The 72,089-nt window shown below is 38.9% G+C and overlaps 3 protein-coding genes across 4 annotated transcripts; all 3 read right to left on the reverse strand.

Moving 5' to 3' along the window:
* Positions 1 to 17,051: 17,051 nt before the first annotated feature.
* Positions 17,052 to 18,103, reverse strand: LOC147865573 (glutamyl-tRNA (Gln) amidotransferase subunit C). Its single transcript, XM_087318416.1, has 2 exons — positions 17,910 to 18,103; positions 17,052 to 17,732 (listed from the first exon to the last, which is right to left on the reverse strand). Exons 1-2 carry the CDS (start codon positions 18,004 to 18,006, stop codon positions 17,227 to 17,229), a joined length of 603 nt encoding a protein of 200 aa, XP_087174542.1. The 5' UTR covers positions 18,007 to 18,103; the 3' UTR covers positions 17,052 to 17,226.
* A 2,204-nt stretch (positions 18,104 to 20,307) lies between these two features.
* On the reverse strand, positions 20,308 to 22,873 carry LOC147865574 (zinc metalloproteinase aureolysin). Its single transcript, XM_087318417.1, has 4 exons — positions 22,768 to 22,873; positions 22,562 to 22,637; positions 21,307 to 21,377; positions 20,308 to 20,691 (listed from the first exon to the last, which is right to left on the reverse strand). The coding sequence occupies exons 3-4, from the start codon at positions 21,354 to 21,356 to the stop codon at positions 20,526 to 20,528; spliced, it is 216 nt and encodes a 71-aa protein (XP_087174543.1). The 5' UTR covers positions 21,357 to 21,377; positions 22,562 to 22,637; positions 22,768 to 22,873; the 3' UTR covers positions 20,308 to 20,525.
* Positions 22,874 to 27,729: 4,856 nt separating this feature from the next.
* LOC147865575 (U-box domain-containing protein 4-like) lies at positions 27,730 to 33,263 on the reverse strand. Of its 2 annotated transcripts, none has more exons than XM_087318418.1 (5): positions 33,112 to 33,263; positions 32,645 to 32,943; positions 30,462 to 30,578; positions 28,512 to 30,362; positions 27,730 to 28,412 (listed from the first exon to the last, which is right to left on the reverse strand). In XM_087318418.1, the coding sequence occupies exons 2-5, from the start codon at positions 32,918 to 32,920 to the stop codon at positions 28,338 to 28,340; spliced, it is 2,319 nt and encodes a 772-aa protein (XP_087174544.1). In that variant the 5' UTR covers positions 32,921 to 32,943; positions 33,112 to 33,263; the 3' UTR covers positions 27,730 to 28,337. The 2 variants fall into 2 exon arrangements, with proteins under 2 accessions (XP_087174544.1, XP_087174546.1); XM_087318420.1 differs by having other exon boundaries at positions 32,645 to 32,924; positions 33,112 to 33,262.
* Positions 33,264 to 72,089: the final 38,826 nt, after the last annotated feature.

Here is a 72,089-nt window from a genome sequence, read left to right on the forward strand (position 1 = left end):
CATGCTCGTGAACAACCCAATCAATGGAAGAAGGTAGCTTGTTGACATTATGCAATGACAATTACATTCATATGATACATATCTTTAATCGCAAACCGCAAAGCCTATTCGATATGTCCAAGAGTGCCACAAATATAAATGGTGGTGGTTGTTTTCTTTTCCCCTCTTTCTCATACTCTCTTTCTCTCTAAGATTCACATCCCACAATGCACATTGTGCATTCAAGCATTTACGAGCTTACTACGATGGAATACCTTTTGAAACACAACCTCTTTCTCATTCTTAGATTGATGTGTGATACAACTAGATTCCTTTCATTAATATAAAATTGCATCGCTATTACAATCAACATTTCTCTTCTTCCTTTAAGAAAATCAAAGTGTTATCTTCTCCATCCTTATGGCTTTCAATGGATTGTGTATGCCTTTAATGATGACAATGGGTCTATATTCTCTAACTAGATTTGGCCATAAAAGAACAAAGAATTATGAGTTCCCATTTATTGTTGGGCCTTCTACACAAGGAAGGCTATGTATCCATGGTGTTGTGCAAACATAAATATAGTAAAAGAGCGTACAACATGCTAGGTTGTCACATGAATGTGTACTTATATTGGGGAAAATTAGTGAAAGGTATTGGAGAAAGGTATATTCTAGGATCTCATGTTGGCTGAACGGACGATACAACTCGATTGAAAGGAACTCGAATGAAGTAGAAAGGGCTCGGTCAAAGTTTTTGCTGAAATGGGGTCGTTCTCCTATGATGGTAAAATCATCGTCAGGGCCTAAATGGAACTACCAAGCACCGAGATGGCTGTTTCCACCTACGACTTCCATTAGTGGACAAGAGATGTAAATATGTGGTTACCATGTAAAAAGAGTTAGCGGGATACTTTTGTTGTAAATATCAGGGTGGGGATTATGCTTAGTATTGTGTGGACTAGTGTGAGTTTTGCTGATTATGGTTGAACTTTGATGTACTTTGTTTGCTAACTAATGGGAAGTAGTGTTTTTTTTTGGAAAAAATAAGAAGCAATCAAATAGGAATGAATAGTTGCCCATTCTAGAGGTGACCTATGATAGTTCTAAAAACACTACAATACGTTATAGTCCATTCATGTTGATGTCTAGAGTTTTTTGCATGTACTTAGTTAATCACTTTCTATAGCTAGGCTCCAAAAAATTTCAAGGGTGATACATGATCAAAGGCAAAAATCTTGTGAAGTGAGATATTGAGTCATTAAGTGGTTTTGAATGCTTGTACTCGAGGCATCACAACATGTATGACAACGTCACAATTAGTTGTGGAACTTGGCTCACTTCATGATGTGAAAACCAAATTGAACTATTAAGATGGTTTAACGATGTTGTGTTGCCAATGAAACATGATGTGAAACCACTTCCAAAGCGAGGAAATTATATATTTTTAAATGATATGTTAAAGAATGAAAATACCATTAGGAATATTATTCCAGAATCTATTGATATATATGTATATATATAAAATAAGAATACATATGAGGGAGTTTTGACATATTTTATTTGTAAAATATGTATGCTAAGTATTCTAAAAAAATGTAGAATACTTATCATACATATTTATGCATATTGTATGCTAAGTATTCTACAACAATGATATACATATATATATACTGTTACATATGTTAACTCAATGTGTTGATAAGTGGATAACACTAGTTTGAATCCTACATGAGCTAGAAATAAACTCTTCACTATAAAACAAAAGGGTGCCTCATTTGTGGGATTTTCTAGATTGGAGAGACAAAAGGATTGACGGAGTGAGAAAGAGAGAGATCTTAGTCAGAGTGAAAAGACATGAAAAAAACTTGTAGTGAGACAAGATTCTTGGAGTAGGGAGACCTAATGATAAGAGGAGATATAGGAGTTAAGAGACCGGTGTCGTGATGATTTCCGGCTACGGTGAGAAACTCAAGTAGGACAAATAAAATGGGAATGTGCAACATTGCACATGCACTTGCAAATTTGTATAATGAGAATAAGATAACAAAATGTAAGGGGAAGGGTAACAATCTAAGGTGCTAAAGGTGCACCATGAGGTTCATAGAGGCATAAAGGTGATGTGCACTTTGTAGACTAGAGAAAAGTACATGAAGAATGGGTGTAGGGAGTAGTGGGCATTGAGTGTGAACGTGAGAGAAGAGAGAGTTAAAGGCCCACCGATTTAAGATCAAGGAAAAATATTCCCCATTGAAAGAAGGGGATTTGACCTCTCCTTTTGTAATGTGCCTCACCCCTTACTACTATAAAAGGGAGTGAGGGGTCTCTTGTGAAGGGGGTTGCCTATTTTGAGTGAGGAGGGGCTTCCACTTTTGGGGTTTTCTTTGGGGAGTCGCCATTTTGTTGTTTCGGGGTAGACCATTAGGGTTTTAATGATCCTTATTTCGTTTTAGGGTTTGGGGTTTTAGGATCTCGTTTTTAGGGTTTCATTCTTCTTCTTCTTCTTCTTTACCTATCCGGTTAAGGTTTCTTGTAGCCATTTGGTTTGGCCTATGCGGCCATGGTTGTAATCGTTTGCAGATTCTTAATATAATTTATTTGTGTATCTTGCCTCCATCTATTTCTTGTTCAATGTTAATGTCTTATTCTTTCTCCTCTCCTCTTGAGCGAAGCTCCCATTTCTCCTCTACTCCCTAGTCCAAGACCCCCTGTGGTCCCGCCAAGATCCTACACGTATTCGTGGATTTCCGTGACACCAGATTTAGCAATGAGACAAGAACCTAATGAGAGAGTTCGGGAAAAAATTTGGGCAGTTCCACTACACTTCCATACATGCATGATGCACCCACTTTTTCATGACATAAATCTAGTGAACCCAATGAAGTAATGATAAGGAAAGGTGGCAAATTATCAAGAGTTTGGGGTCTCACAAATCATGATGTTGTTAAAGAAATCTCTTAATGAGCAAGATGACATCAATGTTATGTGAACCACATTAGATAAAATCATAATGACTATTGGTTCATTTTATTGGACAACATCTCCGGATTTTTAGGAATATACAACACTAAGATGACAAAATTCTCTTTTCTTAAAGTTGTTGATCAAGAAGAGGGATGAATTTTATCAAAAGGAGAAGAAGGGGCTAATGACCTCGTTGAGAGTTAGGAAGAGGTCAAAATACAAACATGTTATTAATACACGAGAAAGCAATGAGATGAGGAGGCATGAGGTCCATCTTCTATGAAAACTCTACGGTGAAAAGAACATGCAAAATGACTCAAATTTAATGATTGTGTAGGTGAGGAAGAAATGAAACAAAAGAATGAGAGCACAAGGACAAACAAGTTGAGGTGACTAGTCCTTGCACCTACCTAACAAAAGTGATCTAGAACCATCTTGTAAGAGTATGTGATGCTCGAAGAAGATTAGGGTAGCAAAAACATAGTAGTGAAGACTGAAGATAAGATTGTAAATTATGAGATGATGTCAGATGAACAACATTCTCTTGTTGAGTAAAGAGAATAAGGACAACAAAGAGATCATGGAACTAAGAAAATATCAAAATAAGGAAGGCAAGAATGAAATGTCGATGAAAATGGCCTCCTCGACACCCATTTTTGTAGAAATGCAGTTCACAAAACCTGAACTTGACTATAGGAGTGAGAGACAAGCTGATGGAAGGGGACTACTCGTCTTACCATCTAGAAACATCACCAAGTGATTATAATTAAAAGAAACATGACAAAATATTCTCTCACTCTACAAAAGTAGATGGCAAATTTCTCTTGATGTGTATAAAATGATTAGAGAGAAGCTAGTGTAGGCCATTTAGGACTTTCAAGATGGATAAAATCATAAATATGAAATATTTCAATTCTTAGAATACTCACATGGCGAGAAAAAGTTACATGCACACATATGAAAACTATAATGTTAAATCTATAAGCATGCAAACCCCTCACTACAAAACAAACCTAGTATATTTTTAGAGAAACCATTAGCTTGGTTTTAATGAGATGCCACTTGTGCAAGCTATAATGTTGTGAAATATGTGCATACTTGTGAAATGCGACTGGGACTTATGTCTTTAAAGTCTATTAAAGTCTGATGATTGAGATGGTGTGCATGTGTGTACCCAAAAATTATCCATTCAATGTGCAAGAGCCCTTTGCATTGTTCATGTAAGAGCATATTTGCGGAGGGGTGCACATTAAGAGCTTAGATTATAGCACAACACTTGAGGATGTGTGTGCTCCAAAATATGCGAAAACAACTATTTGTGGGTTTAGAGCACTTAGTGTATATGTTACTTTTAATATTTATTTGTGCACCTATCCTAAGTGCAAATGTGCACGTGGGATAAATTGTTTTGAATTTTAACTTGAGTGTACGTAGGCATCAATGTGTGTGTAAAATTAGGTGAATGTGCATGTGTTTGTATACAAGTCACCATGGGTGTAAGAATGTACATAAATGTGAAATTGTGTAACTTCTTAGTTTATATCTACACATGTATGTGCCCATATTTTATATGTGTGCGTCTCTTTTTTTTAATGTGAAGGAGGGGTGGGTAGTTAAATAATATGTGTGTGAGGGTAGGTTTTGTAATTTGTTCGATTTACATGTATATCAATGGGCTTAGAAAAACTGAAGATTATTATTAACCCTTGGGTCAGGTAGAAGGCCTTGCAAAGACAAGCTTCATGTTGAGGCTTGACATGTAGCCCTCCTTTGTTGTATCCATAGTTGACTATGGAGCACCATGGCACGTAGTAGAATTGCTCAAAGTAGTGTAGTATTGTGCACGTGCTTTGTATGATAGAGCTCCCAAAGTTCCATTGTGCTAAGCTTTGCATGATAAAGCTTTTTGTGTTCTATCGTGGAGAGCTCATACGACATAAATTTTTGATCGTGGTAAGCTAACCGCTATAAGAGCTATCACAATTATGATATGATATAGTTGTCTTTCTAATGTATGAATTCGGGTGATACAAGGTCACATCATAATACATTTGTCACAATTGCACAAGCTTGCTACAAAAACCCAATAGCTCTCAATGGAAGGGCACTAGATTTGTGAGATTTCGAGATGTGGGTTCAAATCTTGCAATGCACAAATTTAATTTAGACTCTTTCTTTTTGCCGAATTCCATTCGTTTCAACTTGATCCAAAGTTGAGAACACTTTTTCCAGTTTAGGGGAAATAGAGAAATAGATCATTTTCTAGTGCTTTCACCTAGGCATAAATTGAGTAATGTGAGGGGGGTGGTTCACTTGAATCCACGCCAAGGAGTGTGTTCAACTATTTCATGATGACATGAATGTGTTCTCTCATTGTGAGCCATGCCAAGTGCTTCTTTCATGTTGGGACTTTGCAGGTGTTGATGGTTCACGTGGCCTACACAAAAGAGCTTCTTTATAAGTTCTACGAGACAATGAACGTTTCCACTTGTGGAGAGCCTTGCCAATAACTTCTTTGACACTAAGCCTAAGGATAGACCAACTCAATGATGACTTTACAAGGGATTTCATCTTGTCCCTTTTGTTGCATCTTCACTTGAGCATAGTTCACCTATGAATTAAAATTTACATATATTTATATACAAATAAATTTGACATTTAATCAATTTTACAATAGCATTATTAAATTGAAATGAGGAAAGTGGTCATAAATATTGTAGATTACAAATAGTTTTCATATTTAAATCAAAATACACAAAAATTTCAATTTGTTTCCATATAGTGAGAATAAATTAAGATAAGAAAGTGTCATTGGGATATCCTTAACTTGACATGTTGAGGTTACGGTTGACAATAATGTTGTGGTAGTTGTGATATTTGGTTTGTCATTAAAGCCTTGGCATTTGAATCACGAAGGGAGCGAATCTGAATATGAGCTATCTTGCTCGTTTTATAGCTTTTCAAAAATCCTTTGTTAGATAAAAAACCCTCTTCGCAACATCCACCATTGACTATTCTTTCAAGCATGTACTTGGAAGTTGTGCTTTGGCAAAATGTACATAAACTTATTTACATCTTTTGCATACGTCCTTATGTTCATTTATGCTACATAGGTTGTCTTTAGTGGTTTTTGAATGCTTATTAACGAATCTTAAAATGGGCTATCTTGCTCGTTAGAGATTTTTAAGAGCTCTCTAGTTAGATAAACATAGTACTCTCTCTTCTTAATATGCACCATTTATTATTTCGAGCATGCATTATGTACTTATTTGTGCACAGGCTCTTGCTTTGGTAAAATGTACATAGTACATTAACTTATTCTCATCCCTCCTGACATACTTCCTTATATCATTTATACATCATAGGTTGGCTTTAGTGGGTTTTGAATGCTCGATCCTTTCATTAACCATGGTTAACTACTACCATTTGAGCTATGCTTCATTATTATGTTTTTTCTTCACGAAAACTATTCAATCAAAAAATTGAGCTTTTGTAAAACATGTTCTCTTCGCCCTTGAAACACCCCACATTAAGACAACAATCATGACTAGCTTGTCCTAGACTATCCTCAACAAGAAAATAAGGTAGGCATGAACCAATTCTTGGTCATACCATCAAATGTATGAGTAAAAGTAGTCATCTATGCTCAATGGATAGATCAAGCCTTAGAAGGGACTCAAACTACAACAAAAAGAGAAAGGAATCGGAGACAATTGTGAGCAAGTAAGGCTTTGCAAGGGTCTCTTAATGAATGATGGGATATCAAAGGGTACAAATTAGAGATAAGCCCAAATGACAAACAAGAACCCATGCTTGCAAAGGACTCTCTTAATGAATGAAGGAATATATCAAAGGGTAAAAAGTTGGGAGACTTGAGCCTAGATGACAACACAAGAACCAAAGTTGCCAACCCACCCAACAACTTAGCCCAACCCTTACGCAAAATTTAACATAATACTAAAGTATGTTAACCTAATTCCTAAGAGGAGCAACAATAAGTGCTTCACCTAGTAAGAAGCTTGGGTTCTAGAACTAGGGGATTAAACTTTCCCAAAAAAGGTAGCAAGTTTTCATGCAAACACAAGAGCCAACACAAAGCAACCACCTCTTCAAGATCATATATGACAACCAAACATCACTACTAGTTCTAAACAAAACAAAGGAAAGGTAAATGTAGTTCTATTGGCCATTAGTCTATCATGAATCGGGTTCACATACTAACTCTATGATAGATAGGATAACCGAAAAGGGACTACGTTTTGTAATGGAGACATATCAACCACATCCTTTCATTACTAGCATAGAATACTATAGAATACCAAAGAGGTTACATTCGATGATGTTCCTATACAAAACACACAACCTAAACAAAACAACACTCAAATGTTGCTAAAGAAACCTAAAAATGGTTGTCGGCCTCCTCTAGCTTTATCAAATCAATGAGCGGCCTATGAAAAACCTTCATTGACATTTCTACCAATTTGACAATGCTCTCTTTCAAGACTTGGGTTGGTCTAGACTCTAGAGTATCCCAAGCCTCAATATTCTCAAGAAAAATTGAAAGGTCTTAACAACATCAGACCTTCTATTTGAGACTATTCCCATGTTAGGTGTGAGCACAATCATGAAAATGACGATGTTGTTAAGGGAATCCCAATCAAGAAAGTACAGACATGATTGAAATACCTCAATATCAAAATAACGTCTCTAGAATTATGGTACCACACCATGAAAATGACAAGAGAGTCTAGTGGGTACCTAAAATGGGCAAATCAAAGCAACCCTCTTAAACCCTCTTAAAACCCACAAGATGAACTAAGTTGAAACGAGCATCTAAATGGGTGAATGTCCATAGAGTGGTAGCGCAAGAATAGTAAAAGTTATTGATGCGAAATCATGCATAAGAAAAGTGCCAGAACAATAGAAGGGCTACACAAAGGCCACATCTAGTTTTGAAACCTCACTTATGGGAGAATTCCTCAAACTCTTAAGGGGAGAACATGGATTGCAACAAGATGAAAAAAGACATTATTATGACCCATCCTTCCAACTTGAGCTATGAAGGATAAAACTTTCGTGCATGCGAAAACTAGTGATGAGTAGTTCACAAAGAAAGCACCAAAACAACTCACAAAAGTTCAAGGGTGGTTCAAGGGAAATACACAAGTTTGTTTTCCAAACTTATATCTAGTGCAACACTAGCAAGAAAACTGGCAATTGACCACGTGGACATCCCATGGTTGGTCAATAAGCTCTCTACAAATATACATATCCCAGAAGTGGTAGCAGGCAAAAGATCACAATAAAACACCTCTATCTATGTTAATAATAAGACATAGAAATCTCTAGATAATGACTTAATTTGCCTCGTCTCACAAGTACTTTCATGTAGAGGTGCCCTCATTAACCAACATCTAAAACAAAGAGTAAAACTAGAATCTATCTACTCAAAAGGAGTCATGATGGCAATACTATTTCGCGCAAAAGGTAACCCTTAGTTTAAGTATTTAAACCTAGATAAAGTAAACACGGTTTTTGCATTGCAAAGTAGAAAGGTAATAAGTAATGTGACAGCCCCAATATCCTCACACCAACAAAAAATTTAGAAAGGTGATACCAAATATGCAAACAAAATCTAGAAACAAACCATGAAAAGACTTGCCAAGCGCCTCCCACTACACTTGCTAGTTTTGTGCCATCTTACCACTACATACCACTAGTTTTGAAAGGACAAAACTAGTGGTGTGTAGCGGGAGGATGGTGAGAAACCAATAAAGTGTAGTGGGGGCTCTTTGTGCGTCATTCATAAAATGGAGAGACATGCTTTGTACTAAATACGTCCATATACTCAAATCTCATTTGATTTCCTTATCAAGTAGACTGTTTGAGCTATACTCTTGTCATAAGTAATACTTCACTTCTTCCACATATCATCCCAGTTTTTACATTCCAACACTGAGAATATTCAAATTATATGTTATGTGCAAGAAAATTGTCAAGATTACCGTGAAGTCAATTTTTGCTCGTAAGAAAAGGCCGTGACAAATACATTGGATGCTAAGCTGTATAAGAATAAAGCACAATATGAAAGGATCAAGTATTAACGAATGAAGGAACTTGATGAATATAAAGTTAGAGGCGTTTTTCAAACATGGAAAAAGTAGAAAAAAAAGAAAAAGAAAAGAAAACGTAGAAAAAGCAAAGCAGAGAAAAAAGCTCATAACTTTTTCATCTCATATCCAAATTTCAAAAGAAAAGATTCATAAGAAAGCTGACAAAGAGAGTTTTCTTTTATTAAAATTTGGGATGACAAAGCAGAAATAGTGATATAATAAAATGTCTCACATAAACTCGAGGATATGTAAAAAGAAAAGAAAAGAAAAAAGCAAGAATAATGCAACTAAAAACCTATAAATAGGAAGGTATTTTTTTATTAAAAAGAAAACACTCACAAATTACATCATAGACCACCAAAAATTCATCAACCCTCACTCTAGCCTTCTCACTAAAGAGGTCATAGTCCCCACCTCATTTTCAACAAAAGTATCTCAACAACTCTTATAACCTAGTAATTTGTACCATATCTATACATATTTACAACACCTGTTCCCTGATGGAAGCCATTGGTGGAAATAACCATCGAGGTGCTTGGTAGTTCCATTCAGGCCCTGATGTTGATTTGCCCACCATAGGAGATCTACCCCATTTCAGCAGGAACTTTGACCGAGCTCTTTCAACTACATCAGATTCCCCCTGAATCGAGTCGTACCGTCCTCGCAGCCAAGATACTAGCTCGAACCAGATATTTAACAACACCTCACCGCTAGGGATATTTTGCTATTGAAAAACAAACTTGCAACACTTGGTCCAAATGTGCCAGACCAATAAACAAGCCACCATCATCCATATCTCTTCAAAAAAAATTGAGTTAGTGCTAGGTCGAACTCCAGCACGTTGAAACACCTTGCCACCTTGCACTAGAAATCCATGACCGTGGGGGTTTAACTGTTCAGCCCAACCTTCCCCTGTTCACTTCAGCCCCTGTACGGATCCCCATACAACTCTCCCATTCACGCCGCATGTTGCCACTATCTTGAGACTTCTACCCTAAATGCTAATAGCCTCTCCGCAATTCCAAAAACAGTGAGGAATTGATTCCAAATGGTGTTCACATATCTTGCAACCAACCTCACCACCACGACACCTGAGCCACTCCCCCACTGGTACCGCTTTATGACTAAGAAGCCACAATCAAAGCGTTATTTTTTCTTGCATATCAAACGCCCATAGGCTCCTCCAAAACGACTTCAACAAGTCATCAGAAATGCCTTTATCCTTCCAACTATTGCGAGTTAGAGTAGCGCCCATTGATTTGGAGCCAATGATTTTCCTTCCTAGCTTAGTACTGTACTCGAAAAACCGTTCTAGTTTGTACGTTCCTGGTTTTTGCCACCACACCTCTAGTGGATCCCAATCAAAATCACATACGGGCTTGTTGTCAACTATCCAAAGCTTACAATCAGTTTCTAGCTTCCCTGGGTCCGAGTTTACTTGCCACTTCTTACCTTCCAACATTGCCACTCGCACTGCCAACCACTGGCCATTGTCTGTCAAAGCACTGAGGTTGCCCCACAAACGATACTCATGAGATGAGCACCTGCCACGGATAATTTGTGCATCACCCTCACCTACAAACCACCCAAACCAAGCCCCCTCTTCTTTATTCAGCCTAGGTAGACCATCAACAACCTTATCTATCAAATGGGTCACCTTTTCCAACCTACCAGTAAACCTAGTACTACCAACCAGACCCTCCCGTCTTTTCCTTTTAAAAACCTACCAATCTCTTACTGAACTAACATTGTACCCTAACATTTGCCCCCATGGCAAGTATTTTTTCTGCCCAAGCATCATATCGTCATCGCTTCTAATCTTGGGGTTTCAAAACAGTGGTTGTCGGATTTGTTCCTCCATCGTTTTTGGCTGCATTAAGACCAACCTCTCTCTTAAACTTGACCAGGCCCTCGTTATGGTGTGGGCCACCCTATATAGGAAGGTATTCTTAGCAATTAGGAAGGGAGGTGGAATTGAATATCTATGAGGAAGAATAAGAAGGCTAGAAGAAGTGAAAAAAGTCTTAGTAGAAGAAAGAGAGAAGAAGGAAAGACTATTATCGATTAGACTTGTCATTGAGATTAACGTAGTTCTTTGGTGGGGTTAATCTTTTTAGAGTCCAAGAAAATTGTATTGTTTTCCTAATAGTATATTGAAGTATTCTTTTCTCTTCTTCTTCTCTTCTTTGTCATTCTTCTATCTCTCCTCATCAATTACTAGTTGGCCAAGTCATGTGTGCAAGAAAATAGTTGTGCAAGTGCATGAAATCAAATGTGTTTTGGATCATATGTTGCTAGAGTTTAGGATGAAGGTAGTTTCTGGTAAATAGTGAAGGTACATTATTCTAGAATACCACTGTTGTACAATGTCCATTCTGCTACAAAATTAATTCAAATTTGGAAGGAAGACACTAAACATTGCATTGGAATAAAATCTCAAGAGCTATTGGTTTTGTGCAAACAATGAATGTTCATTGGAGTCATCTTTTCCATTCTACATGAGTGTATCTAGAACCCAAATGGACTTGTTTCATTTCTAAAAAGGGTATTTATCATGTCAAGGATCTATTGACAAACGATATTTATGGAGGGTGTTGTGTTGCTCTCAAAGAGATATCTGGCATAAATTAAGGATTTGTCCCATGGTTGGGTACCTTTTCCATCACTAGAGAAAATCGGTTTCAAGATTGGAATTTCATTGCTGTCTCCATGAGTTTAAACCTTTACCTATAGATCACTCGACAACCAACAAGGTACATAGGTTGCTTCTAACCACTCCATGATTAAAACTTTATGATAATAATTGAAGTTGGTGGAAAAATAACAAGAATTTGACACACTTCCTTGCCATTAAATGAAAGAATAATCTTATGGTGTTGGTTATCACTTAGGATACATCTTTAACCAAGGCACATTCTCATGATAAGATGCCAATTATGCAAACTTGGTTCAAAATCTATTAACTACTTGCTTTGGAATTCCCTGAACACTGAGCATTTATTGGGGAACCGGGGGGCGGGGGGTTAAGGGAACAAGGCTCTTGTTGTTTCCCATGACTTTATTTCTTTATTTTAGTAAGTATTTCTAGATATTTGGTCTTTCCTACCCAAAGTTGCCTCATAGTACATCTTGGGGAATAATGGATTGTATGGATATCATAAAACCACGTGGTCCTCCATCAACCCATTTTTCATGAATTTTGTTTCTTCAAGCACCTCTCTGCGAGAATCATTGTATATTTGTCTCCAGCTTCATGATATTTCTCGACAATTCTCAAATTTTCTTTCAACACTTGTGCACACAACTTTGTACATTCATTTTGTTTTGTGGATTTTCATCTCGACTTGAGGTTTCCCACCAATACTATAAAGCATAAGAATATATATACCGACATGTCGGTAGTCAATGTTGACTATATGAATGATAACACCCCCGCATTACCTCAACTCTTGTCTTCACTCAATGATCGATGGTTCAACCACGTCTCGTCTTTTTCTTGTTCTTTTGTGGCATCAAAGTCATATAATTGAGAGAACCCAAGTTCGATCCTCGAAATAGAGCAAGACCCAATGCACATATTGCAAACCATCTCCCAAGGATGTTAATTGGACACTCTTCTCCCATACAAGGCTCTAGTTTGAGGACATTTTGGTTTCCTTGCGACACACTCACTATCAATCTAGTCCAATTCCTAGACACATTCTCTCTTACTTGTAGTTTGCACTCTTAATCACAATGTTCATTAATATTAGGAGTCACTTCTCAACTCTAAATATGTAACTATGTGAAAGTCGATATAATCTCCAAACAAGATGAAAATATTTAATCCCTTCTTACCTTTCTCAAAATCTATGAATTGCATGTTATGTGAACAACAAAGTGATATTATTATCCGACATTGCATTTTTTGTATTCTTCTTCAATGCCAGATTGCACTTGTTGCAATTTCATAGTCTTACTAAAAGACGACAATCGTAATTTGTAACTATATATTTGTCAATAGTTTCCTAACAACCATATTAGGTATGGCCTAAATAATTGCATGTCAATTTGTCGCATATTCTTCGGTAACAACAAGATGCTACTTGCCTACGTATGTGCAAGTTAAGGATATTGAAAATATATGATTGGTTAAGCATTCACATTCAAAAGAAAAGACAAAGAGACATCTATGCGTAGGCCAGTTTAAGGACAACGAAAATTTATTGGTCAAGAGGAGCGTGCAAAAGTGAAAAGGAAAGTGTTGGCAATGACATTTCGAAAGTGATGACGAGGACTAGTTGTGTGTGTGTGTGAACAATAAAGTTATTGTAAAGAGAAGACAAGGTTATTATATATAGAAAAAAAAGTAACAATAACCCCGTTCAAATTGTGGACCCTTCCTATGGGTGAACAAGACCCTTTGGGCCCTGGTGCAACAAGGTAAACAAACATGCCACTTTATTTACAATTTAGAAGGACTTTGTGGGAAGATAAATACAAAAGGCCACTATGGATCAACACTATTATATGCCATTTAGGTCATTCTCAAATATTCAAAACTAGCAAATTTATAAGGATATTTTCTTGTTTACCACTTAGCCTCCTTTTATTTCAATATTCTTTAGGACTTTGGCTTCCATAAAATATATTCAAATCTATGAGCCAAGCATCTTGTATCAAAATTAAGAAGGAAGTACTATTACACACACTGGCAGAAAAGAGAGTTGAATTTGCACATGAAATACTCTTCTTATATGCACAATTTGTAAATTACTCATCATTATGAGTGTGCTTGCTATATACCAAGCTCCGAAGGAAAAAATATGTGATATTGGTGAAATAATATTAGTAAATATCCCACAAATTTAGGTAATTTCAACATTCACTTCTAGATTACCAAGTTGTGATTGATTGTATACACATCTTTTTGATAATAGGCAAACTCCCATAATGAAAGTTTCACATTAAGAGGCAATTCTAGATAATTGCCTCTAGGAGCTAAAAAATTGTTTGTTGCACTTCTAGCCCACTATGGACAATTTATGAATATATGGATAGGTGTAAAACACCATGAGAACTTGTATCATGCAATCATAACCAAACTCCAATATCTGCTAGAAAGGAAAGCTTATAATAATAACATTGGCCATGTTAAGAGTCCAAACTTAACATTAAATTTAACAATAATATTGAAGGTATACTTAACCAAATTTTGAACTATGATGCAAGAAACCATCATTTGAAAAGCCCCCCCAGGCATCAAAATTCCACATTCATTAGCTTTACTCTTCAAACTTTGAATTAAAAGTAGATATAAATTTTTGATAATTCTTCCCAATGACCCAATTTCTTTTTCCTTGCCACCCATTCAAAGATGTTGGTTTTTGGATGACAAAATTGCTGAAATGAATTCTAAGTTGAAACACGACGAACTTGTAGTTGAACTTAGAGCCTAGTTTGACAACAAAATAGTACAGTTTATGTTTCATGATAACATGAATTTTGACTTTTGAGTCACTTTATGTGCGGATAGCGGGAACCAAACCCCCGAACACTTGAATCAAATTACTAATCTTATATCATTTAGGTCAAGGATGTGCTAGATTGCTAGGAGAATGCCTTGAAATGAAGTAGAAGTCTACAAACAAGAAATTTATCGCAAATGGGTGAAATCCCAATGGTAGAGAGAATGATACAAGATCTACAAATGCTAATTCTATTAAATTAACACAAAAGAAGGGACCACGGTATAATTTTTAAAAAGTACCTCAAGTTAATAAACTCTTTCAAGTAGAATCTTAAACTTAACACTAGAAAAACTTGAAAACCCAACTCTTGTTTCCCAAAATATCTCACAGTTTTCTTTATTTCTCCAAATGCCTTTGTCAACCTACAAAAATAAAGAACTTTGACTAGTGCATGTACTTGAGGGAAAGGTGATAAAATTTCATAGTGCTCAAATAGCGTTCTTGATTGCCTAAGAGGTTTGACCAAGGCACTTGGTAAAATAATTAAAAATTACGGTTATTTTTGGGTTCTTTTCCCGTGACATTTATCAACAATGATCCATAAATATATGCATAAAAAACTAAGTGTTCACCAAAGTAAATAAGAAATAAAGCGTGATATACTATATAGATCACTTAAATGGAATTAAAGAACATAACTCAATATATAGGCCAACCACATGACAATAAATAGAACATAACATAAGTAGCATAAATGATCATCCTACAGAGTGATGTAACGATAAGTTACACCAACCAGATTATAAAATGGGAAGGAAATGAAATAATTTGAAAGACTTATGATGACACATGGATGAGGCCAAGAGCTCCATCGGACATTCTCAATCATGTGTCCAATGAATCCCTCGGCCTCATCCATGTGAAAAACGCACTGAAAGTGAAAGGGAAGAAGAAGTGGTCATTAGAAAGAGTGTATAAGAGGTATCCCATCATCGGGTTGCACCTATATGAAGAACTTCTATAAAATATGGTATTGTGAAGTTAAGATAATAAGGACAAAGGAGGATGGGATTTGAACTTGGTCTCGTCTAAAGAGTCACTAAGGCTTGTGGCTATGAGACCATGTAAACATTGACAACGTCATACTCTTGTGAGTACTCTTTTAGTAGAACAAGTATAAAATAATTTCGGCCTTGAACTTACGTTTTTGCATAGTCATCATCATTGTGCTCAATTTCCTCCCCCCATTTTGTTGAGTGGTTTTCAAGTCATTGTGTAAAAAGCCTAGTAAAACGTTAAACTATGGATCTTTTTGTTAGGAGATCGTTCCAACCACCTTAAACCATCTTGTAAACTTCTTTATATTGTTATGTTGATTGTCAGAGCTAGTATCCTATACAAGCACCTAACCTCCTCCCTATATTGATTTTGGATGATATCAATGAAATTTGTCAATCTGTTACTCATTCTTCAACATCCCAAGATATTTTCTTCCAAGAAGAAACCATATGACTTCTTCATAATGTCCATTCATCTTCCTTTGCAGGAGTAAATAAATAGCATCCAATGTATCACAGTTGCATGGGACATTGCTCATTTTTCAACCATCTTCTTCATCCCACAATCCTTGAAGTCATGGATTTTCTTGTCTCTGATCAATACTAATAGTAAGCGAAAAGTAACCCTAATCACCTCATACTTGGGAAGAATGCACATCCAATGTTCATCACAAAAGAATCGAGAACAACCCTAGATTGAAACTGTTGATATCATATATGGTAGAGCCTTACATCAGCCTCGTGGTTTTAAGTATTTTTAAACATAAATCTCAAACATTTGCTTTTCTCAGACATTCTAGGGGATTTTTTGATATCTCAAGCTGCTTTGAAACAAATTTCGCTAAGGATATATCCAATAATGTACCCATGTAGCCCAACGTATAAATTTGCTTAGAAAATCACAAAAAATTAACCCCAAACGTTGGACCCAATATATCCAACATTTCATTACCCCATGAGAATTAGCTCACGTAGGGCCCTCACACTTCTTGGAAACACTACAGTGCATTACAGAAAAGTTGTGAGCCCTCATGAAGTATGGAACTCTGATTTGAATTAAGGATTGCATTAACTTACGTATGTATTAGGCAGATATCTATTTTATGAATGCATGCATGCAAGCACAAATATATCCATAAACAAGCACATCCAAAACCTCTAATGTTTCTTCGACGATAAAATTTGAAATACATTGACTTCAAGACTTATTTCAGCAAATGAAAATGAAATTCTTTGCATGAGCAACAACAGAGATGTTCATTCTTCATATTTGTACAACAGCTAGCTATTCATGAAGCAAATCTATGCTAGTGACAGTTAATAGCTCACTACATGGAGGATCCAAGATTGATCTTGTTGAACTTAGTCCATTAACAATATGCTTTTATCAGATCACGACAACATGCTTATATCTTATGGAAGTTTATAGTGATGGATGAGAACAATTTTTTTGGGTCGAGAGATGCATATGCATGATACAACAAAGAAAAGCAAAGAAACTGTGCTACAAACTCCACAAGAAAGGTTCAACAAAGAGACACTGGTCCAATGGAATCGGAGCATTAGAAATCTTATATGCATGCGGTTTCACAAACATATTGCTCAGTAATGAGGAACTTACTTCATAAAACCTCAATTATCTTGGAAGTTGCACATGTGTTGACTACAACGAAGAGTCGTGTGAGTCGAAACCCGCTCCTGATTCTTCGGAGATTTTCTTATCTTTGGGTTCTTTGGCACTTCCAAACTTGTATGTCCCCGTCCGGAGCCGCCTCTGGAGCTTCTTGAACCTCTCGAGATCGATGCCATCCATGGAATCCTCATCATCCGAATCCTCAATGAGATATGTCGGCCTCTCTTGGGCTTTCAAGTTCTGGTATGCTGCTATGAGCAAGTTCAGGTCTGACGCTACTTCAAGGACATTGATGAAACGTCCATCTGACCCCTTCTTCAGTTTTGCTAGGCTTTGCTTGATCCGCTCCTTCCTCGGTCGAGGTCTCATTACATCTTGATCACCATCACCATCACCATCACCATCGCCACTGCCTATTGCATCCTTACCATGTTCATTCACCTCTTCTCTCATCTCCTTCGCGTTTGTGGACACTTCTTCTGAGAGAGTACCAGATTTCCCAGTCGGGCTTGTCGAGCAGTGGAGGTATGGAGAACCTGTTTCAGTCACCATGCAAGTATTCTTTGTAAACCTCCCCCAAAATGGAAAAACGGAAACAACAGAAATGGTTCAAAACGCATGACGAACTCTGGACCATGAAAAGATCTTTGTAATCTCCATATCCATGAAACGATGAGCTGATATAGGGAGAGTGTAAAGGTGTGTGTACTCACAGTTGTGAAGCAGGTTGAGGTTAGGGTTTGTGATGATGGCTCTGCACAAGGCCTTGCCACGGTGCTTCTGGAGAAACAGCCTGCTTAGGATTGCCATGGCTTCTTCATGGGACCATTTCCCATACAAACGTAGCTGATTGTCTGTTTTTCTTCCCAGGAAGGATCTACTATCTCTCGAGTCTCTAGGACTCGGCAACGGTTCCGTTTCGGCTTAACCGGTTTGGGGTTCTCCAAACTTGAACCGAGCCGGTTCCTAAACCCAAACCTGTTAAACCTAACCCGGTTTAGGAACCCTTTAAGCCAAGCCGATTAAGACTTAACCAGTTTGGGAACCGGTTTTCCCCAAATCGGTTTGGCTTGGCTTCAGCCTTCCCAAACCAAGCTCAAACCGATTAAGGAAGCTCAAGACTTAACTTTACCAAACTGAACGTTTAACGGTTCGGTTCAAGCTTGAGCCAACCCATTGCCGATTGCTCTCTCCCATCACCATGGGCATTCCATGTCCCTCTCCACATGACGGTTTGGCTAGATGATTGGACATGCATTTAGTTGGTTGTGGTTTCGCTAGATAGTAGATAGGGACAGTGGGAATCTCGTTAATACATTCATGTGCGTTTGGTGGTCACCTAAGAGCACTTCATCAGGGCCACCATGTCCTATATTGTCATGTATGTTCATTCATTCAAGTGTTTCATTTCAATGGCTACGGTCAATGGTCATCGTGGACATGCATTTGGTTGGTAGTCCTCGATGAGCACTTGTTCGAGGCCATCATGTCCTACCCCGTCTTGCCTGTTCATTCGAGTGTCTCATTTCGATGGCCATGACCAACAGTCATCGCAGACATGCATTCGATGGTGGTCACCAATGAGCACTTGTTTGGGGCTACCCTATTTTGTCCCGTTTGGTTCACTTTGATGGCCATGGATGGTCAAGACCTCCTCCATGCCTCAAGTTGGGCCCCCCGTATGAGAGCGCGTCATCACCTTGGTCACCCTCCTCATCTTGAACATCCCCAACCTCTTATCCATACGAATTTCTTCACCTTGATGAACCCATAATTTCCGGGCATGCCCTTTCTACATTGAAGTTTTGTTTTGATAGTGGCATTGAGTTGTTCATCTTATGGTGTGCCGGGTTTAAAGTAGAACTATGATTTCTTTAACCTTCTTTTCCTTTGGCATGAGATTCATTATTGACACGTTGATCTCTCTCTATCATGGGTTGACTGTGTTTCACAAGACCTACCTATCATGGCTTTCCTCAATACATGGATTCTACATATTGTGCCTTTTCATGTACACCACTCGTTTATGCATAGTGGAGAGCTCTCCCTCCCCCATTTGCAACTTTGGGAGGAGGCTTCTCTTTTGCGACCTCTATAGTCATTCATGTAATGTCCTTCGTTCTTGTGTTCTTGAGTAGATTCTTTCGTAGGAATAAGTTGATTGTCGAAAGAGCATTTAAACAAATGGTGGTTGTGATCACCATCAAAACGAGGAATTTAAGGAACATTATTACTAATCTCTTAAATATCATTGTACTTGCTATGCTGAAATAATCATGAAACAAATGTGACAAGGAAAATCTTAACCAAAAATGATAAGAGATTAAAAGAAAAAAGGTTAACAAATTAAGCAGTTGTGTTTTCTCTACGAAATCGATCTTGTGATTATTCTTTCTTCTTTGTACATAAAATGTCTCGAGTTCAAATACCTCTAGCCTATGCTATACTCCTTACCCTTATCGTTTGTATCTCTTCATTTAGCCAAAATCATCTTCTTGAATTTTCTCCAACTCTATCTATCTATCTCCTTGTCTCAAATTCCCATTCTTCCACTCAAGCATATCACGATCCCAAGTGAGAGCAAAACATCCCAACACTTGTGTTAATCAAGAAGCTTTAAGCTCATACAAGGGACTAGTCCAATTTACAAGGCTAACGATAAAGCTCTTTTGGATATAATTGCATTGGATGGCATAACCCAATTGAGGTTCATTTTATTTTACATTGGAACATTTCAGAACAAGGAAGAGGTTAACTAAACTCAATTCAAAATACATGAGAACCTATTCCATTTATATAATTCTCAAAAGGGATACCGATTAACTGCCTGCATGGATTCCTATATGTGATGTTCCCAATCTGCAGATTTATGGAGCTTTCACTGGATATTTTCATATTTGGAGATCTATGCTCAGATATTAACATTAATGTTAATACGTATATTCCATCTAATTCCTAAGGCTAACAATGGCTAATTATATTGCAGCAATTAACCATGCATAGTTATTTAAACGAAAAGAGGGGACTTGTATTAGGAAAATGAAAATTGACAGCAAATTAATTTCTAAATGCAAATTAATCTAATTTAATTGAGATTTAATTGCAATCCTGTGAAAACTAGAAATAAGTCAAATCAAATGTTGAACCAATATTTCCATTGCATTGGAAGAGATTTACCTTCAATGTTTGGTAACTTTTTATATGGATTTGAACTGCCAACTCAAACAACACTAAACTCTTCAGTATATAAAAAGAATCACTTACATAATGTCTTTATGATTTATCATGTGGGATTAAACAAAGGATGATCATGCAAAATTCCAAAATTGTTAGGTTTGTTGCTTCTGTTTTGCTTTGTATTTCCATGTTTGCACAGCCTCCTCAACGGCATTTTTAGCTCTTGAAATATCTTCATTAGAAAATTTGTGTTCTAGAATTCCCAAAGGACCAGGTTGAAGCACATCAATCACTTTAGCCAAGTCTTGTTCAAATGTTCTAAAAATAATAAAACCAAGAAATAGTTCACAAATGAACATCTCCACACACTTGCACATGAAAAAAACTCCAATATCTAATGAGCCATCTGTTATTTCCACCAATGCCTCTATGTTTTTGTCATTTTCCCAAATGACCATGGTGAACCCCAAAAGAGAAAGAGTGCCATATAATTGCTCAAATCAACATATAATTACTCAAGAGGGGGTTGCCAAGCGCAATTAGGAGTATAATTAAAACTTAGGGCCATTTGGACCTTTGGGAAACAAAGAGAAACCCAAGTTATGTAGGATTTTTTCCAAAACTCAGCTATTATTAACCCTCGTTGAACATTAGACCCATGTTTGAGCATTAGAAATTGCCAAAAGGCAATTAGCCTTCATCTAAATAAGTTGAAATGATTTCTCCAAGTTTCCTAGGCTTTTTTATTCTAAAATACCTCAAAAGTTGGAGTCACCTCTCCAACTTTCGATTTCAAAATTTCAAGGTGATTTTCAAATAAAGTAAGAGCAAATTACATTGATGTAAACTTGGAATTCTATGAACATCAATATGATTACAGACATGTTTTCAAAACCTTGGATTACTGATAAAAAAAATTTAAAAATCACTCACTTAAATGATAATAAACCATTGGATAAAATCTGACGAAGAAACCTTCCCATTGTTCAAACTTGTCACGCTAACTGTTTGATAATGAAAGAAAAGGGCAAAAGCACAAAACACCAGAAAAAAAAAGAAAACTGAATAAATTAGGACTAACAACATTTACTCAAATATAATCAGCAACTTGTCAAGAGAAATCTCTAATAAGAAAATATTTGTAAAAAATGTATATAAGGATGGAGTTACATTCAATTATATTAGCAACTGCGCTTAAATAAACCTTCATGTTTTTATCCTGTTTGGGTCTTTTAACCGGTCCTAATGCAATGCCAATCATTACTAATAGCATATTATCCTAACATTTTTCATGGCCAATCAGAAACCTAGTTTTGTTGGGAGAAAAGTATTTCCATATTTACTAGTTCAGGTAAGCACAAAGATTTAATAATGACAGTTTTTCATTTCATAGACAATACAAAGACATGTTTCTAGCCTTGGTATTTGCAGCAAGCTAAGAATGCAAAGAGCCCGGATGGCTTAGAGAATTAAAGAATTAAGTTGTCCTGTTAAGTTAGTTCTCTCTTTATATGTAAAATGACAAAAACCTCTTTTGTCTTTAGATTGAGGCATTGGAATCAAACCACTGCCATAAACAAGAGAGAAGACTTTGAATTATGTTGAGGAGGTTCATTAGATTTTGGTGGGCACCCCGACATGGGATCACAAAAGCCCCAAAAACACTCTCATTTTTCATGGCCAATCAGAAACGTAGTTTTACTTGAAAAAACATATTCATTGAATTTTAGAATGGAAGTTTCAATTTATAGCCTATACAAAGCTATGTTTCTAGCCTAGGTATTTGCAGCAAGCTAAGAATGCCAAAATCTTGAATAGCATTGAAAATAAGAGGATTAAGTTGTTCCTATTTAGGACTATACTTGAGTAAGTTCTCTCTTTACATTTAGGATTACAAAACCCTCTTTTGTCTCTAGGTTGAGGCATTGGATGCACAAACCACTGCCATAAACAAGAGAAAAGCCTTTGAATTATATTGGGTAGTTCATGATATTTTGATGGCACAAAAGCACCAAAAAACACCATACCATCCTTGTGTAGATTAGAATTGAACATGATGAATTCTTATACTCTATTTTCGAGTGAATATGCATATTGAAGAATAAGATACATGAGCAATAAAAAATTCAGGTATTACACGTCAAACAAAAAACAAATTGTATTTATAGAAAGAAAGAAAGAAACATACGGAATTGGTTGAACACACATACAGACACATCCGAGCTGGCAGAAGAAGAAAATTCTTTCAGATAGATTTCTGCGCTCTGGAAGAAAACAGAGATGTGTTAGTTTTTCTCTGGTTTTCTTGGTAGCGATTGATGTTGCAGGAAAGCGAAAGCTAAAACACAGAGAAAAAGAAAAACACGTAGAGAAATTCATTTCCAAATGGAGCACCTTTTTGTTTTGCTTCCAACCCTGATCTGATCTGATCCGAATCGTGAAGGAGAAGCTCCATCCAGAGGACAAAAAACCATATACATATACAGCAAGAAGAAGAAGAAGAAGAAGAAGAAGAAGAAGAATCATACATTAGGGGCATGTCAGCTAATTTTGTAAACCATTCCCAAGGTTATTTTTTTATCAATTTATAGACCGAATTAAACAAAGTTCAAACATAGCGTAGAACGGAGCTTGGATCCGCAATCATACTATGCCAATGCAGCTCGAGTCGGAGTTTATTTTTCAATGAAGGTGAGGGGACTGAGAAGTTTCACATGCACTCATATGATGGGTGAAGAGAGATCCAAACTTCTATGACATTTGTGAGAGCGAGGCTTGTGAAGGATCAGATTGAAGTTCTGGAACAAGACGTGAAGAAGTAGATTGAAGTTTTAAGAAATCAAGTTGGGTTTTTGACAAGCAAGAATGATAACTAGCAATGAGAAGTTTATTTTTTCGATGAAGATGGGGAGACTAAGAAGTTTCACATGCATACATGATGGGTGGAGAGAGATTCAAACTTCAATGACACTTGTGAGAGGCTCGTGAAGGATCAGGTTGAAGTTCAGGAACAAGACATGAAGAAGTAGATCGAGTTTTTAAGCAATCAAGTTGGGTTGTTGACAAGCAAGAAGGATACCTAGCAATGAGTTCAATGTGTCAATGAAGAATCGCACTCATTTGCGAAAGAGTGGAGCAATATTGGCAAAGGTGAACTACATAGATACAAGGGACATCAATGTCCAATCAAGTTGCCACTATTGCAACATCTATACGTCAAGGATGGCCTCAATGAGAATGTCGTCAAATCAATCATATGAAAGTGAATGTAGAGATTGAAGCTATACTAGATGTGAACAACATGATTGGATCCCAAGACAAAAGTTTGGATGTATCCCAAGTTTGTATGCTAGCAAGAAAACAAGACAAAAGTGAAATTATGTCTTCTTAGTGGGCACACAACATAGAAAAATTGTTTAAGAGAAGGGATTGGTAGCACTAATTTAGCTACACACCCAGAATATACTTGTGATAGGCATTAAAACGAGACTTAGTGATATAATCACATCACATCAATTGCGAGTGCCAATAATACCAAATGGTCATACTACTACACCAAGATAAAACCCAACAAGCAATTGATTGGACACACCCAACCACATTGTATCATCTCCATGCAATTTATGCAAGGAGAGCACCACCCTCCTTTTCATTCGTATTCATGATCTTGAAATCAAGAATGGAGCTTGAAATCTATGCACACTTCCTCAATTTTAGATTGAGAATGAGGAATTTCATACCAACATCTAAAGCATTCCTAACCATGAAAGTTTTTCCTCCTAAGGTGGTAATGTTTTTGCTTATGCAAAAAGAAAATGCATACCCTAATGACCATCGTGAATCCTATTGTACCATGTCCTTAACATTGTATTGTGCAGATGTTGCTCTAATTTAGGATCACAACAAACATGTTATCACATCTGTTGTGTGATATGCTAAGGGGTTCTACATCATGTGGTTGGTTTTCATATCTTTGCTTTGATTTTAATCAAGCTCTTGTTCATTCTATAGAAATCAAGAGAAGTTAGAAGCATCAAATAAGTTTCAACCTATTTCGGTTATGGCATCCAAGTAATTATACAAAAAATATGTGTCTTAGTCACAAATTTGTATGCAAAAGCAAAAAGATGATACCTTTGGTTAATTTTCAAAAATTAAATCAAATAATATTATTCCCATGTTCATCACTATTTACCCTCAAATAATGTATATTAGGAATACATAAATACAACTACGTGCTTTAAGTAACAACTAGAAACTCCAAGCTTTGACGAATAATTCTTGTACTACTCATGGATGTTGCTATTACCTAAATTAAGATTGCAAGGATACTCATATTCCTACGCAAATTTCTCGTGTCATGGGAACAATAACTAAGGCTACTGTATTCATTCATGTAAGGGTTACGGTTAGATATATGCACATGATCCTCACAAAATAGTGCATAATATAAATTGCATTTATACAATGCACAAGAATGTTACGAGAAATTTTGTTCACTTGTAGGAATTCATTTAGGCACATTTATCTAGTCTCTTCAATTGTGAATTCATAAAAATTGATTTTATCATTGATAAAAAACTTACTTGATATGGGACGTTTGTGAGACCTTTTGTTGGCTTACGTATCTATTGCCCCAAATCCATTCCTTCTCTATGGGTCTTAGATCAAAATAACATAAGAGGAAGTAGGAGTAAATCAAAGGTTAGGTATAAAGATTTAGAATGTCATTTTAGTGTTAAAACAAGCCACATAAACAAGAACTATTTCAAGTGGAAGAAAGAAATATCATGCACTAATAGTAACCAAGAAATGATGGGTAACGATGACAAAACAAAGTGAGCCAATGCATCTTCTTCAAATGATTTGTTTATTCTTTATGATGAGAACATGAATTCATCTTGCTTACCATGAAACTAGTTGTTGATTGTGATACATCTTTTCATGGCACATCTAGTAGGGAATGAATTCACATGTTTTACTCCATGTAACTTTGGAGTCTTGGAAATGGAAATGATGGATTATTCAAGGTAGGAGACATTAGAATAATTTGTTTGGAGACCACACAAGAACAAACTTGATCCTCAAGGAGGTAAGGCATGTACTGGATATTTGGTGGCATTTTATCAACACAGATGATGGATATTGGAACACTTTCATGAGGGTTAATGGAAGCTCACAAAGAGCTTTGTCGGTTGTGGTTGATAAGAAGTTTTTTTTCTACTAATTTGTAAATACTAATTGGTAAGAGAGAAAAAGAAAGGAAAGACAACTGAAATGCGTTTGCACCGATAATGGGTGGAAATTATGGACCCTTCCATGTATATTGTTGAGAGTATCAAGCAAGAAAAGACACCCCCCTAAAACTCTACAATTGAATGACTTTGCGAAAAGGATGAATAGAATTGTAGTGTAGAAAGTTAGATACTTGCACTCAAATGCAAAGTTATCCAAATCCTTTCGGACTAAGGCTTCGGATATTGTTTCATATGTTATTATCTCCTACCTTTGCATTGTAGTTGATGTTCCTAAGAGAGTTGGGTATGGTAAGTACTAAGGATGTTTCTTATGGTCATTTACTTGTGTTTGGTTGTTTTGTGCAATTCTCCTATGGTGGTGAGATCATCGCCATGGCCTAAATAGAACTACCAAGCACCCAGATGGCTGTTCCCACCAATGGCTTCCATTAGTGACTAGGAACTGTAAATATGTATAGTTGTGGTACAAGTTAATTACTATGTTAAAAGAGTTGATGGGATACTTTTGTTGTAAATGAGGGGATGGGGAGTCGGGACTATGATCACTTTGGTGAGGTTTGCTGAAATTTGTTGGTCTTTGATGTACTTTGTTTGCTAACTAATGCGAAGTAGTGTTTTCTTTGGAAAAAAATAGAAAGGTGAAAGCTTTAAGTCAGGTGTTAAAAGTCCAAACAATGTGTTCATGAGTTTGGTTATAGTCTATAGATGTTATAAGCCAATGGAAAAGAAGCTTATTAGGAGTAGTGTTGCAGCAATTGTTGAGGATCAAACCATTGAAGATGTGAACAAGGTAAATCGATCAAACACCCCAATTCATTGCAATTGATGATGCTACACATGGACAAGCTTATTAAGAGTATTGATGCAACAATTGTTGAGGATCAAATCATTGAAGATATGAACAAGGTTAATTGATCAAACACCCCAATCCATTGCAACTAATGATGCTACACATGGTGATGCTTCTAAACGAGACGAAGAACATGAGGATGTCGGTGAGCCATGGATTATAGATAAGGTTTGGTGCTAATCATGATGCTCGTCATCACTTTTGCTTTGCTTTTGGTGTTGTACTAGCTTGGTTTAATTAGCTTTTGTAGTTTGTTTCCTCTTTTCACGATTTATCTCACTACAAGATTATATCAAAAATATACCTATAGATTGCTAGTTGCAAGATTTCCTAGCCCTACTATCAAGAATGAGGGTTTTGGTAATAGAGAGTATTAATTGTGTTCCTTCTGGTCCATTCTGATTATCCTCCTCTCCCCAACCTGAAAGAAACAATCAAATAAACAAAACTCTAGCCTTCTAAATGTCTTTGCGGATTCTTGCTTATGTTATTGAATGATGTTGACCAATCATCTTTTAAACCTCCCATGACCACCTGAATGAAGTAAGTCTAGGTTTACATCTAGTTTGAATACCAGCATTGAAGTCTCCCACAATGTTCATGATTTTGGCACCAACAATCCTCGAGGATTACGCAATTGAAGAAATTGACATAATGAACCATGAACATTGGATCAAATACGACCATCATGATCAAAGGATGGGCAGATCTTGTTAAGTCCATAATGTAAATTTGGGTGTGTATAAGTCCATATTCTGGCTCCACACATCAAGGATGAAAAAGGGGGTTGTCAATGGATGAACAAATCTCCAAACTTAGCACCCAATGTCATTGCCCAAGTTATATTTGATGATCATGTACACCAAGATTAGGCAGAGGAGGCAACCTGTTATAAGGAGCTTTGCCAACAGAAATGAGTACCGGTACTGCCATGGACAGTTTTTGCTAATGGCACGGATAAATTGCAACTTAAATATCTTCACATATGCAGGTCATAAGTAGTTTTGTGCAACCAAACATTGCAACGTTGTCTCTGCATACCGTTTTGATTTAAATGTCTCTATATTAGCTTGCTTTTATAATAATCAAATTTACCATTGTTATAAACAGAATTAATTCAACTGCCATGAATCAAATGAAATTGAAGGTTTTCTTTGAGGTGCAGATAATTTCTATGATATACATCATTAATCCAATGGAACAAAATCACTCTCCACATAAATTAACAAAATCAACCACCCAAATAAATTGACAAAATCAATCTCTCTATTCATGTAACCATGATACAAATTGTCATTTTGAAATGTTCCAAATGATTCATACATGTCAAAGACATACAGAAGATATAGGAATACTTGTTTGCAGAGCCTGATAAATGAGTGGATTTAACGGTGCCTCTAGCAATATACAAAGTGTGTGCAAGGTCGGAGGGGTAATCCATCTTGAAACACAAGTCGTATGAAGTTAATAAACTCCAAAAAAGTCAAAATTGAACCCAACAAGCTAATTACATTACTCTTCCGCACGTATATTTTTTTCAGTACATTCAACTAATTGGAAATAGCACTACACTATTACCTTTTCCAACATAGTTCAGGTTGCACGTCTTCACATTCTTTGAGTTCATAGTAGTTTGATAGCAGCACCAAATCTACTACTGTGAAAATGGCGAGCACAGGAAATATGTTCATGAGAGGGAAGCATCACTTGAGTTTGTCTACCACCTCGACTTAGTTGGGACTTCTGTGGCTTCAAAATTGTCAGTGGGGAAATTTCGCCTTTAGTTGTACATCACTTATTCTCCATCAAATATTGTACATGTGAGCAAGTAATAAAACATTCGGCCCCAAGCAAACTCAATGACGGTGGTGATCGTCTGGTCCTGGCCTGCCTTGCCTTTGCTCTCGGAAAAGCCGTAATAGACCTGTGGCCTACAGATGAGATAGAGAGAGAACAACTATTTACAAAACAAAAACATAAATTTGTTTGGGAAAACCAAAAAGTTTTCAATAAGAACAAGCATTATCCACCTTCTCCTTGGCCCTGGGAGTTCCAGCCCTTGCCAAGGCTACAAGAGGGGGAATAGCTCCCTCTTGCAACACACTTGCACGGAAGCGGCTACTATGCGAGCACAGAAGAAACAGAGCTGCTGCAGCATTCTCTTTACCACGTTGTGATCCTGTCTCTACCACTTCCACCAGGGCTGGTATCCCACCTTCATCACCAATAGATTCCCTTCCCAACGGGATATATGCGAGATTTTGGACAACTGAAACTGCTTTTTCTACCATTCCGGCAGCAGGATCGGTCATTAGTCTTATAAGAGGTCTGACTGCATTCCCTTCCACAATCTTCAACTTGTTTTCATGATTTAATGAGAGATTAAATAAAGCAGTTGCCGCATCCTTCTTGCCCCGGAGTGTGCCATTGATAAGAAGATCAACTAGAGGTTCAATTGCACCTGACTGACCAATTGCCACTTTGTTTTCATCCATAACAGATAAACTGAAAAGAGTTCCAGCAGCATTCTCTTTTGCTGCAGACGTACCTACTGTGAGAACATGAACTAAAGGTGTGATTGCATTGGCTGCGGCAATTTCAGATTTGTTATTATCGTTAATTGACAAGTTCAATAAAGCTGTTACAGCATTCTCTTGTATTTCAGGATCTTCTGAATGTAGCAAAGCAACCAAACCTGGAATGGCTCCATAGTTGGCAATAACAATCCTATTCTCCATATTAAGCTTGGAAAGGAGCCTCAGTTCCCTAACAGCATTACCCTGAGTACTGGTTGAAAGTGATTGAAGATCCTCCACCAGTGCTTGCACCTGTTGTAAATTGTCACCATCATCTCCAGCTAAATCAGTTTCTGACTGCCCATTCCTCTCCAAAGCTGAAAATTTATTACCCACTCTCCTACTTACAGCTGAAGCATGATGGCTAGAAGCTGCACCTGATCTATATTCATCAGCACATGCTGCAAGACTTGATGATACAAGGGATACATCACTAGATGAATCATTTGGCAAACTCAATGCTGCAAAGCTATCATCAAGGCATGACCCATGACTTGAGTCAGATGCATTCCGACCATGAAAAACAAGGGGAAGCATGTTTGAATCTGCAACATTGGTAGAATTACTATCTCCAGCTTCTAATGTATGAACATTTTGATGGTAGGAAGAAGATTCAATGGAATTCCCACCATTCGATCTCAATGCAACAGGTGATGGCTCTGCATTTACTATGTGATTAATACGATCATTGGTTAACTGAGGAAGCTGCTGAGAATTTGTATGTGGCTTCTCTGGGTCAGGAAGAGACACACCATTTGATTCAGACCAAGTAACAATGAATGCTTTTACTATATAATTGGGGATAAGGTTCACATGGCTCAAAGGCTTCCTGCTTTTGGGACAAGTGGTGTTGCCTTGGTCCAGCCATTGTTGTATGTAAGTCCTTTCATAGGTCTGCCCAGATGCAACGATTACTGGATCTGACATCAGTTCCAGAGAGAGAGGACATCGAAAATCTGCGGGAATTGAAACCCCCCGCGCACATTCCTGTAATTGCTTCTGTTCTGCCAAATCATCTGCCATCTGTGTCACCAAAATAATCAATAGGTTTATAAGCTCTTCTTCACCTTTCTCTTTCCTCAAGTGAGCTTTACCCTTTCCCTTCTCAAGGAAAGATGCTTCTCTCAGAATCTCTTGATTGGATTTCAAATCAAGTTCTCCAGCGATGTTTACAAGCATGTCGTGGCTCAGCTTTGCCCCTGTTTTTATCTCCATCAATATGCTTTCAATATGCTTGAAGAAGCCTTCTTCTAGAGCATCCATACAAAAAGTAGCAGTCTCGAGATGACTTGCACACTGTTCAACCTACAAACCAAAGAGAGGATGCAAAATATCAGACCATAATCACATGTAAAATAAAAGAGTTAATAATACATTTTTCAGCTGAGAAATGTGAACTCATACTTGCTCTTGAATTTGATCTGACACCTGAAATGTTTTCAATGGCAATAATCTTAGGCAGGATTGCAAACCCAATGATAAGTCTCCAAAAGTCTTCAAAATTTGTTGTTTCTGCAGAATCTGAGATGAAGAGTACAATACTGACTTAAATCTTCTAAAATGAGTATGGCAAAGCATATGCACAGTTCTTGAAGTCAAGAAAACACTTGAATAACAATTAATAGCTGAAAACCAATTTGCATAAAAACTATAATACTATCCCAGTTTGTAGATGTACAATTTTATTGAGATTCAAATCTCTAGCTTCAAAATGGAAACTATGATCAGAGCTAGATTTTTAAACATTTCTGAACTAAATATTATATACTCTTCAGTCCCTGTTAATATAGATAAATGGATGCATATAGTCAATAAAGCAGTAATACTTTAAATTCCAGTCGATCCAATTGTAATTCGCCAACAATGGAATAGGAGTTAGTCTTTAAATATGTCTGGGCATTTTCCACAACTCTGGATTGTTAAATCGCATTTGAACCAGTATCGACTTAAATGAAGGTATAAAAGGGTAACGGATGTGATAGTAGAGCCCATGCACCACAGTTAAAGTCAGAAATGCACCTAGTATTATATACAGTGTTTAACTCATACAAACAGTGAATAATGGGAACAGATATGCCATTTAAGAGGAAATGAACCACTGGAACGACCGTCCATGAAATGGATGAGAAGATACATACTGGAGGATTCTCATAAGACAGTTAGGAAGCAGGTGTGGAGAAGTGGGATAGAAAACACTCTTGAGGATCCCAACAAAACAAATATTCACTTAAGGTGGGATTTCTAATATGCAGGGATATCTCCTACAATGTAATTGCTATAATATTATATCCCACATGTATGAAAAATGTTCATTCGATGGAAAGCTTATCTCTTAATGTCTTATGATTGAAATACACTAAAGAAATGAAGTGGGACTTGTGCCTGTTACGGAAAGCCTTGGTGAAGCTTTGCCTTGTTGCCTTCACGTTCACAACCCCGAGATCCAAAGGGACTTCATGAAGGTAGTTAGGTCTTAAACACGTATATTGCAGAGAGCTGGCACTAAGGAGTATTTTCAAATAGAAATCATAAATGAGAGCTGAGTAAGTTGTTTTAATGGGTCTAATGTGTTTTTGTTAATAGAAAACATAAAATACGATCAAGAAAAGTTTCCAATATGATCTCCTTATTGATTCTCTTGACATTCTTACATCTAGTCGTCTTCCTGCATTCCCGCATTCTTACATCTAGTCTCCACCAAATTTTTTGACTTTAGCAGATTCAACCTGAGCCAATTTGCCAAATTTATCTGTTTGATTCATCAATGCAATTTATATGCTACCATCTATTCCAATTTACATACTTTAATGTTAACTTCTTTGAAGTTATAAGTTTTATATGTATTATGTAATAATATGTGCTATGGATGCATATAAATATAATATCTGCATATTCCCCCCACTTCCATTACCCCAACAAATATGCATCCATAGTCTAGGTCTTTCGACTTTCTAATTAATGTGCTAACTTTTTTGCAGGAGTGGTGACACTCCACATCCCTCCAATCAAGCCACATGGCAACAATGGTCAAGAGACGCCATCAAAGTCATCGAATTCAAGAAACATGGATATGGGGTGACTCTATTTCCATAAAAAGGGTCATCATTAGCCCCAACGTTCTCTTGTTTTCTTTTACAAGTGTGACTTTACATTGTCCCAGGATGTCTGATGGATTCTGAATAGCAACGATACTTGCTCAGTTCATCTCACCTGTACATTTAGCAAACCATACTATCACTTGAGCACATTTTCATCAAGTTTTCAATGTCCAGGTGTCAGGTAGATTACAATTTCAATCTTCCATTCTTCGAGAGACTCTAAATAGGGTTATATTGACACTTCTGTATGTTCTATATATAGCCTGAGATTACGTAGTTCTTTACATTTGTCGTGATTCGATAGAATCTTAGGTTGGTTTTCTTACATATGCTTAGTTCTCACAAGACTGCAATAAATTTCCCCCTTTCCATGAAAAATATTAATCATAATCAAGAATCTATAATCACACCTCATTCTCACTCTCTCTCATTCATATATTTGCATAACATATATGCGCCACATATATTATGCTTCGTTTTAGCACTTACTGGCAATAATTTGCTCTCCTTTCCTGCGCACATCTCCAAAAGCTCTTTCATTTTCAAGAATATAGACTCCATTTGATCAAAACTGTCGAATATTTCTTCGCCATTCGAGGGAATTGCATTACTTGCTCGGAGCTCTTCAGGCAGCGGTTTCAATAAATTGATACATTTGGACCAACATCCACAGCTTGTTTTATAAAATAAGGATCTCTCCGAAAGCATGCTCAGGTCCTGTAAGAGACCATGGAGCTTTTGCATCATGATTGCATAGCTATCCATGCTCCTGTAGAATTTAAAGAGGGCTGCAGAATTGTAGTTAATAGCAACCCAAGGCAAAGCTAAACCAAATCAGAAAACCCTAAAACACACCATAAAAGGACAGCAGATAGACAGACAAATAGATATGTATATACATATACATAAACACAAAGAACTTAAAGGAGATGGAAAGAGGTAGGAAGTGAACTGACCTTGAAGATCGTATTAGCTGCACACCAGTGTGCCTTCACAGGCCATTGATTTTGAAGAAACAGAGAAACAGAACAGGAACAGGGGGAGACCAATCAACAGGGGGAGAGACCCAGAACCAATTTGAAAGGTCTCTCTCTCTCTCTCTCTCTCTCTCTCTCTCTCTCTCTATCTCTATCTGTGTCTCTGTGGACACTCCCCTCCATCCGAACCGGTCACATTTCAAGGGAGTGTCCATGGGAACCGGTCACACCGACAAGACAAGACACAGACACATTGGTATTGTGTGCGGGCGGGTCCATAAAGGCATAGAAGGAAACCTTTTCTTGTGTTGGCACCCTGACATTGTGCCATTGCTTCCGTCTTTCTAGTGGGGAAGGAAGCTTGATGGTCATTTTGATGTCTCACTCAGGCTCTACCTTGAAGTCTTCTGAACATATGATCAATATGAAATTTAAAAAACAGATTCCAGGCTTGCAACGAATGGACACCATCTTGAAACGCTATTAAGTGGCTTCCGTACTCGTGCTTGGCCCCAACCTAATATTGAGGACCTGCAACCAGTCAACGACCACTTGTGTTTCATTCAAGACTTACAACCAGTCAACCAAGCGATGATTCGTAATGCGAGGGTTGGACCGAGTGCCAACGAATTCGCCAAAGCCTACGCGAGAAGGTCCATTTATTCAATCGATGATTTGTACTCAGAGCACGATCAAATCCAACTAGTCATGGAGAGTATCGATATCATGACGATGCAAACCCCTATCGGTTTAGTGTGGATGTGTACCCTGCCACAAGGCAACACAAACTCTGTGGCCCACATGGTAAATGCAATGAACAAGGTACTACGAGACTACATCTCGGACATCACCATGTCATTCTTCGACAACATCCCGACGAAGGGGTGCTCGGAAGCAAAGAAAGACAAAACTTTTGGATGAGGATGGGTGCATGTGCTTGGTGGTAGATCACATCACCAATTGCAAGAAGGTTCTTCAAAGATTAGAAGATGTGTGCTTAACCTTCTCGGGCAAAAAGTCAACATTTGATCAATTGAAGATTCTCATGGTGGGACACTTATGGGGGCATACGAACGAAAGCCATCCCTAGCAAAGGTGGATGCCATCACAAAAATGAAGGAAGAATGCAAATTGCAAACAGAAGTAACAATCAACAACGGTTTGTTCGAGAGTGTCAAAATTGAACTGGTTTGAAACTAAACCGTTTAAAAATTTTGAGACCTTAATCAAACCATGAAACCGTTTAAACTGAACCGTTAGGTAAAAATCCAAACCGTTAAACCATTAAACTGTGGTTTCATGGTTCGGTTTCGATTTTCAACTTAGGTCAAATTTCAAAATTTTCATTATTTCAAAATTTAAAGATTTTATCCTAGAATGTGAGAATTAGGCTTAAAAATGAAAAGGTTCTTTATATTATATATATATATATATATATATATTAAAAAACCATCAAATTGTTTAACCATTTAAATTGTGGTTTGGAATCGTGAAAAACGAACCGCTTAAATCATTAAGTCACAGTTTCGTTGTTCGGTTTTGTTCAAACCGAACCATTGCCAATTGTCAGATAGAAGTGACACAGTGTCTTGGTGCCTGTGCATTTTACTACATTTGGATTCCCCACTAGTCGAGCCCGTGTATGGGCTATTCAAGGGGGGGTGGAAGTTCAAATGGGAAAACGAGCACATAGAGTTGATGAGGAGGTTAAAGGGATGTCGGTAGCAGCAATAGCTTTACGAAAAGGTGTATACAAGGAAGGGATGTCCAATGATCTGTGTGACGGTACATATGAGTCCAACTGGGATCAAATAGGTCTTCACGTAGGAAGGAGAGGATGACGCATACTATGCCATCATATTCAGGGCAAAGGTGCTCAACGAATGACAATGAGGGTATGCCCAAGTCAAGAGGGAGCTTTGGGGCATTTCCGTAGTGAAGGCAGACAAAGACTACCTCATCGGGGCGAAGGTCATAATAGAGATGGATTGCTTTCCAATCCTAACGATGATATTGGGATGTGCAACACTAGACTTAGCCATGCTAAGATGGATTGCTTACATCAAGCTGATGAACCCGGAGGTCTGCCACATATTAGGGAAGAACAATGCCATGGCATACATGCTATCTAGAGCAAGGTATGAAGAGGAAAGTGACATGATGTCAGAAGATGCGGATGTTTTCCTCTTTTAAGATGACTCAAGCATTTGCGGGATCAAGATGTGCAAGTATGAAAGGGAGTGGCTACACATTGACAAGTTCTTAAGCTCAATGACGATGGATACTTCATGGTCAAAGGAGGATGCGCAAAGAGTCCGGAAGAAAAGGGGCCATAGAGGGACATGGGCAACTTTCAAGAAGTTAAAGGAGAAGTATTGGTGGCCAGGAATATACAATGATGTTGCCCATTTCGTGGGTACATGTGAGAGTTGTCATGTACATTTGAACATATGACATAGGGATGAGTTGCACCCAACCTACCCACTCGCCAAAATGGATGGTAGATTTTGGCTTCGATGTCAATGGGAGTGGGCCAAATGAAGTACTTGGTGCTAGTGAGAGAAGATCTAACAAACTAGGTAGAATGGTGAGCTTTGGTAAACAAGACAACGGTTGAGTGTGCAAGTTCTTGCTCGAAGATGTCATTTTCCAGTATAGGTGCGTGGGGAAGATCATGGCAGATAGAACATGGACACATGCCCATAATCAAAGCCATTGTAAGAGACTGTGATGGATGGGTCAGGAATTGGCCACGTAAACTACGTTATACCATGTGGGTCGACAAAACTAATCATAGTTCAGTAATAAGGTTCATGTCGGCTGAGCTCATGTACAAACAAAAGTTGGTGATGCCCATTGAGGACATGATCACATCATGGGTTACGATGCCGCGGGAAAACGAGACGAGCCGAGAAGAGCTTCTGGTGATGAGGATAAGACAACTCGAGAGAAGGCTAGAGGACTTAGAGTTGGCAAAGGAGAGGTTAGTAACAACTACGCTAAAGAACAAAGCCTGATTTGACAAGATGCACCGGCTTTGCCCTGGAAAGATCGAAGAACAAACCTCGATGAAGAAGAAAATGAAGAGGAGTAAGCAACGGGTCACGAGGTCAACGAGGCAGAAGAAATAGACGATTGACCACCCTCTGCTGCCATTCTTGGCACATGTCAAAGGATGTGTGGGTGTGGGTGGATGTCGTGAAGTGGTGTGCTGAGTGTGGGAAACACGGCTCGGGGGCTTCACTATACATATATAAAGAGGTTGTATCACGTGCGTTCACGACATCTTTTATAAACCCCTTCTACATATGATTTTTACTATTTGGGAGATCCTTTTGTAAAAAATTAGTTAATAAAGATACCGATTAGTGCCGATATACATTTGGACAACAACTCATTTACCCTCAAAAGCTTGTATGGGGAAGAGCATTACGATTGCTATGTCATGCCTCTAGCTCATTTACCCTCAAATGGGGACATGCTTGTTGGAACTGTCTTGATGATGATGTGGACAAATTTGATAGCACATGCAAATCAATGTATAGAGGGGAGAATGAAACTATTTGATTGATCACTGATAACAGGGGACCTACAATTAATGCCCAGAGGCAGAAAATTGGAGATCTATGGATGTTGCTTGCACCCATTATCATATGGAGCATATGGACAACAAGATGTACTAGGGTATTTTCAGCAAACAAACGGCCTCCAGCAGAATCTATTAAGCTAATATGGCACACATTAATAACTACATTGAGGGCCCAATATGAGCAGATTGATGGAACAGATGATACTTCAGAATTAATGAGGCTGAATTTCAGAAAATGATGGTGTACTACACCAATGGTTGCAGAAACTGGAGTGGATATACGTTGGCAATACGTAGTACCTAGATGGTTGTTCCCCCCTCCCATTAGATGAAAGAGGGGTGTGAATGACATGAGAAACCTAGAGAACAAACATGTGGGCTATTGAGTGTAAGATAAATATGTGATGTAGCCCATATGGAAGTAGGTAATGACTACCTGTTAAAGGGACTAAAGTTGTGTATTGAATGTCATTTTAACTAATGGAGTATATTCTTATTTGGTAAAATAAAATAAAAACAACAACTCATTTTAAATGCCCTTACATAGAAAACACATGTATGCTTTATATATGTATTTTATTGTCTAAATTGTATTGCATGTGTATGTATATATGTATTGTATTGTATCCCATGTTTATGTATGCACGTATTGCAGGTTTTGTATATATTATATATATGGCATGCGTATGTATCTATGTGTTTTGTATGTGTGTGTGTGTGTGTGTGTGTGTGTGTGTGTGTGTGTGTTCTATATATGTGTGTGCATGTGTGTTCTATATATGTGTGTGCATGTGTGTTCTATACATGTCACTACAACAAAATAGGTTGGTAGTGATGCCAAAACTTATCACTATTGGCATCATTTAGTTACCATCGTTTTGCAACGCGTTTTTTAGAAATTAATTATTATTTTTACTTTTTTAAATAATTAATTTGTATTTATTTTATTTTGTTTATTATCTTTTTTTTCCTTTTCTTTTTTTTAAATGTGTTTGAATGTATTCATGTATGTATGTATGTTTGTTTGTTTGTTTGTATGTTTGCATGTATGTAGCCATGGAGAGAACGTGTCTTCACAACAATCAAAGCACTAAGCATGAAATGCGGTCTTCATTCCGAAGAAAAAGATCACCGTCCATGTGATCTTCTTTGACATGCCTATGTAACAATGCATATATTGTGGTTTCATCGAAGTGAAAAATGCTACATCTAAAAGAGCATATATCATAAAAATAATATACCATGTGATGTCCAATAATTATACACAACATTTAACTTGAGCAAGAACTTCACCACATGAAGTTTTTTTTTTCCAAAAAAAGAATATACTCCATTAGTTAAAACATACACACACTCGATCCCTTTCTTGGGTAGGCCATGCCAAGCCTATCCTATCCTACATAAGAGATCTAGCTTATTTATCTTACACTTTCACATATGTCTCTAGCCATCCTTTAATACACATCACCTACATTCACTATCCCACATGCCATGTCTTTCACGCCCCTTGTTCAACTATTAGAAGGGGGGAACAACCATCTAGGTACTTCATACTTCCATAGTATATCCATTCCATTTGCTGCGGCCATTGGTGTAGTACACCATTGCTTTCAAAAATTCAGCCCCATTAGTTCTACAACATCATTAGTACTGTCACGGACACACTGAGCGCGGACTAGGATGGAACACGGATGATGGGGCTACGAGCGACAGATGAACTTGGAGCTAGATGTGATGAGGCTAGGAACTCTAAACGTTATGAGCAACATGGCGGCATGCAAACAGAAATAAAGATCAAGGACACAAAGACGAGGCGAAACGAGAATACTAGATTGATGTGTCAATGATTGGTGTTGAATCCCTTGAAAGGGACCAAGGATGTTACAAGTATTTATACAATTTACGAGATTGAATATCTCTAGAATATACTCGAGAAATATCTCGAGAATATACTAATGACTAGAATATTCTCGAATGTACTATACACTAGACTCTACAATATATACAAGTTCACAATCGAATGTGGACAGTTCACAAGAGTTTTCATATGGTTAACACAACACAATGTATCGTGTGTGTTAAAAGTTAGAGGTTCGAGTCTAGACTGTGACATTATCCCCCCTCTTACGCCGCCTTCCCAAATCGGTCTTTGGCTTAAGGGGATAATGTTGATGAAAATCTCTTAGACCACCTCCAAACTATTTTCTAAATCCTAGGCAAGGAGTAATCCTCCCAGAAGTATTTTCTAAATCCTAGGCAAGGAGTAACCCTCCCAGAAGACAAGGTATTGAACACTAACGAGCATGAGCAACCATGTGCGGTCCTCGCCCAGGACTGGAAAATGAATACCAACAGGCGTGAGCGACCATGTACGGTCCTCACGGGGAGCACGAACACCAACGGGCATGAGCAACCATGTGCAGTCTTCGTCGGGAACTGGAACACGAATACCAACGGGCGTGAGCGACCATGTACGGTCCTCACGGGGAACACGAACACCAATGAGCATGAGAGACCACGTGCAGTCCTCGACAGGAACTGGAACACGAATACCAACGAGCGTGAGTAACCATGTGTGGTTCTAACAGGGAACACGAACACCAATGGGCATGAGAGACCATGTTGGTCCTCGCCGAGAGTTGGAACACGAGCACCAATGGGCGTTAGCAATCATGTGCGGTCCTCACCGGGAACTAGAACGTGAACAACAATAGGCATGAGCGACCATGTTGGTCCTCGCCGGGATCTGGAACACAAACAATAGTTGGAGTGAGTGACCATGTGCAGTCCTCACGGGAGACTGGAACACGAATACCAATGGGCGTGAGTGACCATGTGCAGTCCTCACAGGGAACACGAACACCAACGGGCATGAGAGACCATGTCGGTCCTTGCCGAGAGTTGGAACACGAACACCAATGGACGTGAGCGACCATGCGGTTGTTGTCCGTGGGCCAACATAGTAACATATGTGAATCACAATAGGTATTAGGTAGCAGTAGGTAAACAATTGAAAGCAATAAGAAGAAGCCAAAATAAACACAGCCGAAAACGTGGAAGAAGAAGGAGCACGCCAGAGAACATCTATATAAGGAGCAGTAGATCAAAGGAAGAAGAGAGAGATATAGGAGAGAAGTTTGAGGTTACTGTGTAATTAATCCTACTACAATGTATCTGATACATTTCGACAAATAGCTGTGTAACTGTAATCACTACTCATATCATAATCTAAGTAGTGTTGGGTCTATGATTGTGTCATTGTTTGCTTTTAATAATTGTTAAGTAACCTATCTCTCCCTCCTATCTCTCCCTATCGTGTATGCATAACCCGGGGTATCCTCTTACGTAATCTGTAGGGTGTCATCCTGTTTCGTAAAAGCAATCTGACCACCACGTACCACAATCCTTTGGTCTGATTCCAGTTAGGAATCAAAGGTGTCACCTCCGGAGAGGAGGGCAACACAATTTGGCATGCCCGGTTCACGCTGTCAGGAGCAGTACTAAGACAGAGAAGTACTGTCAGGAATAGTACTAAAACAGAGAAGGAATTAGTACTAAAAGATGAGGATTAGTACTAAGGGAGGTACTGTCAGGAGCAGTACTAAGACAGAGAAGTATTGTCAGGAACAATACTAAAACAAAGAAGGAATTAGTACTAAAAGATGAGGATTAGTACTAAGGGAGGTGTAGAACTATCGAGAGAATTAGAATTAGAATTAGAATTAGAGTTTTTATCGTCCATAAAGAGGCCAATTTTGACCTATGGGACTAGAGTATACATGTGTTCTTGATATATGTCTCCTTCCTAAGAAGGGGTATTCATATGTTGAAGCACAAAGTCTCTATGTGTTAATAAACCATACACATATGAGCTCAACCTTCTAGGTGGTGTCTTAAGTATGGATCTTAAGTTATCACTCCCTCTTAGTATGTCAAGATATCTTGAACGAATTGCACTATATGTTGAGCATGTGAAGAGCAAGTGACATTCATCCTCTACCATGGCTTCATTACATACTTGTCTTCAAAATCGTTACATTTTGATACCATGATGCAACTTCAATACCTAACTTGTGAGATCGAGTGCGAAATAGTGTAAGGGCTCTACGAGCATTGCTACCTATATTGGTAATGAGATAAGGTTGGATATGATCAATATACATTCTTGCTTTATATTGAGACCAACATTCAGGGTTGACATTTGCAATGTAGAGAGAGAGAGAGAGAGAGAGAGAGAGAGAGAGAATGAGGATAACAAAAGATATATATTATGTTAAGGGAATATACAATAGTGGCTAGGAGGCTTAAGCCTGGCGTTGAACCGATTTGGTTCGAAATAATGCCTTGTGCCTCCTTTTATAGTGTTCTCAAGAGTACTCCTGAAGTTTCTAGAATGTTCCAGAGAAATCTGGAATATACATCAATTTTCTATAGTAAAACCTAAATGAAAAATAATATTCTTCGTATCATAACATATAGTCTAATGGTCAAGAGCTCGACCCATGTAACATAAAGTCATGGGTTCTAGTCTTGCCATATCATGACACTATCCCCCCTTTAAAACGACGAGTGTCACGAGTCGTTTTGGATTGAGGACCCGGTTTGTCTGGATATTAACAATGGAAATCTTCAAGAAGAGCACAAGAATTGGTCACATTCTCTATTGGTTCCCAAGTATGCTCGTTGGGACTATATCCTAGCCAATCGACTAAATAGTAGAGCTTGTTGCGAACAATCTTGGAATCGAGGATGGCGGCAACCTCGTACTCATGTCCATCTTCAAGCTCGATCGGGAGTGGAGGTTGTTTAATATGACCTAGGATGGTGTTGTCTTGATAGGGTTCGAGGAGAAAACTATGAAACACCGGATGTATCCGAAGTTGTGGAGGTAGATCAAAACGAAAAGCAACATCATTAATTTTTCCGATAATACGGAAAGGACCTAATCGCCGGTAATCCAACTTCTCGCATGGGCGAGTAGTCTTGATGTGTCATCGTAGTAGCCACGCCCGATCTCCAATGTCAAAACTGGATGGAAGCCGATGACGATCCGCGTAAACCTTGTGTGTTTGTTGAGCTTGTTGTAGATGAGTAGATAAATCCACTTGTATCTTACGTAGCCGCTCCAAACGATCCTTTGCACAAGGATTTGTAGGTAACTCTAGGGTTTCAAATACACACCACCAGGGGTGATAGCCTGTGTAAGAATAAAATGGTGTCACCTTTGTCGATGAGTGGACAGAGTTATTATATGCAAATTCGGTGAAGTGGAGAATATTCGCCCAGTCATCTTGATGATAGCTTAAAAAGCACCGAAGATACTGCTCCAGCATTTGATTTGTTCATTCTGGTTGGCCGTCTATTTGCGGGTGGTAGTCGGAGGAGAGGTTACAAGTGACCTTAAGCATTTTAAAGAGGTGCTTCCAGAACTTCGAGACGAACTGGGGTCCACGGTCGCTAATGATACTATCGGGAAGGCCATGATGCCAACATATTTCACGCATGACAATTTCGGTGGTTTCTTCACTGGAGATTTCCTTAGTACATGGCAGGAAATGGGCCATCTTCGTATATCGATCTACTACTATTAAGATCGCATCGAATCCCTTAGAGACTGGAAGATCTGTGATGAAATCTAGGGCAATGGATTGCCATGGCTTGCTTGGAATTGGTAATGGTTCTAATAAACCATATGGATGATGCCTTGGCATTTTTGCTCTGCAACATGTATCACAAGTCTGAACTAAATCTTCGACAAATTGTCGCATATGGGGCCACTAGAAGGATCGTTGTACTAAATCTAGTGTTTTAGTACTACCAAAATGCCCAGCTGTATATGTGTCATGAAAGTTTTGGACTACTTGAAGGTGACAAGTACCATTAGGAACATACAAGAGTTTCGTAAAGAATAGTAATCCATCACGACATTCAAATTGTTGATAATCCGTACTGTTAGGAAACAGGTCCCTCCGGATGGGAAGTGAGAAGAATAGTACTTATGAGCAAACTCGGCCGAGGCCGAAACCAGATGAGAAGTACCCGGCAAGAGCCGGATGGTGAAGACCCGGTGAGAACCAGATGAAGAGTACCCGACAACGGAAGACCCGTTGAGAACCGGATGACAAGTGCTCGGCAAGAGCCGGATGATGCAGGCTCGATGAGGAGTGCTCACCGGATGAAGGGACATATTCATAAATATGTTTCCTGAGAGTCCATCATGGCTATATTTGTAAATAGCCGAAAAGTCATATTAGTATAAATATGACTTAGGGCAAACTCTTCTTGTGTGTTGTTGTCATTCTTGTTGGCGCTAGATCAGATAGCGCGTAATAGTGTACAGAGAGAGAGAGAGAGAGAGAGAGAGGAAGAGGTCGTTGCCTCTGTTGTAACTGCCGCCTGTGGCGAAGATCGAGAGTGTGAGGTCGTTGCCTCCGTGACCTCACTGTTGTAATCATTGTGATATAGTGATAGTTTGGAGTCTGTGGACTCCCGTGGTTTTTCCCTCTCAGGGTTTTCCACGTTAAACATCATGTGTACTCTTCTCTCCTTTGTGTCGTGTTTTTTTTAATCCCGGTTTTCTGTGTTTGATTCTCAGCTCGGTTGTGGCCAAACAGTGTTCATCGGAGCGTGTAGTTCCTGTCACGTACCTGGTTGTTGCAACTGTGAACAAGATGCTCGAGAGGGATCAATTTGTGCTAGAATGGCTTGGGCGAAAACATCTGTAATCAAGTCCTCACGTATGGTATCGATAACATGGGAATCCAAGGGCATACCGAAGATTTGCGTTGCTTGTAGTCATGCCAGTCCCAAGATTACTTGCTTTTGGTTGTCGAAAGCCAGCTCGCTAGGACATAGTGTTAGATACGAACGCCATGATAATGCATCTACCTTCCCTTGTTGCTTCCTCGGACGATATGTAATTTTGAAGTCGAAACGAGTGAAGAATTGGGCCCACCGAGCTTGATGTCGATTTAACACACGAGCATTCTAAAAGTAGGCAAGGTTTTTGTGATCATTGAATACGACGACTTGATGAGAAGACCCCTCTAGAAAATGCCTCCATTGCGTAAAAGAGTCCACTATTGCTAATAGCTCCTTATCATGAATTTCATAGTTGATTTCTGTGGGTGTCAAACTTGCGTGAATGGAAAGCCACTGGATGTAGCTTCTCATCATCACCTTGTTGAGACAGAATGCTACCTAAGGCGAAATCCGACGCGTCTGCTTCAATGATGAATGGTTTCTCTGGATCAACATGAGCTAAAATAGGAGCTGATGTAAATGCCTTCTTAAGACTCTCAAAAGCAATGTCCGCTTCTTCAGACCAAACGAACGATTTTCCCTTCTTGGTAAGTTGTGTGAGAGGCAGAACAAGCTTTGAGTAATCCTGTATGAACTTGCGGTAAAAATTGGCAAAGCCTAAAAAGCTTTGCACATCTCGCAACGAACGCGGAGTCTGCCACACTACCACTGTTTTGACCTTAGCTGGATCCATGGAGATGCCTTCCGAGGAAATGACATAGCCCAAAAATTCTACCTAGTTGCTCCCGAAACTACATTTTTCCAGTTTTGCATAAAGACCATGTTCTCAAAGTTGTTTTAGTACTAACAGTACATGCAAATCATGCTCTTCTTGGGTCTTCGAATAAACCAGTAGATCATCCAAATAGATGATCAAAAAATCTTCCAAGAGATCTCGGAATATATCATTTGCCATGTGTTGGAAGACTGATGGCGCATTAGTGAGGCTGAATGGCATGACCGTATACTCGAAGTGCCCATATTTGGTGCGAAACGCTATCGTGAAGATCCGTCACTACGCGCGGATCGTGAGGCGGAACCGCTGAGGTTCTGGACCGGAAGGATTCAAAGTCGGTACAAGCTTTTCGCGCAAGCTTTAGCGAGAAAGTACTTAAGATAGATTGGGAAAGAGAGAAGTTGAGATTCAACGATTGAGAGAGATTAATTGAACTTTTATCTTTAGATTTAAGAAACAAGTTACACGATCAATTTGATAACGAATTTCTTCTTCTTAATTTCATAACAAAAAAAAACGTGTTTTTTCTCCTCCCCCTTCCTTCTTTTATAGATGCTCTCATGCATATGATGCATGTGAGGGTACAAGACATGCATAAAATGCATGCTTGCCATTTGGCGCTTATGTATTACATGTGGTGCATGATAACCATGTCACTCATTTTAGCTCTCATGTATGAGAATTTACACGTAAAAGTACAATGATAGAAATATAAATTCAACTAGATGGCATGGCTTAATGGTAAGCCAATTGACGCATAACTCGGAGGTGCAAGGTTTGAATCCTTACTTGCCCTCCTTGTATATGTATATATGTATATATATTTATATATTTATTTATCTAGTCACCGGACGCCGGTTCGTCGGTTACCGGTGCCTCGCCGGATGCCGCCGCCTCGCCGTTGCCGGATGCCGCCGGATCACTGGCTCCATTGCCGGTCCGGTTTTGGTTGGCCAAAACCGTTTACGAGTAGCTAGCCCACCTCCACTCTTAGTTCAAGTTACCTTGAACTCTCTATGCTCCACACATAGACACAAAGATAATATCTTTTGCTCTACCTTATATATGATGAGAGCCGTATTTGTCGTGCCTATGTGGGATATCTCACAATTTTCTCTTTTCCTTTCACAAACTTTATACCCTCATATCTTGACATTTAGTTGTCCGTTTCTCGTGTAATAAAGTGCATTCGAAACCTCCATCATTTTGTACTTAGATATTAAATTTATTTAAAATGTTATCTTCACAATTATTGTATTATGTGATTCATACTCGATTTTGTACGTTTTATGGGATTTTCACACTATTGCCGACAATCTTCACGACATCCACCCCCACCAAACCGCACGTCCTCCGGTACGTGCCAAGAAGAGAGAAAGTGAGATTTCGGCTACAGTGACCAATTAGATTCCTCCATGTCTTTATTTACATCCGCCCTATTATGTTCATCGTCGAGGTAATCGAGGTCAGGATCCTTGTCTTGTCTTTTCTTGAATATCTTTACTCTTTTTCCCGCAATGGGTACGGCCAACCTTGATCCGTCTAGTTCCGCAAGGGGGTATGTGGCATTATCGTTGGCACTTGTCACCACATACGGCCCGAACCATCTTCTTGTGAACTTCCTTGTTGTACTGTGTTGATTGTCAAGGGTGCTGTCGTAAACCAAAACCCAATCCCCTTCTTCAATCTTCTTGGGACGAAGTCGATGCCTGTTGTCGAACCGAACTTTGTTCTTTACTCAGGCTGCCTCCATCATCTTTCGCGCTTTTTCTAGCAAAAGATCACTTGGGCAAGCGGGATTTAGACCAAACACTCCACTATGGATCATTTGGTCACAGTGTCAGTACTAATGGAAGAGAGTCGACTACATGGAAAGACACTAAGCTTTGGAAAGGAATGGTAGAGATTGACATGGCATTAGAGTACCGAGTTGTTGTTGCACGCCTATATGAACAAGTTAAATGCCAACTAAAAATGGATAGTGATTCGCAAAGCAGTTTTGAAGTAACATGGGGGTCAAGCAAGGATGTCCACCATCACCCACACTCTTTGGCTTATCTATTGATAAATTAGAAGAAGTGATGAATAAGCTAACAAGAGAAGAAGGATTGAATGCACCCAAATTGATGCAACATGTTATCGTATTGCTTTTAGATGTATTGCATGCTTTGATTCTAGGTTTTGGGCCGGTTTAAAATCGTATTGCCTTTTCGAGAACCAATGCAACCCAAGAGATGGGAAGTAAAACTAATGTTGTTCAATGCCATGGTAACTCAAGTATTGCTTTATGGGGTAGAAGTATGGGGTGGCACCAATCTCTCTTGATGCATGGAATGAGATGGAGAAATTTCAAAAGATGTTTTTAAGGTGGAAATTAGGAGTTAAATGTACTACCTCTTACCAGGTTATGCTCTTGGAAACTATTGTTCGGGCCATAAAGATATTAGCACTCCAAAGAGTATGTAGATACATTACAAAAGTCATGAATGTGCCAAATCATCGATCACCGCATCTTGCTTAGAATCTTGAATGTAAGGTACAAAAGAATAATAAGAGTAAAATTCTCTCATCCAGTTGGGTTGTTAACATAAGAAAATGGTTTAGAATATGGGGTGTGGATGATTTTCTAGAGCTTTTGGGCAATGTTATGCATTATGTAATGATTGAGGAAAGGTTGGCGGAATCATTAAGGGTGAAGTGGGACGATGTTAAGAGGGCAACGCTAGAATACTACATTACAAATGTCAACCTTGAATGTTGGTCTCAATATAAGGCAAGAATGGATATTGATTGTATCCAACATGTGTAGAAATGCTCATAGAGCCCTCACACTACTTCACACTCGATGTCACTAGGTATCGAAGTTGCATCATGGTATCAAAATGTAACGAATTTGAAGGCATGCAAAGTATGCAATGAAAGCATGATAGCGGATGAACGTCATTTGTGTCCGGAACAATACTAAAATAGAGAGGGAATTAGTACTAAAAGATGCGAATTAGTACTAAGAGAGAGAGAGAGAGAGAGAGAGAGAGAGAGAGAGAGAGAGAGAGAGAGAGAGAGATAGATAGATAGATAGATAGATAGATAGATTATATTATCGTCTTCGGAGATCAAATATGACCTATGAGACCAAAAATATTACATTTCACGTGATACGTGTGAAAGTGAGTAGTGACTCTCGATGTTCAAGAACTTTACCAATGAATGTTGCAATCGAGAGTGCACATTGTGGTTGTGAGAGGAATTCATGCAAAGATTGGGCTCGATCGAAGAGATGTGGAAAGCATGGTCGAATATGATCAAAGGCAGAGCATTGTATCAAAGTGTGATACTCAGACTCGCGAACTTGTTTAGGGCAAAGTGTGCATAACCGACCACTCTCATCACTTGTACCCCAACGCCCTGTTTCACATCGCAATGCATGTGAGCTAAGTCGCATGGAAGCAATGGTTCGAATGGCAGATAACGGTATGGGCTCTAACATGTATGGATGTGTACGATTTCCCCGTTCCGCAAAGAATATGGTTTTGTAGTTAGGTGCAACATGTGTAGTATAATGTGTGAAGCGTGAGCCTCCACATTTGTCCCATGTCATGATACATTGGCGTTGCAAAAATGCCTCATTTACAGAGGAATCTAATGATGCATCATGAAGCAAGTGTCTCGCATCCCATCTACCAAACCATTTTTCTATATCTTGCATCCAACCGGAACACAAAATTTTGCTTTTATGCGTCTTTTGGATCTTTTTGCTTGCTTCCCACGCAATTCTAGGAAGTCGATGTGAGGGACTTTTTTGAACCTTAAGCATGTATTCAACAACCCTTTCCATGGCCATGATCTCAATGGGAAGCGATCCCGTCTCAAGGAGGAGGAGGGTGTAGGGCGTTTGTTTCTTAACTTGTAGAAACTTGGTAAGAAAATGCTTTTGGACATTTTCAAACTCTTTCCACATAGACTTAGGGATGCTACCGCCCCATACTTCCACCCCATAGAGAAGAACTGGTGTCACCAAAGTGTCAAAAAGATATTTCTTGAGGACCCAACACTTAATATCTCCAAGATTGCATGTGTTCTCAAATGCATAGTATGCTCGTTTGCCCGCCTCTAAGCGGCGTGTAGCACATTCATTCCATCTATGATTTGAAGGAACTTCAAGGCCAAGATATTTGAAGCTTTCCACACATTCAAGTGGCTCATTGTTGTACATAATGCATGGTTTATCTCTTTTTTGGCTCTTCACAAGCATAATCTTTGTTTTAGAGCTATTGACACTTAATTTAGTATGCATGCAAAATTTTTCCAATGCCGTCATAAGCTTTTGTGCATCTCCTAAAGTATTTGCAAAAAGCACTACGTCATCTGCATATAGCAAAAGCATAATCACAACATTCCCAATGGCAACTTCTTCAACACATTCTTCCTTTGCAAACTTGGTAACCATTTCTTCCAATTCATCAATGCATAGACCAAATAGTGTTGGTGAGAGTGGGCATCCTTGCTTAACACCAATAGTGCTTTTGAAAAAATCTGAAAGTTTATCTTTCATGCGCACACAACATATAACCTTCTCATAAATTCGGGAAATTGCAAGCATATATTCACTTGGCACCTCAAGTTCTTCCATTCGCCTCCAAAGATGCTCACGAGGTACCATATCAAAAGCTTTCTTGAAGTCTACAAAGCAACAATATAAACCTTTACCTCTAAGGCGACTTTCCTCCATTAATACTCGAAGGGTGATAAGGTGATCAATGGTGCTATGGTGTTTCCGAAAGCCAGCTTGTCCATAAGCTCTCTTACCACTTTTTTCAGCCCATACACTTATCTTTGATTCCATTATACATCCAAATAGTTTTGCCATTAATGAGCCAACCATGATGGTTCGATAATTGTTTACATTATTTATATCTCCACCTTTATGTAAAGGTTTGATCCAATTTGTAGTCCAATCGTACGGCATACCATGTTGCAATGCATCATTAAACATATCGCTTATCCATATATGTGCTTCCTTTCCCGTCCATTTGAGCATTTCAGCCTTTATACATTGAAGATCGCTTGCCTTTCGAGAGGCCAATTTCTTAAGTCCTATGCATATATCTTCAATTGTAAAGAAGGAAGGCATATGTGAAAGAGAACCATAACACATCATCTTTCCGACAAGAGATAACTCATATAAATTCTTACAATGCATAGACAAGTCGTGAAGAGTTAAGTCACCATAACTCTCAACACGTTTTCCCTTTAGATTTCCCCAAAATTTAGCACATGCATGTGCTTTCTCTTGCGTTTGGATAAATTGTTGAGTAACTTCCCATATTCTTCTCTTTCTTTGAATAAGCCTTTTATACTCATGCAAATGCTTTTGGTAATTCTCTTTATCCTTAACTACATCCAAAACCATAAGGCACTTTCGAGCTTCACGACATTCTTTATCAAACCATTTTTTCCTAAGTTTCTTGGTGCATTTCCAAGATGTGCGGTTGGTCGAAAAACATTTGTTTGTACATGAGAGAATGACTTTCTTGAAAGCTTCCCATTTGCATTCTAGTGTGGCACCATGTTGTATCTTTGTCATTTGTAACATATCCTCAACCATCTTGGAATACATGGGTGCTCGCTTAAGGTTCATGCTCAAGTGCGGTTGTTTATTATCTTCAATAGCCTTCTCACAATCAAACCTATGCATACATTTGAGATCAATACATAAAGGCCTATGATTTGATTCCGGTGTCCATTCACCAAGTGAGAATTTATGTATACGATCCAAAATACCTTCGGAAAGTAGCACATAATCAATCACACTATTTCCGTTGTATTTTCTACATGTAAAACCATTAGTGTTGGGCCATAAGGAAATACCATTTGCAATAAGCAATCCGGTACTATTGCACATTTGTAGGAGTAGTTTCCCAAATTGGTCCGGATCTTTTTCATCGCTAGAAGAGCGGTTATACATTTGCATATCCTCTTGCATCCTTGAGATATGTGGCATGAAAGATTCTTGTGAATCAAGTTGGAAACTTCTTGTACGAGCATTCATGTCACCAAAGACAATAACTTCCCCTTTGGATTTGAAATAAGCAATATCATCTTCTAGATTGGCAAACGGTTGATCTTTATCCAAACAAGCATAAAAGTTAGAATCTTGATGAGGAATGTAACATCCAACAACAAAAGTGGGCAAATCATTAGGTGTTTCTATTTTGAGCCATATGTAGCATTTATTTTCATCATTTTTTATGATTGACACATATTTCTCTATTTCCTTCTTAATCAAACATGCCACCCCTCCTTGTCCTCTTCTTTGTCTTGGATTTTTCTTCCATATCAAAGAGTGTACATTATAGTTTCCTAAACCTTGAATCCTTTGAGTATCATGCTCCCATGTTTCAACAAGAAGTGTGATATCCGAGTCATTGGTGAACTCCTCTATGCCAAATCCCGCATTCCATGGGTATCCATTGCAATTCCAAAAGCATAGTCGTAAAAGGCGTGGGTTAGTCTCATAGATCACTTGTCCCTATTTGCCTACATTTCCATCTTTAGGCACATCCTTAACCTTGTTTTTCAATCTTTCTTCATATGCTTTACGACGAGCATTTTGTTGTGAGATAGTACGATCTTCACTCACAAAGCATTGTGTACCTTTGAGGTATACCCAACTATTTTCGAGTATGATCCGCCGCTTTGTATCATCTGTCATTGTGCATACAATAGGCCTTTCTCCGGAGCGAGTAACACCATGTTTCCCAACTCGGTGTGCCCCATATACATTCACATCTGACATCCCATAATGCATGCTAAAAAATTCACCAATGGCCTTTCCAAGGGATGCGGGTGTTTCCATACTCTCTTCTTTAATCCCACGGACGACAATGTTCTTTGATCGTCGTTCGCGTTCTTTCAATTCTCGGACATCTATGCTTTCTATATTCTTCTCTTGATGCATCACATGCATATTAGATGAGTTTGATAACACATCCCCACCACATACATCGGCCCATGACTTCGTTGTACATACATTTTTCATCTCACTTACATCCCGCCTCATCGTATCCAATTTTTCTTCTTTTAATGCTTCCTTTAACTCAATCTTGTTAAGGCGCTCATTTGTTTCAAATGAAGCTCTTTTACATTCTTGAATCTCTTCTTGAAGTTTTGCAAACACTTGTTTAAGACTTTCATTCTCAATGACAACACTTTGGAGCTTAGTATTCTCTTTCATTAACATCCTAATCTCTTCACCTTGCTTGTTTATGGTTTCTTGAAGAGAAATCAAGTGACTCATAAGCATTTTGTCCATTGCATTAGAATCGAGATTTGTTGGTGATCTCGGCTCATTATCAATCATACCCCCAAACTTTGCGGCGGTTTTACGAGTATTTGCCATTGTAGGGACAAACCGTACGGGAAAAGAGAGACAAAGAGGGAAGGAGAGAGAATGTACCTTTCACTCGATTTAGGGCTTCAAAATCTACCTTCCGTTTGAGGAACCGTGGGGCAAAGATGGCTGCGGATGAAAATGCTCATAACTTCTCACCACGGTAACGGAATTCAGTAAATGAACATTCTTTAGAAAGCTCTCTCAAAGAGCTTTCCAACGAGCTATAGAACGTAGAAAACGATGGCCGGAGTGAACTTACAGAGAGCTTTGAGAGAGAGAGAGAGAGAGAGAGAGAGAGAGAGAGAGAGAGAGAGAGAGAGAGAGAGAGGAGCGGAAAAGTCCTTGGTTTGGACTTATGGTAGATGAAGCTACCGATGTAAGCGTAACCAAGAACTTGATCCTTTACACTACATTTGTGGAAGGAAGGAAAGTAAGAACCTCTTATTTGGGGTTACTTGAAGTAGAGGATTGTACATCAAACACAATAACAGAGAGAATTTTAGCATTGCTAAAAAAGTGGAAGTTAGATGTTAGAAAATTGATGGGATTTGGAAGTGATGGAGCATCTGTTATGGTAGGTACGTCTACATGTGTTGCTACAAGATTGAAGTCATATAACCCATTTATGACTTCATTACATTGTTGTGCACATCGAACAAACTTGTGTGTGCAAGAGGCTTCAAAGAACATTGAAGTCAAAGAAACATGCAAGCAGTTAGATGCCCTTGTGAATCGGGTGGTTGCACATTTCTCGAGGAGCTCAATGCGCCAAGGTGAATTAAGTAAGATGCAAGATGCATTGGAATACATGCATTTGCATATTCTTGGGATTGTGAAGACACGATGGCTTAGTCGGCATGGTGCTATCATGAGGGTATGTGATGTGTATAAACCTTTGATGAAGACTTTGCAATCGCAAAGTGATGCATACAATGTATTCTTAAGTTTAAGAAACTTCAAAGTAGTGTATGCTTCACTTCCTTGCAAATGTACTTAATATCATGTCAACGTTAAGTATGGAATTCCAAAAGGAATATGTGGATGTGACATGCATTGGAGGTTTTGCTATGATAGGCATTGGGGAGATAGAAGAACAATTTCTACATCATGTTATGATGGATCTCAATGGTTTTGAGAATGATAGCTATAATTATTCAATTATTCCAGAATATGGTAGAGACAAAGGAATGCTTTCGGTTTTAAGAGATGCTATTAACGGTAATATGTATAAAAGCATCCTCATGGATAGAAGTATTGATGGTGAGGACTTAATTGAAGCCATACGATTCCAAACTTTATTTTCTAAGGCATTAATAGAGACAATAAAAAAGAGGCTTCAAGATCCGGTAACCCTTTCCGCATTGAAAATGTTATCACCAATGACCATTTCTACCGGATCTACAAGCATTTTAGCACGAAAAACTATGGGTCTTAATGAGTTGAAAACACTTGGAAATTTTTATGGCATTCAAAAAATGGTAGATGGGAAAGCGTTTTCTCCCATAAATGATAATGATAAATTGTATGATGAATATGCAATTTTCAAAAGGCAAGCTACCACGAAATGGCTTGGAAGAGATTTCTTAGATGTTTGGGGTATGATAAATTGTAATGATATAGGGAAAGAAAAGCTACCCGAACTTCTAAAGCTTTCATTGATAGGGTTAATTTAATGTTCTTCTACAACAGTATGTGAGAGAGGCTGTAGTCACCTAAATCTAATAAAAAATCAGTTTAGAAATAGGCTAAAAAACAATGTGGTTGATGCATTGATATGAATATCTATTGAAGGACCTGAACTAGAAGAACATGACTTTAGTGCCAGCATTTTCTTGTGGCGAGAAAGCAAGGCATATCGTCATATTTTTACAGGAACTTCTCATGAGCATGATGATGACATCGAGGACTTCATAGAAGATATAGATTAAAACTTTGTAAATTTGATTGATTTTGTTTTGGAACTTTCTATATATTAGATCTGATTTGATCTAATATGTTGTTAATGCTACTTTACAAAGGTTTGAAAAGTGAATTCTATTTATAAATTTAGAATTTATTTTTAGTAAATATATATCTTTAGTTTTTGGGATCCAAAATTTTGTGATTGATTTGATTTGGTATTGCACTAGATTTGTTATTGGTATGTAGCCAAAGAAAAAATCAACATGTTCCGATTGACATTGCCGCTAGTAGGATTGTACTTTCTTCTTCGGATAGAAAAACGTCCTCAAAAGTCTCCATCATTTTCAAATCCTTATCATGATCTCCTCTCAGGCATGCATTATGTGCCTGCCCACATTCTTGCAGACAATTTTCCACTTGCAACGTGTACTCCGTGGCCTCCCTCTCCACAATAGTCAGCCTTTGAGGCGACCCTCCTTGCAGTCCCCGCTGCCCCTCTTCTACTCCCTCACCGTCCATCTGCCATAATGGAAGGTTGGAATGACCTCCCCCAACTTCTTGCTTCCCGACATCTACTTTCCAAACATCTGATTCTCACCACACTCGTGAGTCCTCACTGCCATCAACTGTGAAGATGGTCCCTGCCATACTGCTGGTAGGAGCCCTAATCTCCTCTTCCATCCATCCCCTCTTATCTGTCTGATTCACCAATTCCTTACATATCCTACCAACTCCTCCATTGATATGTTTCCCTACGTCTTTCCATGTGTCACTTGTTTCCCTGTGTTCTAAATTCCCAACCTGTTGCTTCTCTTGATCCTTATTCATCATTTGTAGTGCATACCTTGACTCCACCCACCGCACGGCCGACACCCTTGCCACCAATACTTTATTTGTTGCCATTGATGCTTTACTACCCTCTGATGGCTCCTTTGCGAACATGTTCTTTTGTAGCCTGCTGCCCTAAGGCTCCCTTGCCCTCTAATGCCCTACTATTAACCTTACACCCTAATTGAAGGAGACATACCTTACACTTTAGGAGTAGGGAAACTCGACATCGATGTGGTGCATTCGGGGCGCTTTGTGCAGCCATAAAACGCTCCATCGCTTCTTCTGACGTTGACTCACTTTAAGTCAAAGGGATCTGTTTCGTTCGGGGCCCTCCCTGCAACCCTAAACCCCGCCATGTCTCAGTCGCTCAGTTCCTCATGAATCCAACATTTAGTTGGAGCTTCCTATCCGAAAGAGTTTGAGGATGAACAATAACAATAACATATTTTATATATTACATATTACACACATATATTATTATACACACAATTATATACAAATGCATATATACATACCAAACCGAAAAAAATAATCACATATTATATATATACACACATATAAAAATTGGATATTACATATCATAAAATCCATATCTATTACACAATATACAAATTTACATACACATACATACATAAATTATGTATACATACATACATACATACATACATATAATATATATGTACATACATATTCCACATATCACAATATTTATAGATACTACGGAACCGTACAAACCACAATACTTACATATACATATACATACATACACATACACATACACACACGCACACACACACACACACACACACACACACACACACACACACACACACACACACATGCGGTGTAAATGGGAGAGTTGTATGGGGGTCCTTACAGGGGCTGAAGTTAACAAGGGAAGGTTGCGCGTAATAGTTAAACCCCCACGGTCATGGATTAATAGTGTAGTGTGGCATGGTGTTTCAATGTGTTCGATTTCAACTTGGCACTAACTCTGAATTTTTTGAGGAGATATGGATCATGGTGGCTTGTTTATCGATTTGGCACATTTGGACTAGGCGTTGCAAGTTTGTTTTTAAACATCAAAAGCTCCGTAGCAATGAGGTGTTGTTAAATATCTGGTTCGAGCTGGTATCTTGGTTGCGGGGACAATACCACTCAATTCAGGGGGAATTAGATGCAATTGAAAGAGCTTCGTCAAAGTTTTTGTTGAAATGGGGTAGTTCTCGTATGGGGGTCAGATCATCATCAGTGCCTATATGGAACTACCAAGCACCCAGATGGTTGTTTCTGCCAATGGCTCTCATTACTGACCAGGAGCTGTAAATATGTATAGATGTGGTACAAGTTACTTACTAGGTTATAGGAGTTGTTGGGATACTTTTGTTGTAAATGAGGTGGGGACTATGACCACTTTAGCGAGAAGGCCAGAGTGAGGTTTGCTGAAATTTGTTAGTCTTTGATGTACTTTGTTTGCTAACTAATGCGAAGTAGTCTTTTTTTTGGAATATATATATGTGTGTATGTATGTATGTATGTATAAATATATATATAATATGTAATTTATTCTTTTGTCTTTGGTATGTATATATGCATTTGTATGTAATTGTGTGTACAATAATATATGTGTGTAATATGTAATATATAAAATATGTTTGTAAGATTGTGTACATATACATATATGTAATATGTAATTTTTATGTATGTATTATGTATATATGTATGTCAATATATATGGCTGATTCAAATGTATATGTAGTATGTAATGTATTTATGTAGGTGTATGTATATATATTTATATATGGTAAAACATATTTGTACATATATTTATGTTTAGTAAGTATGCATGTATAAATGGGTGTAATGTATGTATAAACATATCCATGGATGTAATGTTTGAATGTAGGTATATATGCATGCATGCATGTGTATGTATGTATGTATGTATGTATGTATGCTAGCTACTCCAAATTTCACTATTTAATGTTTTCGTATCAAATAGTACACTGGCGAGAGCCAAGAAATGGGATAGAGTTTGATCCTACAATAGTTGCTTTTACTAATATATAACCTTTTCTCACTTTCAATATGAATTCTTCTAAGAAGTGTAGAGTTTGATCCTAGAAGAGTTTCTTTTAATAATATATAACCTTTTCTCACTTTAAATATGAATTCTTCTAAGAAGTGTAGAGTTTGATCCTAGAAGAGTTGCTTTTAATAATATATAACCTTTTTTCGCTTTGAATATTGAGAAAGAGACGTTTGCAGTCAATACAAAAATGCAAATTTAAAAGGTGACAAAGACACCTACACATTTAGTGAGAGAATTTAGTGGTGCCAATGTGCATGTGTCCAAATCAAATTTAGGTTTGTGAAGGAATGACATTACGTAGTGAACCAAATCCTTAGAAGAAATGAGTAAGTTTAATGAAAATTTAGTGAACGCTCTACAAAAGACCCCCACACAAAATGAATGAATTAAGTGTTTTGCTTCGTTCATTTATTGGTAATCTAACATTATTCACGAAACATTCATCGATTATTCATACAAAGGATCCGCAATCTAGCCACTCAGCCAAATTCACGAGGGCTCACTCCAACTCCTAACTCAAGATCTCCTCAAACTTTTGCATAGCCTTTGCGGAGAGCATCGAGAGAACCTTGATGCCCGTCCTCTCCTGGCCATGCGAGAGGAAGAGGATGACCTCCTTGGGGTAATAGGCGGGACCAGTGTGGACGGGCTCGCCCCACTCGAAGTCGGACGTGTGGAAGGAAAGCCTGGACCACTGGGAGATGATGAGGCTGGTGTGGGGAATGATGAGGCGGGTGGTGGATGGCTAGGGGGCTAGAGTCACCTCGAAGAAGTCGATGGCGGAGCGCATGTAGTTGTCGGTCACGAGGGTGATGGCGTCTTGGACGTGCTTCACGGCATTCGACAACGGCCTCGCTCTCAGCAGCCCGGATTCCGTGTGTGCGAAAGTGTGGATGATGGCATTGCCCATGAAGCCGCGTGGCAGCGGGGGCGCAAACCTCGTGCGGCCATCCACCGTGATGAGGAGCTTCATCTTTTGCTCATCCTTCATTCCCATGGCCTCGCTGCGCGCCTTCATAAATAAATTGGATATTACATATCATATAATCCATACCTATTACACAATATACAAATTTACATACACATACATACATAAATTACGTATACATACATACATACATACATACATACATACATACATACATACATACATACATATAATACATATGTACATACATATTCCACATTTCACAATATTTATAGATACTACGGAACCATACAAACCACAATACTTACATACACACACACACACACACATGCGGTGTGAATGGGAGAGTTGTATGGCAGTCCTTACAGGGGCTGAAGTTAACAGGGGAAGGTTGCGTGTAATAGTTAAACCCCCACGGTCATGGATTTATAGTGTAGGGTGGCATGGTGCTTCAATGTGTTGGAGTTCGACTTGGCACTAACTCTAAATTTTTTGAGGAGATATGGATGATGGTGGCTTGTTTATCGATTTGGCACATTTGGACTAGGCGTTGCAAGTTTGTTTTTAAACATCAAAAGCTCCCTAGCAATGAAGTGTTGTTAAATATCTGGTTCGAGCTGGTATCTTGGTTGCGGGGACAATACCACTCAATTCAGGGGGAATCAGATGCAATTGAAAGAGCTTGGTCAAAGTTTCTGTTGAAATGGGGTAGTTGTCTTATGGTGGTCAGATCATCATCAGTGCCTATATGGAACTACCAAGCACCCAGATGGTTGTTTCTGCCAATGGCTCTCATTACTGACCAGGAGCTGTAAATATGTATAGATGTGGTACAAGTTACTTACTAGGTTATAGGAGTTGTTGGGATACTTTTGTTGTAAATGAGGTGGGGACTATGACCACTTTAGCGAGAAGGCCAGAGTGAGGTTTGCTGAAATTTGTTAGTCTTTGATGTACTTTGTTTGCTAACTAATGCGAAGTAGTCTTTTTTGTGGAATATATATATGTGTGTATGTATGTATGTATAAATATATATATAATATGTAATTTATTCTTTTGTCTTTGGTATGTATATATGCATTTGTATGTAATTGTGTGTACAATAATATATGTGTGTAATATGTAATATAGAAAATATGTTTGTAAGATTGTGTACATATACATATATGTAATATGCAAATTTTATGTATGTATTATGTATATATGTATGTCAATATATATGGCTGATTCAAATGTATATGTAGTATGTAATGTATTTATGTAGGTGTATGTATATATTTATATATGGTAAAACATATTTGTACATATATTTATGTTTAGTAAGTATGCATGTATAAATGGGTGTAATGTATGTATAAACATATCCATGGATGTAATGTTTGAATGTAGGTATATATGCATGCATGCATGTGTATGTATGTATGTATGTATGTATGTATGCTAGCTACTCCAAATTTCACTATTTAATGTTTTCATATCAAATAGTACACTGGCGAGAGCCAAGAAATGGGATAGAGTTTGATCCTACAATAGTTGCTTTTACTAATATATAACCTTTTCTCACTTTCAATATGAATTCTTCTAAGAAGTGTAGAGTTTGATCCTAGAAGAGTTTCTTTTAATAATATATAACCTTTTCTCACTTTAAATATGAATTCTTCTAAGAAGTGTAGAGTTTGATCCTAGAAGAGTTGCTTTTAATAATATATAACCTTTTTTCGCTTTGAATATTGAGAAAGAGACGTTTGCAGTCAATACAAAAATGCAAATTTAAAAGGTGACAAAGACACCTACACATTTAGTGAGAGAATTTAGTGGTGCCAATGTGCATGTGTCCAAATCAAATTTAGGTTTGTGAAGGAATGACATTACGTAGTGAACCAAATCCTTAGAAGAAATGAGTAAGTTTAATGAAAATTTAGTGAACGCTCTACAAAAGACCCCCACACAAAATGAATGAATTAAGTGTTTTGCTTCGTTCATTTATTGGTAATCTAACATTATTCACGAAACATTCATCGATTATTAATACAAAGGATCCGCAATCTAGCCACTCAGCCGAATTTACGAGGGCTCACTACAACTCCTGACTCAAGATCTCCTCAAAATTTTGCATAGCCTTTGCGGAGAGCATCGAGAGAACCTTGATGCCCGTCCTCTCCTGGCCATGCGAGAGGAAGAGGATGACCGCCTTGGGGTAATAGGCGGGACCGGTGTGGACGGGTTCGCCCCACCCGAAGTCGGATGTGTGGAGGGAAAGCCTGGACCACTAGGAGATGATGAGGCTGGTGTGGGGAATGATGAGGGGAGTGGTGGACGGCAAGGGGGCTGGAGTCACCTCGAAGAAGTCGGTGGCGGAGCGCATGTAGTTGTCGGTCACGAGGGCGATGGCGTCCTGGACGTGCTTCACGGCATTCGACAGCGGCCTCACTCACGAAGTCCATGGCAGCTACGCCGTCCAACATGCAATGGTTCAGCTGCAGGCCTAAAACGACCCCACCGCTGTCGTGAAGAAAACCGTTCCTTAGCGCAATCGGTGCATAGCGCGCGTGAACCGGCTCTTCACGCGTGCATGCCCTTTAATGTATATAATAGGGAATTAGGTACATAGGCATATCCGGGGGTAGTTAGATTCGGTAGGTAGGAAGTAAATGAGGGAGACTTCTCCCCTCTGAAGCTATAAAAGAAAGGGAGACGCGGGGGAAAAGGGGATCGCGCATTGAGGAGGACGAAGTGCTGTCGAACCGTAACCGAACGCTTCTCCTCTGTTCATTCTCCATCGCTCTTCTCTGCAGGATTTCGGGAGGCTCGCGCTGCTTCGAGGAACGCCCGTGTGCTTCCGGCAGCACCTCCATCCTATCCCCTTTCGTGCGCAGACGAACAGGCATCGGCATCTGTTCGCCGGCCTAGTCGGTTGTAACCGCTCGCGTGCTCTGTTGTTTTGTGTCATTTGTTAATATACAAACATTCGTGTCTCTCTGTCTCTGTGTCCATTCGTGTTTTCTGCGTTGACGGGTCGTGTCCCTGTGTTTCTTTGCTCATACGTTACGGGTCGTCTCTCTCTTTCTCTTTCCCCTCCTATCACCTGCTCTTCGGTTCAAGACCCCGGTGGTCCCGCCTCGTTTCTCCACGCATGCGCGTAGCAACGCGACACCGCATTGGAAGTTGGTGACCTACGTAGGCAGACATGCAGATAGGTAATTCAGAACAAAAGGAAATCAGACAGGTAGCTGCTACCATAGCATATAGCATATTGCATAGCAGAGGAAGGATGGAAGGAAGGAAGGAAGGGGAAGTTACTTGGACGGCCATAAGGGTGTAAGAAATCAAGCAATAACACAAGAGATAGGAAGAAGATAACAGGGAGAGAGAGAGAGAGATCAAGATCCAACAATTGTATTTCTCACATCATATGAATAGTGGTTACAATGTGTATATATGAGAGAAAGGGTGGTTACAAAAACGTTTTTATAAATGAGGGGTATTTTGGGAAATATTATTTATTACTTTATTTATCATAATATGTTTTATTTTTATTCCTAATATTATACTTTATTTTATATTCTAACACCCCCCCATAAAATAAAGTGTTTATTTTTCTTTATTGATCTTGCTAATACTAAGACCAATTTTATTACAACAATTCCAATGTTTTTGTTGTGGTACTGGCTTCGTCAAAAAATCCGCCCACATTGTTGTAGTAGATGTATAATGTAAAGACATTTCTTTTGCTTCTACCAACTCTCGAATAAAATGATGTCGTGCTCTTATATGTTTATTTTGATCCGTGATCTTTGGGTTGATAGCTAGCTTAATACATGACTGATTGTCGCAAAATACTTTGACTTCATTAAGCTTTATGATGTCGAGCTCTTCAATGATCGTCTTTATCCACAATCCTTCTTTTGCCACTAATGCCGCCGCAACATATTCCGCTTCGGTGTTAGAAAGAGCCACTGATACTTGACGTTTGGTTCTCCATGCAATATGAAAACCATACCAGATGTCGAGCGGGAGGTATCAAGATCCCCCCCCCCAATCCGAATCCGTCCAACCGACTAATGGTGTTTGGAGCCAACCATTAATTTGGGACGAATTCCTAGATTGGAAAGACTTGTATGTGAGACTGATGTCTTTAGTGTATTGTAGATAGCGAAGAACTCGCTTTAAAGCATTCCAATGAGCTACTCCGGGATTCTGCATAAATCTAGAAAGAAAAGCAGCTGAGTAAGAAAAATCCGGACGTGTACAACTCACAAGATACCTTATACTTCCAAGGATTTGTCGATAAGGAAGTGTTTTCATGAGTTTCTCTTCTTCCACGGTCTTTGGACTATCATTGGATGATAGTTTGCACGGTACGGTCATTGGTGTTGCAATAGGTTTGCAATCAGACATCGCGAACTTGTGAAGAATTTCTTCGACCAACTTTCGTTGCGACATAGTAAGTGTGCCTTCCGTCCTATTCCTTGTTACCTTGATACCAAGGCAATACTCTAGTGGTCCTAGGTCTTTGACGGGAAACTTCTCCTTGAGTTGATTTATAGCCTTTCGCATTGAAGTAGTAGAGTTTGAGGCAATTGGCAAATCATCAACATACACACCAATGATTACATAGTCACTTCCTTCTTTACGAATGTACAGATTTGGCTCGGCTTGAAGACGCCAAAAATTAATAGACATAAGAAATGTATGGAGCTTGTGGTGCCACATTCGTGGAGATTGTTTCAAACCATACAATCACTTATGAAGCTTACACACATACTTTGGGAATTTTGAATCTTCAAAAAATGGCGGTTGTTGCATGAATATTTCTTCATTTAAGTCACCATGTAAAAATGCGGTTTCGATATCTAAGTGGTGAAGTTCGAGATTAAAACCGGCCGAAAAAGCAAGCATGACTCATAATGGAACCATTTTTAGTGTCGGCGCAAATGTTTCTTTAAAATCCACACCAGGAATTTGTGAAAAACCACGAGCGACGACACGAGCTTTATATCTTGTCACTACACCATGTGCATCCTTCTTCTTCGTAAGTACCCACTTACTAGATATGACATTGCGATTCTTTGGTCGTGGCACTAAAGTCCATGTTCCATTGCGCATGAGTGCCTCCATCTCCGTTTGCATCGCCGACTTCCACATTTCACTCTCGGGACCATTAAGGGCTGCTTTTGGAGTGAGATTTATGTCCTCAAGTGGAATATCACCTTCGTTATCTTCAATCTCGTCAATAGTCTCCGGTCCGAAGTCGGCCATGAGTGCTTCGAATGGACGTGTGGCTTCCATGATTTCGTAAATATTACGAAATTTTTGCTTGATTGGTTGCGGCTGATCATCAAAATCCTCATTTGTTGGGTAAGTGTCGGGTAGAGAAGGAAATATATTGACATTAGGTGATGCTTCTGGTGTGAAACCTATATGTGGATGACTTAAGTTCACATGAGATTGATTAGTTACACTTTTTCTTGTGTAAAAAGGTGTGAATAGGTTATTATTTGGTGAAGAGTAAATAGGTGTGAATACATTATTATTTGGTGAAGAATAACGTTGGGGAATTAGTTCCTCAACTGAATTGGATAAGCGGGAAGAGTTGGCGTGCTCCAAAACAGTGTCTGCACCTATAAAAGAACTCGCTCCACCTCCCAAGTCCTTACTTCTTCTCGGTGATGGCGTTTCCTTCTGCTCCAATGCTTTGCCGCCACCGCCATCTTGCTGCAAATCGAGCTTCTCCTGCTGTTGGCCGCGCTGAAGCTGCTGGTGGCTGAGCTGATGATGCTCGTATATTGATTGTTGCCGTGCTTCTGATGGCCGTGTTGATGGGGGTCGAGCTGCAGGTCGTTCTGGTCATGCCCGAGCCGATTTTGAAGGTGGCCCACCTGCTCATCATGAAGTTGATCGTCACTCTGATTTTGTGGGGAATATTGAATTTGTGGAGAATCATCATGCCTATCATGTTGAAAATGACCACTTTCATGTGGATTCATCAGAAATGTTGATGTAGGGGAGCAATGAATAAATTCGACTTCTTCATTCTGTCTGCTTTCAGGATTCTTTCTTTGCCATCGACTACCAGCTTTGTTAGGCACCTTTTCTAAATCTTTCACCAATATTGTCTTTATAAGTTTTGCGATTTGGATGATCTTTCTTTTCATCATCTGTAGCCTGCATGTCGTGTATGTCTTCATTTCCTATGTGATAGTGTAAATCTTCTTTGTATGATGATCTTAATCCTTTCTTGTTAGGGTAGGTCGGATTAGTGTACAAGTAATGCGTTACTCCTTCCTCCTCATCTTCTGCTCGAACATCTGCATGTTTCTGATTTTGAAACTGCTTCCCGAAACTCCTTGTGATCGGACCACCGTAATTTTCTATTTGTGAAACATTTGGAGTAATTAGATCATCAATCCTTAAATTCTGTTTAAAATCGCGTACCTCATGTTGTTTTTGTTGTTGAAGTAAACTAATCTCATTGAAGATAACTGATCGACTATAGAAACACTTTTGTGTATGAGGATCAAATAGCTTGTATGCTTTAACTCCGGAAGCTTCACCATATCCAATAAAAAAGCATTTTCTAGTGTGTGGATCTAACTTCTTCCATTTATCTGCAGGTATATGACTGTAGGCGATCGAACCGAACACTCGGAGGTGACCAAGGTTAGGTTTTTGCTTAAACCAGAGTGAATGTGGTGTTTGAAGACCCAATATCTTATGTGGAGATCTATTTTGCAGGTAACAAGCAGTCGCAACTGCTTCTTGCCAAAATCGAAGAGGCAATCCAGCTACTTGAAGCATACTTCGACTAGCATCTAGGAGTGCCCGATTCTTGCGCTCAATTACACCATTTTGTTGCGGGTTGTATGGTACAGTATGTTCATGTCTTATTCCATTTTCTTTACAAAAACTGTTCCATTCATCACTAAAATATTCCCCTCCATTGTCAGTACGAATAGTCAAAATCTTATGTTGACACTGGTTTTCTACATATGCTTTATAATTTGTGAATGCATTGTATGCTCCAGATTTCTTCTTCAGAAAGTATAAGATTGTGAATCTTCTGTAGTCATCTATGAATGTAATAAAATACTTGTTACTGTTTATTGATACAGATTGCATAGGTCCACATAAGTCTGAATGAATGAGTTGTAGTGGTCTTTCCGTCCTTTTCTGTTTGCTTATTGGAAACTTTTGTCGACATTGCTTGCCGTAGATGCATCCCTCGCATATAGATATATAGCTGAATGACTTTGTTGGAATTCCTTCGAATAATTTATGAACTTGACCAGTCTTCATCGCCTTTGGGTTAAGATGCCCGAGTCGATGATGCCAAAGCATTGTAGGGTCAATAGGTGACGCGCTTGATGCAAATAGGGCTTGTATAGGAGTTTTATCCATCATTTGTAAAGGGTAGAGTCTTCTAGATTTGGGGCAAGTCACTCTTAACATCTCACCAGTAGGTAATTCATGAGAAATAACCGCAAAATCATTATTGGGTTGATGGACGAGGATGAAGAAGATAGGAGCAAAATCCCAACATAAATATAAACCACACACAGAGTGACGTGAATCTCGTTTCTAATAGTATGACATTGTCTTTTTTTGTATATGTATGTATTCCAAAATGGGCCCAACAATTTTGATGAAACATATCTTCAAATTATGTACAAATGTCAATCAATGTCTGTACCTCCAAAAAGGTGGAGCCCACCTCCCGTCCCACAAATACACATGAATCTTGTTCCTACACAAATCAATTCTAGACCCTCCTCATCTTATTGCCCAACATGGTTCGGTTTCACACAAATGTGCAGAACACATTAGGAATTCATCCTCTAAAGAAAGGCTTGGGTAGTATCGGCTTTTTTTTTGGCAATCGCTTTGATGAGTTTCTCACGTTTCGTTCGAGGAAGAGGCAATACAATACACAAGAGTCCAGTTGCCACAAATGAGTTGCATTGCCACCCACATGCCAAAATTCGCCATAAAAAATCATAAGTAACTTTATTTAAGCAAAATTCAAGGCAACTACTTAATGGATATGAGTGTAGGATTAATGGAAATATAGGTGGGTGCGTCCATGTGTATGTTGCATTAAAAAATATCCTTTTTTTCATTGTCATCTCATAAGCATCAATGTATTGTAAATATAGGTGGGTGTGTCCATGTTTATGCCGCATTAAATATCCTTTTTTTCATTGTCATCTCATAAGCATTAATGTGTTAGCCATCTTGGCATTTTATTGTATATGCCAGGCTCCAGCCCATATTGCTTTCAAACAATGGGAACTCAAAACCTAGAACAAGTCAACTTGTGGAAATTTCTGACATAACCTTTGCGGGCTAACATGGCAAAAAGTAGTAGAGTACCATATTAACACAAAAACTATAATACTATCCTAGTTTTGTGAATGTACAATTTTATTGAGATTCAAATTTCTAGCTTCAAAATGGAAACTATGATCAGCGCTAGAGTTTTAATCATTTCTGAAATAAATACTTTACACTCTTCAGTCCTCCCCCAGTTAATATAGATAGATGGATGCATATAATCAATAAAAACAGTCATGCTTTAAATTCCAGTCAATCCAATTGTAATTTGCCAACAATGGAATAGGTGTTCGTTCTTGAATATGTCTAGGCATTTTCCAAAACACTGAATTGTTAAATCACATTTAAACCAATATTGACTTAAATGAAGGTATAAAAGGGTAACAGATATGACTCTAGAGCGCATGCACCACAATTAATGTCAGAAAGGTACCGCAATGGCATACTGCGCACTGGGTCGGTGAATGACGTCAAACTCGAATTCGTGATGCAATAGCACCTATCGGGCCCTTTTACCAGTCAATGAGCTTTTAGCCACAATATAGAACAACGCGGCGTGGTCGACGTGAAACGTGAATCTTCGCCCGAGCAAGTAGTGCCGGAACTGGGTTACGCTAAAAATAAGACTCAAGGCCTCACGTTTTGTTGTTGAGTAGTTGCATTCGGTCTAGGAAAGATTTATTAGATTCGATAGCCTTGCCACACGGTTCAAGGAATTATTTCAACGGCATGTACCGTTCAAAGAGCTCCACGTTGCCTATTACTCGGCATGTCGCGTTGTCGTGCCTTTCGGCGCCAGATCGTTGCGTGAGTCGGGTGGGAACCGCTGGGGTTTTGGACTAGGAAGAGGAGAGTTTTAAGGCTAATAAGAATATAAATATGTTGTAAGAAAGAGTTATAGCAAACTCGTGAATCCCACGAGTGTATAGATTAATCAATATGAATATAAGAATATAAACTTCGGTTGAAAGAGAATGATATAGAATTCTCGTGAATCCCACGAGTATAGTTTATTAATTGGTGTTTTTTAGAAACATATCCAGTTTCCAAATATTTTTCACACACAATTACATTGTGCTCCCCATCCTTATGTAGTGATGAGGAAGTCTTAGTAATCCATGCTTTTTCTCTAACTATAGACCCCATGCTTTTCCTATAGATAGACTATATGCTTTATCTAAAGTGATCATGCTTTTTCTAACTTGTGCGTTTTTTATCATGCACGCTAGATGTGTATGTGTAGCTTTTTCTTTTGTTATGCGTTTTTCTAATGTTTATCCTAGCGTGAATTTACCTTTCTATGTGGGACATCTATGCTTTAACACTAATGAAATGCTAGTGTAATGGTAAGACATTACATTATTAACATGGAGATGCAAGGTTCGAATCTTGCCCTAAGCATGTTCCATTTATTTTGCTATTTTCTTCTATTTCTTCATTTTTTATTGAATCTAATACTATATACGTTTTTCACGTAGTGTACAAAATACACTATGACACTCACCCCCTCCAAACCCGCACATCCTCCGGTATGTGCCGAAGTTGTTGGTGTTTGTTAGTCTCCTCCGTCCGGTCTCTACCCGATTGGTTTCGTTGCCGGCTCGTAGTACCCTCGACTTCTCTTGTTATGTTGACTTTGTCTCTCCATTTGGAGCACATCCATTCTTTCACCCGAACCATTGTCGACATCCGATCCACCATAGTCTTCGTTCGCTTTTTGCATGGCCCGCTTGGTCCTTGTCATCCGCGGTAGTATCTTTTCTTGCCCTCTTTCTTTTCTTCATCAATCTCGACGTCTTTTCGGATTTTCGGTTTAGTCGGATTAGCTTACTTCCGATTCGGTCTCGTCGGATCGTCTTTCGTTTAGTTCGGCTTCCTTTCCGATTTGTATTCGGTCGATCCGGACTCGGTTGATCGGTTTTTACCGATTCAGTGCTCTTTCGGGTCGGTTTCTTTTCTTTTCTTTTCGTCCGGATTTGCTTTCTTTTCTTCGTTTTCACCTGCCTTGTCCGGTTCGACTTTCGGCACTTCTTTCCGTTGTTCGCTACGTAGGTCCTCCGATATGTGCTCGTTGTTTGGTCCTCGTGTGGTTGTAATGCATGCTTCTTTTCTCGCCGTAGCGCGTGCTTCTTTATTCGCCATAACACGCGTTTCTTTATTCGCCGTAGAGCGTGCTCTGTATTACGCGCTTCTCCCGTCGTAGACCCGACCTCCGCATTGTCGCACTTTCTTTTAGATTGGAATTTCGGATGGATCATTTTCCATCCGAACCGACTTCCGACTTTACCTTCCTCGCCGCCATCTCCCGTCTCTCCGGTCTCACGTTGGTTCTCGGACACAACCGCCGAAGTCTCTAGATATTGTTGGCATGAATCCTCGGTATTACCTTCTTTCGTAGTTTCACCCTTAGCATTCTTCTCGGCTATCTCTTCATCGTATTCGTCGGCTTCGACATTCGTTTTCTCTCCGCCACCTTCCGTCTCTTCGGTCTCACGTTGCCTTTCGATCGCAACCGCCGGAGTCTCTGGAATCAGTGGTGGGGAAGTCTCGATATGGCAATCCGCCATTGATTCGTCCATAGCCACCTCCGATTCGATTTCGTCTTTTGTGGCTACCTCCTTAATCACATCCGCTTCACACTCTTTATCTGCATCAATTATGCAAACATCTATTATGCTTACCCCTTTTTGACCCGATGTCTCGGACACTTGTATCCCGAAATTTCCTTCTACACTTGAATTATCGGCCTTATCCTTCGCCATCGTTCTTTCACAAGACGAGTGGGTGTCTTGTTCCACTCTTTCTCCCGTGGTACCATCATGTTGTATTTCGGCCTTCATATTGGCTTCATCGTTTTTCCTCAATCGACCATCCTTCATGGGCCATGTCGTTGTTGACGAGATTCTCAGCTTCCTTTCATCATGTCTTCGGCATACCCTTTCGACTTTAGCCCAATCCTCGGTAAGACCATTCGTACCGTCATCATCTTCGAGTTCGATCCCAATGTCCATCCTTTCTTTCCGATCGATCGATCTTACGAACATTAAGACTTTATCTTCTCCCACCAATCGTTGTTCCCGCTCCGAGAGTCGAGCAAGACGATGCTCGAACTCTAGGAATGCTTGTGTTGCACTTCGGTGGGTCTTCTCCGATGCCACCCATTCGTCGAATTTTCGCCGATCTTGTCCCTTTGATCTCTTGTAATCATATGACTCTCGTAAAGCTTCTTCGAATGACCCCCATGTCGAGTTTTGTTGCCGTATCTTGTGGATTCTCTCTTGTAGCTCATCCGTGGCCACCCGATTGAAGGATGTCACTTGCAATCCTTCCGGTATCCCACATCGTATCATCTCCGCCTTGTAGTCACGTAGATAGCGTGACACATCGTTTCCGTTGAATTGTCCGTTTCGTTGTACGAGCCGCTTTACTGCCCCCGTGATCTCCGACATCACTCGTTGTTCTTGTAGCATCCGCTCGAACATCATCATCATCATGTTCATCGCCTCTTGTTGATTCTCCATCTCCTTGCCACCCGCCTTCGCGTCGGGTTCACCAACTGTGTCGTGCCTTTCGGCGCCAGATCGTTGCGTGAGTCGGGTGGGAACCGCTGGGGTTTTGGACTAGGAAGAGGAGAGTTTTAAGGCTAATAAGAATATAAATATGTTGTAAGAAAGAGTTATAGCAAACTCGTGAATCCCACGAGTGTATAGATTAATCAATATGAATATAAGAATATAAACTTCGGTTGAAAGAGAATGATATAGAATTCTCGTGAATCCCACGAGTATAGTTTATTAATTGGTGTTTTTTAGAAACATATCCAGTTTCCAAATATTTTTCACACACAATTACATTGTGCTCCCCATCCTTATGTAGTGATGAGGAAGTCTTAGTAATCCATGCTTTTTCTCTAACTATAGACCCCATGCTTTTCCTATAGATAGACTATATGCTTTATCTAAAGTGATCATGCTTTTTCTAACTTGTGCGTTTTTTATCATGCACGCTAGATGTGTATGTGTAGCTTTTTCTTTTGTTATGCGTTTTTCTAATGTTTATCCTAGCGTGAATTTACCTTTCTATGTGGGACATCTATGCTTTAACACTAATGAAATGCTAGTGTAATGGTAAGACATTACATTATTAACATGGAGATGCAAGGTTCGAATCTTGCCCTATGCATGTTCCATTTATTTTGCTATTTTCTTCTATTTCTTCATTTTTTATTGAATCTAATACTATATACGTTTTTCACGTAGTGTACAAAATACACTATGACAGCGTTCATATTAGAGAACTTGGAATTTGAGGGTTTGTTAGTTTACTTCTATTATTCTACTTCTTACTCAAGATATTTTAGGGCTTGGATTCCTTCAACAATGACTTCTTCGGCATCTCGGTGGTAGTCAACTCGGTAGCCGGTGGCGTAAGGGAGGTTGTAGTGGCACGAGAGCTACTCCGAATCGAGGCAACATAGCCTTTGAAAGTAGTGAGACTCGGAGCCCACTGGACTCACCTTCGCCGGTTTATTTTAGCACCTTTGATTGATTTATAACCGATTATTGTAATAACCACCGAAATCGTGGTATCAAGCCTAGCAATTGTAGAAAGAAAAGAAAAAACCCTCATTTATATCAAAACTTATGTATATTTCCCCATGTCTTTGACTTAATCTCCCACTTCCTCACTACTTTTGTCTCCCCAATCCAAGGCCTCGGTGGTCCCGTTCAAGCGACACACGCACGCGAAAATGTTGCGACATTGGTGACCCCAACGTGAAATCCAAGGCCTCGGTGGTCCCGTTCAAGCGACACACGCATGTGAAAATGTTGCGACATTGGTGACCCCGACGTGAAAGAGCGATAGGGGAGGACGGACACAGATGAAGAAGATTGCATGGAGATGATGTTGAAGACGATGGTGGATTTCACGAGGGCAAGGCACAACGAAGAAGGAAAAAAAAACAAAAAAACAAAGGTTGACAACCTTTGGCCCCGCCACATCACTTTTTTCTTTGGCACATGCCGGAGGATGTGTGGTTTGGTGGGGGTGGATGTCATAGTGTGGCGTGTGCACTGTGAGAAAAAGCGAGGTTCCACGCACATCGCATGAAATAATGTAGAAAAAACTATGAAAGAAAACAAATAATAAGTAACTTGTAGTAGCTTTGTGGTTAAGGCTTAGAAGTATATGTAGAGAGGTATAGAGTGTGAGTCTCTCTTCCTACAAATCAAGGAGGATTTTGCTCCCCTTCCATTTTTGTGATAAAAAAATAAAACAATAAAAGCATGCAATGTAAAAATAGACGCCTCTTTCCTATATAAGAGGGGAGGAATAGGACTTATTATGGGGTCACCCATTTTGGCTTAGGGGTGTACCACTAGGGTTTCATCTTCTTCTCCTCTTCTTCTAGGGTTAGGGTTTTGTAGCCTCCCTTTCTCCTTATCCCTTTCTCATTCATCTTTTCTTCTTGGATTAGGGTTTTATAGCCTCCCTTTCTCCTTATCCCTTTCTCTTTCATCTTTTCTTCCAGCAACGGGTTAGAATTTCTAGGCTTGACATCACGATTAAGGTAGTTTTTACAACAATCATTATGAAATAATCAAAGACTAAAATAATCTAGCGAAGGTGAGTCTAGTGGGCTCCGTGCTCCACTACTTCCGACGGCTATGTTGCCTTGATTCGGAGTAGCCCTCTTGCCACGACAACCTCCCTTCTGCAATTGGCCACTGAGTTGACCACCACCGAGATACCAAAAATGCCACTGTTTAAGAAATCCAAACCCTAAAATCTCGAGTAAGAAGTATAATAGGAGCAAAACTCACAAACCCTAAAATCATACATCCTCTAATATGTTGAGGAGAAAAGAAGAAAAGTAGAACCTCTCAAACCCTAACCCTAGAAAAAAAAGGAGGAGAAAGGGATAAGGAGAAAGGGAGGCTACAAAACCCTAACCCAAGAAGAATATGAGAAGATGAAAACCTATTGGTACACCCCTAAGGCAAAATGGGCGACCTTCGAATAAGCCTTTTTCGTCCCCTCTTATAGAGGAAAGAGGAGTCTATTTTTACATTGCATGCTTTTATTTATTTATTTATTTATCACAAAAATTGAAGGGGAGCATAATCCTCCTTTATTTGTAGGGAGAGAGACTCGAACTATACACCTCTCTACATATACTTCTAAGCCTTAACAACTAAGCTACTACAAGTTACTTATTGTTTATTGTTTTTTATAGTTTTTTCTACATTATTTTATATGATGTGCGTGGAACCTAGCTTTTTCTCACAGTGCACATGCCACACCACGACAATGTGGTCCACGTGAAACGTGAACTTCACCCGAAAATGGAAG

The sequence above is a fragment of the Azolla caroliniana genome, unplaced genomic scaffold (genome assembly GCF_043228905.1).
Source record: "Azolla caroliniana isolate FFs.n. ecotype wild unplaced genomic scaffold, voAzoCaro1.0.p SCAF_4, whole genome shotgun sequence".
Lineage (NCBI taxonomy): Eukaryota > Viridiplantae > Streptophyta > Polypodiopsida > Salviniales > Salviniaceae > Azolla > Azolla caroliniana.

Bases quoted from the DNA above. Each gene is read 5' to 3' on its own strand.
- LOC147865573 (XM_087318416.1), bottom strand. From the start codon at position 18,006: ATGGCAATCCTAAGCAGGCTGTTTCTCCAGAAGCACCGTGGCAAGGCC. The intron at 17,733-17,909 runs GTGAGTACACAC...TGACTGAAACAG, and splicing joins CCTCAACCTGCTTCACAACT to GTTCTCCATACCTCCACTGC.
- LOC147865574 (XM_087318417.1), bottom strand. From the start codon at position 21,356: ATGGGAAGGTTTCTTCGTCAGATTTTATCCAATGGTTTATTATCATTT. The intron at 20,692-21,306 runs GTGAGTGATTTT...TATTATTTTTAG, and splicing joins AATGGTTTATTATCATTTAA to AACATTTGAACAAGACTTGG.
- LOC147865575 (XM_087318418.1), bottom strand. From the start codon at position 32,920: ATGGATAGCTATGCAATCATGATGCAAAAGCTCCATGGTCTCTTACAG. The intron at 30,579-32,644 runs GTAAGTGCTAAA...TCTTCATCTCAG, and splicing joins AGGAGAGCAAATTATTGCCA to ATTCTGCAGAAACAACAAAT. The intron at 30,363-30,461 runs GTATGAGTTCAC...TTTGGTTTGTAG, and splicing joins CAGATCAAATTCAAGAGCAA to GTTGAACAGTGTGCAAGTCA.